At 41.0% G+C, this 72,089-nt stretch overlaps 3 pseudogenes; all 3 read right to left on the reverse strand.

Moving 5' to 3' along the window:
* Window positions 1-4,637: 4,637 nt before the first annotated feature.
* On the reverse strand, window positions 4,638-6,085 carry LOC129398322 (suppressor APC domain-containing protein 2-like; annotated as a pseudogene).
* Window positions 6,086-7,791: 1,706 nt separating this feature from the next.
* Window positions 7,792-51,880, reverse strand: LOC117980983 (septin-14-like; annotated as a pseudogene).
* LOC129398157 (borealin-like) lies at window positions 23,307-25,671 on the reverse strand (annotated as a pseudogene).
* Window positions 51,881-72,089: the final 20,209 nt, after the last annotated feature.

Consider the following 72,089-nt stretch of genomic DNA (forward strand, 5'->3'; position numbering starts at 1 on the left):
TTTCCATCATGACATTTTTGCGGTTAAATCAATTAATTTCTTTGGGAGGCCAAGGCCGGCAGATCATCTGAGGTCAGGAGTTCGAGACCAGCCTGACCAATATGGTGAAACCCTGACTCTACTAAAAAGACTAAATAGGCCAGGTGCGGTGGCTCACGCCTGTAATCCCAGCACTCTGGGAGGCCGAGGCGGGCGAATCACGAGGTCAGGAGTTCCAGACCATCCTGGCTGACATGGTGAAACCCCATCTCTACTAAAAATACAAAAAAGTTAGCCAGGCGTGGTGGTGGGCACCTGTAGTCCCAGCTACTCCGGAGGCTGAGGCAGGAGAATGGTGTGAACCCAGACGCGGAGCTTGCAGTGAGCCGAGATCGTGCCACTGCACTCAAGCCTGGGAGACAGAGCGAGACTCAGTCTCAAAAAATAAAAATAAAAATAAAGACAAAATATTAGCCAGGCATAGTGGCGCATGCCTGTAATCCCAGCTACTTGGGAGGCTGAGACAGGAGAATCACTTGAACTCAGGAAGCGGAGGTTGCAGTAAGCCGACATAGAGCCATTGCACTCCAGCCTGGGCAACAAGAGTGAAACTCCATCTCAAAAAAGAAATTCAATTAATGTGATTAAATAAATCAATTTTTGTGGTTGGGTCAGTTCTGTGATTGAGTCATTTTGTGCTTAGATCAAGCCCAGCCCTGACAGCCTTTAAGAGTGCCAGTAAGTATATACACATGTAATTTTTGTTTTTTTGAGACAGTCTTGCTCCATCACCCAGGCTGGAGTGCAGTTGCGCAATCTCGGCTCACTGCAAGCTCCATCTCCTGGGTTCACGCCATTCTCCCGCCTCAGCCTACTGAGTAGCTGGGACTACAGGCGCCCACCACCACACCCAGCTATTTTTTTTTTGTATTTTTTAGTAGAGACAGGGTTTCACCTTGTTAACCAGGAAGGTCTCGATCTCCTGACCTCGTGATCTGCCCACCTCAGCCTCCCAAAGTGCTGGGATTACAGGTGGGACCCACCACGCCCAGCCATATACGTGTAATTTCTTTTATATAATTTCAACTTTTATTTTAGATTCAGACAGTACATGTGCAGGTTTCTTACATATCGTGTGATGCTGAGGTTTGGGGTACAAATGATCCCATCACCCAGATCATGAGCATAGTACCCAATCGTTAGTTTTTCTGCCCTTGCCTTCCCTCTCTCTTCCCTCTGCCCCATCTAGTAGCATCTTGTGTCTGCTATTCCCATCTTTATGTCCATATGTACCCAATGTATGTCCATATATCCCACTTGTAAGTAAGAACATGCAACATTTGGTTTTCTGTTTCTATGTTAATTCTGTTAGGATGATGGCCTCTAGCTGCATCCATGTTGCTGCAAAAGACATGTTCTTTTTTATGGCTGTGTAGTATTTTACAGTATATATGTACCATATTTTCTTTATCCAGTCTACCATTGATGGGTATCTAACTTGACTCCATGTCTTTACTATTGTGAATAGTGCTGTGATAAACATGTAAGTGCATGTGCCTTTTTGGCAAAATGATTTATTTTCTTTTGGGTCTATACCAAGTAATGGGATTGCTGGGTAAATGGTAGTCCTGGGCAGACTGCTTGAGGCCAGGAGTTTGTGACCAGCCTGGGCAACATGGCAAAACCCCATCTCTAATAAAAATACAAAGAAATTAGCTGGGCATGGTGGCACATACCTGTAGCTCCAGCTACTTGGGAGGCTGAGATAGGAGAATCACTTGAACCCAAGAGATGGAGGTTTCAGTGAGCTGAGATCACACCACTGCACTCCAGCCTGGGTGACAGAGCAGGACTCTGTCTCAAACAACAACAATAAAAAAGACAATGTGAGAATATTGAAAGCTCAAAGAAAAGAGCAACTCTCACAGACAATGGATCCGGATAACATTAGCAGCTGATTTCTTGGCAGAAAGCTTGAAGGCCAGTAGGCAGTGGATTATATATTTAAAATAATGAAGAAACCTGTCAATTGAGAAATCTATAGCTGGAAAACTTGTCCTCCAAAAATGAGGGAGAAATGAAGACATTTCCAGATTTTTTTCCCCTTGTTCATATTTCCAGAAATCTTTTTTATTTCTTTAGATATATAAAACACTGTTACTTTATATTCTCTCTGACAATTCCAGTATCTGGGTCTACAGAGTCTATCTGTTGCTTCTGCTGGGTCTCACAGTATATTGTTTCCTTGTGGTATTGGTGAATTTTTAAAACTGGAGATCTCATTCTCTTTTCTTTTCTTTTTTTTTGTAGAGATGGGGTCTCTCACTATGTTGCCCAGGCTGGTCTCAAACTCCTGGCTTCAAGTGCCGGGATTCCAGGCATGAGCCATGACGCCCGACCAAGATGTTCCTTTTCCTTGGAACTTGATCAACATAAAATCCTGAGGCCTTGTGGTTGTGTTCCTCTGGGGCAGATTCTCAACCAGGGACATTTCTGCCCCCAAGGACATATTTTGACATCCTAAGACATTTCTGGGTGTCATAACTGTGTGTGCACGCATGTGTATGTACCTGCACATGCAACTGGCACCTCGTGGATAGAGGCCAGGGATGCTGCTCACATCCTGCAAGGAGACTGACCCGCCCAGCATCACTAGGGTGGGCTCCAGGCAGGGTCTGCATGTGCCTCTGCCAGCCACCTAGACCCTGCCAGCTGGGGCCTCTTTAAATTCTCTTTAAATTAGATGGGTGTGGTGGCACATGCCTGTAGCCCCAGCTACTTGGGAGGCCGAGATGAGAGAATCACTTGAACCCAAGAGACGGAGGTTTCAGTAAGCTGAGATCACACCACTGCACTCCAGCCTGGGTGACAGAGCGGGACTCTGTCTCAAAGAAACAACAACAAAAAAAGACAATGTGAGAATATTGAAAGCTCAGAGAAAAGAACAACTCTCACAGACAAGGGATCTGGATAACATTTGCAGCTGATTTCTCGGCAGAAAGTGGTCTCCAGGGCCACACACTAGCCTGATTATAAGCGGTAAACTTGGAGGACCTATTTTTTTTTCACCTTGCATGGAATACCAAGGCTGAGATGCAGTTTTTCCAGAGGTGACAGCCTGTCTCACATTTCTACTTCAGCTGTGGGGTCAAGCTCTATGTGGGCGGTCTCCTGATGAAGTCACCCTGGGACAGACACTGTTCTGTCTTCTGCTTGCAGTCCTATAAAGATGCCAGGATCCCCCAGGGCATGGTAGGCACCCTCAAAGGCAGATGTGGGGAGGCCCTGGTGGACAGACCCCAGCATGCTGATGAAGTGCTTCTCTCCAGCTGCCACTGGCCCACCCACTGCACTGAACTCCACCTGGTGCTGGGGCTGTGGGGCACAGGCCTTCAGGACCCGCTCCCTTTCCTGCCCAGGAGGTCCAGGCCTGGCATCCTTATGTCCCCTGGAAAGCCCACTCCCATCCTCAGGGTAAGGAGGGCAGCTGCATGCTGGGCTGACTTGGGCCTGTCCTGGGACACCCCTGCAGGGCGGGTGCAGCAGGGGATGAGGCTCTGTGGGGTTGCTGTAGGCAGGTTAGCATGGAGCTGGGTTCTGGAAGGGTGTTGCCACGCTGCCTACTAGGACCCCTCCTCTGAGACACGGGTGCCTTGTGGGACAGTGCACAAAAGTTCCCTGGACACAAGAGGTCCCTGCGCCCCACACACAATGACCCCGCATCAGGGCCCCTGCGCCCCACACACACTGACCCTGGATCGGGGACCCTGGGCTGCAGAACCCATCCATGATGTTGCTGTGCCCCTGGCTCTGGTGGCACTGGGACCCTCCAGGCTGGGCTGAGCAGGGCCCCCCCACCAGTGTGTTCCAGCGGGAGTGGGCCTGGATTGGGGGGCAGGGATTGACACCCAAGGGGACCTGCCCCAGCCTCCTCCTGTACTGTAGGGGTTCTCATTTTCCTTGGCTGAGGGAAGTGGCCTCTCCCTGCTGAAACTTGGGGTCGGGCTGGGTGTGAGAGGAAATGGGGGTGAGCAGGACTCCAAACCTTGGGAATCCTGAGTGTGTGTTTGGGGGGGTTGGGGGGCAGGCCTATGATGTGCCTGGGAGCTGTCTGGGGGCCCTCCTGGGGAGCCAGGCTCACACACTGTTGTGTGGGACTCAACGTGGGGCAGTGTCCTGGCCAGGATGAGGAAAGCCATCACCCCGGGGTCTGCGGGAGACACATGCAGGCTAAGATCTCGCCCACCCGGCTCCCCGATCCACTGCAGCCAGAGTCCCTCAGCCTTGGCCAGGACCTGAAGTCCGAGCGCCATCCCTGGGTCTACCCGGCCAGGCGGGCACCCCCCGCTTACAGGTCATCCCCACCCCCTCCATCTGCTTCCGTTAGAGTGACAGCTACCTTGTCCTGGTGCCCTGGTTGAGGGGGGAAGCTGCCCTTGGACCCGCATCGGAGCCGCGCAGCGCCTTCTGTTGGCTGTTGTTGGAAGTGCAGCCTGGCGTGAGCAGTGCCTTTCCCTGTAGATGGGACCCAGAGCAGCACAGCTGGAAATGGGGGATGGTAACTTGTGGAGGGGATCCCCACTGTCCACTGACAGCGGCAGTAGTAGCTGCGGACTATGCAGACTCAAGACAGCCCCAGCCCATGTCAACACCAGGAGCTAAAACGGAGTCAAGGGTTTGGTGTGGGGACCAGCCGGGGGCAGGCCTGGGGAGCCCATTTGGCAATGGGGGCAGGAAGGCGCCCACTCTGGGACTGTGTCTGGGCCTGCCGGGGGTCTCCAGCCAGAGAGGGTGGGTGTGATGGGGCGCCCAACCTCGAAGGGCTGAGTGCCAGGCCGGCCCTGGGGGCCCGCGCTGCCCACACGGACTAGATGAAGTCCAGAGGCGCCCACGTCCCGCTGGCTCAGGGCACGGGCCTCAAACAGCTGCTTAATGAGTGCTGACTTCTCCTGCTCCAGCTGCGTGATGCGCTCACTCTTCTCTGTCACCTCCTGGGTGAGGAGTCGGTTCTGCTCATTCAGCATGAGGATGGTCTGCTGCTGCCGGCCCAGGGACGAAGTGGACGTGCGGGCAGGATGGGGTGGGGGGCGGAGGAGGACGTGGACAGGGCCTGGCTGGTACAGGCCGCAGCCAGCAGCTCCCTCAGGCACCGGGCCACCTCCTGTACCTTGGGCAGTAGCCGCCCCAGTGGGCGGGGGCTCCCGCAGCCCCACAGTCGGTGCTGGCGCTCCTGCACTCATTGCAGCTGCTGCTGGTACCAGCCGCGACCCCGCGCCGTCATCTCCAAAGCCTGCAACAGCACAGCCTTCTCTGCTCCAGCTTCTTTTTCTGCTTCAGCAGGCCGCAGTCCACGCCGCTGGTGATGGTGTGACTCCGACGTTCCCCTGGGGCACTAGGGGCCCGCCAGGCATCCCCTGAGTCCGCCTCCCTGGCCCTGGGCCCTGCAGGCCACTGCACCTGCGTCCGCACTCCGGCTCGGTTCCAGCGCGGTGCTCTGGGACAGCTCCGGCTCCACGGGGCGGGGCGCCGCCTCGGCCCGGGAGCACAGCTGCTCCGGGCTGCGGGCCGCGCCGCTGGGACGGCCAGATGGCCACGCACGCCCAGGGGCTGGGGCTTCCTCTCCAGGACCGTCCGCGGCTCTTCAGCGGGCGCTAACACCAGGCGCTGCCGCGGCGGCGGCGGCGGCGGCGGCGGCGGCTGGTCCCTGGTCCCGGCCGGGGCGCGTGTGGGGTCCCAGGGGCCGCCATCGGGCTCAGCAGCGTGGTGCGCAAGCCGGCCACGAAGCGCTCGAAGGTCAGGTAGCCGCTGGCCTGGGCCACCTGGCACAAGCCCTCCAGTACCCCGCGTGGCTGCTCCCACATGTTGGCGCCCTGCCAGCGAGACTGGATCTCGTGCAGGTGCCTGCAGCCGCACCGCCTGTTGTCCAGGATGTGGAACAGGGTGTGCAGGCTCTGCAGCAAGGCGCGCGGCAGCCCCTCAGTGCTGGGCGCGGGCGCAGGCACGGGGGTAGGCACGCGGCCCCGCTCGGCCACGGCGGCCATGGCCACAGGTGCCCGGGCTCGGTCCCCTCCTCCACCCGCGTGTGTTCCCGGGCGGCCCCATGGAGGGGCCGGCACAGAGCGCTCCCAGATTTTTTAAAGCTGAAAAAAATTCATTTATCTCTAAATTTGCCATACAAGTAGTGTTAAAGTCCTTCAGGTTGAAATAAATGAACTTTAGGCAGTAACTATATAAGTAAATAAGCAAGCTATATGAATATATAAAGCTCTTTGGTAAAGGTGAATACTTAAACATAAAAACAGTATTATTATAATTTTGGTTTGTAACTCCGCTTTCTGTTTTCTACAGAATTTAAAAGACAAATGCATAAAATATAATCATAAATCTGGTAGGTGGTATACAATGAATAAAGATAATTTGTTAGGTGGTATACAATGAATAAAGATATAATTTGTTACATCAATAACGTAAAAAGAGTAGAGCTATATAGCAGTAGAATTTTGGTATGTGATAAGTTGATATAAATTCAAATTAGAATGTTATAACTCTGGGATGTTGTATGTAATTCTCATAGTAACCAAAAACGAAATATTCATCGAATATAAACAAAAGAAAATGAGAATAGAAACAAAACGTGTCACTACAAAAAAAAAAAAACCTAAAGATAAAAGAAGTAAATAATTGAGAAAATGACTGGCAAAAATCAGTAACTTTGACTTATTAAAACTTTCCATGCTACATAAATCTGAAAACTCTATTTCACATAAAACTGGAGCTGAAAGAGACAAATATTTACTTATAAAGTTAAAAGTTACATAGGAAACAAACACTAATTTTTTTTAGAAAAAAATGTGAAAAGAGTAAAAATATGCCTTATACTATCATATAACTTCATGTTTTATAGCTCTGGGAAAATAGAAAATAAAATGTTCTCTTAGCATGAATCCTTCTGTGCCCCAAAAAAGCCCTATGGATTATACCATTATTACCTAAGAAGTCTATTCTCAAATGCAGCAGAGTGATAATTTTTACAAGGTAGATATTATTTTTAGATATGGAATAATATTGGTGATTTCAATTTTAATAACACTGGATTAAGATGAAATAATGAGAAGATAAAGGTCCCTCAGCAACATGACTCACAAACATTTTCAAAAGCAGTAAGAATTTACATTAATTATCTTTTTAAAGTCAATAATCTACATTTTTAATGTATGCATATAGCATAGATAATGTACTATTGCTGGGTCCATTTATTCAATGAATAATTGCCGCTATGTATCAGACATTGTCCTAGGCCTAGGAATGGATACATAAGTGAACAAAGCAAAGATTCTGGTTCTTGTAGAGTTTCCATTAAAAGACCATTTAGTAAAATTTTCTTTCCCCCAAGTTTTAAAATCCGTAAGATCATTTAACAACATGTATAAAAGTCATTGTGGGCCGGGCACGGTGGCTCACTCATACCAGGTGTGGTGACTCATAGTGCTCTGTCACCCAGGCTGGAGTGCAGTGGCACAATCTCTGCTCACTGCAACCTCTGCCTTCTGGGTACAAGTGATTCTCCTGCGTCAGCTTTCCAAGTAGCAGCGACTACAGGGGCACACCACCACACCCGGCTAATTTTTGTATTATTAGTACAGATGGGGTTTTGCCATGTTGTCCAGGCTGGTCTGGAACTCCTGACCTCAAGTGATCCCCCCACCTCAGCCTCCCAAAGTGCTGGGATTACAGATGTGAGCCACCACACCCAGCCTTATTTTCTACAACTTTGATAACTTTAGCATATACCCCAAATCTGTAAGACATAATATTATCATTCAAATGCAACTCATGGCTTCTCATTGTACTCTGACTTTCTCTAGCTTTTGAATTCTTGATTCTAATACCAGTTTTAAATCTGACACAAAAGCATGGGAGTTCTAATCAAAATCCAACCTTTTGTCATAATAAAAACTATCAAGAAATTATTAGTAGAGTTTAAGAAGGAAAATAAGCCTATTAACATAATATTTTATGCCTATGGGTCCCCAACAAAGCCTGCAGCTTCTATTTAAATATGAAATGTAAAAGTCACTACTGGATCCACAAACAGGTCTATGGTAAAGAAATTTCTCCACCTAAACAGCTCCTTTTACATGATGTTACATGTTTCTATTGTTTTTTTCATTTTGGCAAATATTGATTGAATGTCATCTTTGTGTTTGTCTATGTCCTAAGTGCTGGGATACAGAATCTGAAAAGATGGACACAGCACCTGCATTCAGGGAGTTCACACTTTTTTTTTTTTTTTTGAGACAGAGTCTTGCTCTGTCAACCAGGCTGGAGTGCAGTGGCGCGATCTCTGCTCACTGCAAGCTCCACCTCCTGGGTTCACGTCATTCTCCTGCCTCAGCCTCTCAAGTAGCTGGGATTACAGGTGCCAGCCACCGTGCCTGGCTAATTTTTGTATTTTTAGTAGAGACAGGGTTTCACCATGTTGGTCAGGCTGATCTTGAACTCCTGACCTCAGGTGGTCCACCCGCCTCAGCCTCCTAAAGTGCTGGGATTACAGGCATGAGCCCTCACACCCCACTAGGTGTTCATGCTTTAATTGGGGAAAATATACAATAAGCAAGTGAATTTTTAAAATGAAAACTGCAATCAGAGTTAAATGCTACAAAGACAATCTCACAGGAAGATGGGATGTAGAATATAAGGCTCTCAAACAGAATAATAAGAGAAACTAATATTTCTTACGATCTTTATCTTTGTATTAGTGCTCAACTGAGTCTGCCGTGCTTCAGAAGCAGCCTTCATTTTATAAAATCTATTATTTCTCCTTCCAGTTTTTTCTCTTCCTCAAGCTTCCTTATCTCCTCCTGTTGAATCATTTTGAGATGCTCGAACTTGTCCTGCAGCTGTGAAACCAATGTGCAGTTGTGACACCAAAGCACGATGTGGCTGAACACCCAAAAGAATATGCTTTTTTCTGATTATCGAACACACCCAAATCATCACAGTAGAGCATGATCTTAATAACAATCTGAAAAACTCAGGAGTTAAACACTCAGATATGGAATTTTTCTTTTCTTTCATTTTTCCTTTTTTAAGATGAAGTCTCACTCTGTTGCCCAGGCTGGAGTGCAATGGCATGATCTCAGCTCACTGCAACCTCTATCTCCTGGTTCAAGTGATTCTCCTGCCTCAGCCTCCTGAGTAGCTGGGACTACAGGCATGCACCACCACGCCCAGCTAATTTTTGTATTTTTAGTAGAGACAGGGTTTCACCACGTTGGCCAGTCTGATCTCGAACTCCTGATCTCAGGTGATCCTTCCACTGTGGCCTCCCAAAAACTTTTTTTTTTTAATATAGAGACAAGGTCTCACTATGTTGCCCAGGCCGGTCTCAAACTCCCAAGCTCAAGTGATCCTCCCACCTCAGCTTTCCGAAGTGCTGGGACTAACTGGATGCAGTGGCTCATGCTTGTAATCTCAGCACTTTGGGAGACCAAGGCAGGAGGATACAAATACAAAATTAGCCAGGCGTGGTGATGCATGCCTGTAATCCCAGCTACTTGGGAGGCTGAGGCAGGAGAATCACTTGAACCCAGGAGGCGGAGGTTCTGGTGAGCCAAGATTACACCACTGCACTACAGCCTGGGCAACGAGCGAAACTCTATCTCAAAAAAAAAATTGCATATCTTGACACAAATGAAGATAAAAAACAACATATCAATAGTTACGAGATACAGCAAAAGCAGTTTAAGTTCACTCTCAATAAATGCCTATATTAAGAAAAAAGAAAAAGATCAAATAATGTAATTTCACACCTCAAGGAAAGAGAAAAAGAAAAACCAAGTGCAAAGTCAGTAAAAGCAAGAAAATAGTAAAAATTGGGCTAGGCGCGGTGGCTCACACCTGTAATCCCAGCACTTTGGGAGGCCAAGGCGGGCAGATCACCTAAGGTCAGGAGTTCGAGACCAGACTGACCAACATGGAGAAACCCCGTCTCTACTAAAAACACAAAATAAGCCGGGCGTGGTGGTGCATGCCTGTAATCTCAGCTACTTGAGAGGCTGAGGCACGAGAATTGCTTGAACCCGTGAGGCAGAGTTTGTGGTGAGCAGAGATCATGCCATTGCATTCCAGCCTGGGCAACAAGAGTGAAACGCTGTCTCAAAAAAAAAAAAAAAAAGTAAAAATCATAGCAGAAATAAGTAAGCTATACAACAAAAATAAGAGAAACAACAGCAAAAAAAATTAGTGAACTAAATCTGTTTTTAAAAGATAAACAACCCTTAGAAAAACTAAGAAAAAAAGAGAAAACTCAAACAAATAAAATCAGAAATGAAAGGTGATACATTACTGCTGATACCAAAGAAATACAAATGATGAGACTACTATGAAAAATTATAAGCCAATAAAATTTGATAACCTAACAAAGAAATTGGATAAACTTTGTTAATAAATTCCTATAACCACATAATCTACAAAGATTGCATCATGAAGAAACTGAAAATCTGAAAAGACTACTAATAGGTAAGGAGACTTAATCAGTAACAAAAAATGCTACCAAAGAAAAGGTAGTACTAGGTGACTTTTCTGGGGAAGGCTACAAAACATTTAAAATTGAAATAGTAGGCCATGTGCAGTGGCTCATGCTTGTAATCCCAGCAGTTTAAGAGGCTGAAGTAGGCAGATCACTTGAGCTCAGGAGTTCAAGACCAGCCTGGACAACATAGTGAGACCCCATCTCTACTAAAAGTACAAAAAAAAATCCAGGCAGGGTGGTGCATGCCTGTGGTCCCAGCTACTCAAGAAGCTGAAGTGGAAGGATCACTTGGGCCTGAGAAATGGAGGTTGCAACAAGCTGAGATAGCACCACTTCACTCCAGCTTGGGTGACAGAGTGAAATCTTGTCTTAAATAAATAAATAATATGGAAATAGTACAAAAATATATCCCAAACTCTTCCAAAGAATTGGAGAGTACGCTTCTTCTTTTTCTTCTTATTTTTTTTTTTTTTGAGATGAAATCTTGCTCTGTTTCTAAGGCTGGAGTGCAGTGCAGTGGTGTGATCTCAGCTCACTGCAACTTTCACCTCCTGGGTTCAAGTGATTCTCCTGTCTCAGCCTCCTGAGTAGCTAGGATGACAAGTGTGCACCACCACGCCTGGCTAACTTTTGTATTTTTAGTAGAGATGGGGTTTCATCATGTTGGCCAGGCTGGTCTTGAACTCCTGACCTGAGGTGATCTGCCTGCCTTGGCCTCCCAAAGTGCTGGGATTACAGGCATGAGCCACCATGTCCAGCCAGGATAATACACTTCTAAATGCATTTGAAGAAGACATTATTACTCTGATACTACAGCCAGAAGAGGACACTATGAGAAAAAAAAAATTATAGGCCAACATTTGTGATAAGCAAACTAGCAAATCCTCAACAAAATACTAGCAAACTGAATTAGATCGCACATTAAATACCAGATAGTCCAAGTGGAATTTATTCTTGTAATGCAAGGATGATTCAACTACACAAATCAATAAATGTGACCACATGCAGAAAAACAAAATTAGATCTTTATGTCAAACCATATGCAAATCTCAACTCAAAATGGATGAAAGACTTAACTGCTGTAAGATCTAAAGCTGTACAACTACTTTAAAAAATTAGGGATAAGCTCCTTAACTTGGTCAGAGCAATGATTTTTTGGATACAAACTCCAAAGCATAGACAACATAAGCAAAAATGGACAAATAAAATTATATCAAACTAAAAAGCTCCTGCACAGCCAAAAAAAAATCAACAGAGTAAAGAAAAGAACCATGAAATGTGAGAAAATATGAGAAATGTGAGAAATACATCTGATAAGGGGTTAATGCCCAAAATATACAAGAACTCAAACAATTCAATAGTATGAAAACAACCTCATTCCAAAAATGGGCAATGACCCTGTAATTTTTTTTTCTTTTTTTTTCTTTTTTTTGAGATGGAGTCTCACTCTGTCACCCAAGCTGGAGTGCAGTGGTGTGATCTGGGCTCACCGTAACTTCCACCTCCCCGGTTCAAGCGATTCTCCTGCCTCAGCCTCCTGAATAGCTAGGACTACAGGTTTGTGCCACCACATCTGGCTAATTTTTGTATGTTTAATAGAGACAGGGTTTCACCATGTTGGTCAGGCTGGTCTTGAACTCCTGACCTCAAATGATCTGCCCACATCCGGACCTCAAATGATCCGCCCACCTCAGCCTCCCAAAGTGTTGGAATTACAGGCATAAGCCACTGCGCCTGGCTGAATCTGAACATTTTTTAAAAGAAGACATAAAGTCCTTGCCCATGCCTATGTCCTGAATGGTAATGCCTAGGTTTTCTTCAAGGGTTTTTATGGTTTTTGGTCTAACGTTTAAGTCTTTAATCCATCTTGAATTGATTTTTGTATAAGGTGTAAGGAAGGGATCCAGTTTCAGCTTTCTACATATGGCTAGCCAGTTTTCCCAGCACCATTTATTAAATAGGGAATCCTTCCCCCATTGCTTGTTTTTCTCAGGTTTGTCAACGATCAGATAGTTGTAGATATGCGGCGTTATTTCTGAGGGCTCTGTTCTGTTCCATTGATCTATATCTCTGTTTTGGTACCAGTACCATGCTGTTTTGGTTACTGTAGCCTTGTAGTATAGTTTGAAGTCAGGTAGTGTGATGCCTCCAGCTTTGTTCTTTTGGCTTAGGATTGACTTGGCAATGCGGGCTCTTTTTTGTTTCCATATGAACTTTAAAGTACTATTTTCCAATTCTGTGAAGAAAGTCATTGGTAGCTTGGTGGGGATGGCATTGAATCTGTAAATTACCTTGGGCAGTATGGCCATCTTCACGATATTGATTCTTCCTACCCATGAGCGTGGAATGTTCTTCCATTTGTTTGTATCCTCTTTTATTTCATTGAGCAGCGGTTTGTAGTTCTCCTTGAAGAGGTCCTTCACATCCCTTGTAAGTTGGATTCCTAGGTACTTTATTCTCTTTGAAGCAATTGTGAATGGGAGTTCACTCATGATTTGGCTCTCTTTTTGTCTGTTGTTGGTGTATAAGAATGCTTGTGATTTTTGTACATTGATTTTGTATCCTGAGACTTTGCTGAAGTTGCTTATCAGCTTAAGGAGATTTTGGGCTGAGACAATGGGGTTTTCTAGATATACGATCATGTCATCTGCAAACACCAAAAGCAATGGCAACAAAAGCCAAATTGACAAATGGGATCTAATTAAACTAAAGAGCTTCTGCACAGCAAAAGAAACTACCATCAGAGTGAACAGGCAGCCTACAAAATGGGAGAAAATTTTTGCAACCTACTCATCTGACAAAGGGCTAATATCCAGAATCTACAATGAACTCAAACAAATTTACAAGAAAAAACAAACAACCCCATCAAAAAGTGGGCAAAGGACATGAACAGACACTTCTCAAAAGAAGACATTTATGCAGCCAAAAAACACATGAAAAAATGCTCACCATCACTGGCCATCAGAGAAATGCAAATCAAAACCACAATGAGATACCATCTCACACCAGTTAGAATGGCGATCATTGAAAAGTCAGGAAACAACAGGTGCTGGAGAGGATGTGGAGAAATAGGAACACTTTTACACTGTTGGTGGAACTGTAAACTAGTTCAACCATTGTGGAAGTCAGTGTGGCGATTCTTCAGGGATCTAGAACTAGAAATACCATTTGACCCCACCATCCCATTACTGAGTATATACCCAAAGGACTATAAATCATGCTGCTATAAAGACACATGCACACGTATGTTTATTACGGCACTATTCACAATAGCAAAGACTTGGAACCAACCCAAATGTCCAACAATGATAGACTGGATTAAGAAAATGTGGCACATATACAACATGGAATACTATGCAGCCATAAAAAATGATGAGTTCATGTCCTTTGTAGAGACATGGATGAAATTGGAAATCATCATTCTCAGTAAACTATCGCAAGAACAAAAAACCAAACACCGCATATTCTCACTCATAGGTGGGAATTGAACAATGAGAACACATGGACACGGGAAGGGGAACATCACACTCTGGGGACTGATGTGGGGTTGGGTGGGGGAGGGATGGCGATGGGAGATATACCTAATGCTAGATGACGAGTTGGTGGGTGCAGCACACCAGCATGGCACATGTATACATATGTAACTAACCTGCACATTGTGCACATGTACCCTAAAAAAGTATAATAATAATAAATAATAAATAAGACATAAAAGGCAAATAGGGATATGAAAAAATACTCAACCTCATTAATCATCAGAGAGATGCTAATTTAAACCACAATTAGATGGCACTTCATATCTGTTAGAATGGCTATTACCAAAAAAAGAAAGATAAGTGTTTACAATAATGATTTTATAAAATGTTGATGAAAATGTAAATCAGTACAGCTATTATGAAAAACAATATGGGAATTCATTAAACAATTGAAAATAGAATAACCATATGGTTCAGCAACCCCACTAATAGTTACATATTCAAAGGAAATAAAATCAGTATGTCAAAGAGATATCCACACTTTCATGTTTATTGCAGCATTAATTAACAGTAATCAAGATATGTAATCAATCCTAAGGGACCACATAGTTGAGATATCAAAAAGAAACTAATCCCCAGAAAGAAAGAAAAAAAAGAAGCAGACGTACAGGAATAAGGTTCATAACTAAGGGAAGTGAGGTGGGAGAGAATGAGAAAATTTAAATGGTTGCTTTGGTTTCTGGTCACTTCCTAGTTTCAGTTTAAGTCTTCATGAGATTCAGCTATGCCTCTTGTTCTTGGATGCCATGACATACCCCTGTATACATCCAGACTTTTCCTTTGTACCTAAGCTAATGGATTTTTTTTTTTTTTTGAGAAGGAGTCTCACTCTTGCCCAGGCTGGAGTGCAGTGGCGCGATCTTGGCTCACTGCAACCTCCACCTCCCAGTTTCAAGCAATTCTCCTGCCTCAGCCTCCCAAGTAGCTGGAATTAAAAGCATGCACCACGAGGTCTGGCTAATTTATGTATTTTTAGTTGAGGCGAGGTTTCATCATGTTGGCCAGGCTGGTCTCAAACTCCTGACCTTAGGTGATCTGCCTGCCTCCGTCTCCCAAAGTGCTGGAATTATAGGTTTGAGCCAGCACACCCGGCCAAAATTTTTATTACTTATATTTCAACTGTCTTTGAGTGAGACATCTGGCCTATAGCGCCTAATTACCAATTTATTTTTATGAAAAAGGAAGTTCATGTTCCAATTTACCTAACAACACTAAATGTTCTTAAACTAAAGCCACCTACACTTGAGAGAAAGAAATTATGGTTTCGAAAATGTCTTCACCAAAAACATATTTGTGGCAATTAAAACTATATTAATAGCCTTCTTTTCCATTTTATTAGAAATAGCATGGAATAAAATAATTTACCAACTTAAAATTTTCTCATTAATCAAGGCCAGCATTAGTCAACATTTGCTTATTTATAAAAGTGAAGACAATTTTCTAGTGCATTAATAGCATTAGACAGTACAAGACTCTTCTCAAAAGTAAATAGCTTGGGTTTGTCACAAATTAAACTTTGTGCATGAAAATTTAAATTATAAATAAAATAAATAAATTTTTATAAAATGATCTTAAGGGTTATTTAAATGGAAAATTATCTAAGTTCTCTTGAAAAAACACTACAGACTATACTTTTGTAAAGGCTATATTCCAATCTACATGGTAAAAAGTTACTTTTTGAAAAACAGCAAGTATCCTCCAAAAACTAAACTCTTGAGATTAAACGCCCAAATTAATTGGGCACCTAAAAATTAGTGCAAATTATATCCAACTTCAGTACTGACTTCTTTTTTGGCTTCTTTAAATGTTGCTTCTTTCTCCTTGACTCGCTGCATAAATCTCTGTTTCAACTCTTCTTCTTGCCTCTGACATTGATCATAGAACTCTTGTCTTTTGGCTTCAGAGATTTCTTGAAAACTAAAGAGAAATGTTTTCTTAGTCTTATATTAAAATGAGGTAGGAGAATCGCTTGAACCTGGGATGAGGAGGTTGCAGTGAGCCAAAATTGTGCCACTGCACTCCAGCCTGGGAGACTGAGCAAGACTCCATCTCAAAAAAAAAAATGCTAGTATAAACATGTAAAAAATATATATTGTATGTAACGTCCTATATAAGGAAATTTGCCAACATTCTCTCATGTTTAGCAGCACAAAATGGAAATTTCCATATCATAAGATGTAAAAACCAAGGCATAATACTTAAGATCAGAGTATATAGAGAGTATATGTAAAGAATACTAGAATTTTCCAACACTTGTATGAGTGAATTCTTATCCCCATCACTTTCCAGCATATCATACTTCTTCACATCTTTTGACAATAAAATTCAGGGAAACCTCTAATGTATGAGACAATTTTCAAAAATAGTCTAAAATAAAGCAAAGAGTCTTTCAAGATATTATTCATTTAAGATAGTCAAATTTTTAGTATCTGCAGAGAACAACAAATGATATAACTGGATTATATACACTACAGTGCCATATTTTTGCAGCACGAGTCCTACTTGTGGTTTTTTTTTTTGAGGCAGAGTCTTGCTTTGTTGCCCAGGCTGGAGTGCGGTGGCATGATCTTGGCTCATTGCAACCTCCGCTGACCAGGTTCAAGTGATTCTCCTGCCTCAGCCTCCAGAGTAACTGGGATTACAGGCACCCGCCACCATGCCCGGATAATTTTTTTTGTATTTTTAGTAGGGACAGGGTTTCACCATGTTGGACAGGCTGATCTTAAACTCCTGACCTCAGGTGATCTGCCTGCCTCGGCCTCCCAAAGTGCTGGGATTACAGGCAGGAGCCACCACACCCAGCTGTATTCTTCTTCAAGTTAGAGAAGTACACCTGCTCTCAAACTTTTCTCATTTAACTTCCAGGACACTGCACTACAGCTTTTCAGCTGGTTCCTCCATCAAACTCTTCTTAATATCTTTTGTCAAACTTTACTAATATTTTTCTACCTTTTTCTTTATCTTTTTTTTATTTTGAGATGAAGTCTAGCTCTGTTGCCCAAGCTGGAGTGCAGTGATGCAATCTCGGCTCACTGCAAACTCCACCTCCTGGGTTCAAGTGATTCTCCAGCCTCAGACTCCCGAGTAGCTGGGATTACAGGCGCACACCACCATGCCCAGCTAATTTTTGTATTTTTTGTAGAGACGGGGTTTCACCATGTTAGCTAAGCTGGTCTTGAACTCCTGACCTCAGATGATCCACACACCTCGGCCTCCCAAATTGTTGGGGTTACAGGCATGAGCCACTGTGCCCAGCCTATCCTGTCTTTCATATAATAAATATACCTTTCATATAAATACAAAAAATAGAATACTAGGTTTTTTCTTCAATACACATTTCAGCTTATATACATATTGTACACACATATTTCAGCATAAAAATGAGATCTCACATTGTGTTGTTCCTACTAACTATCTCTATCTTCATCAAAAGATGATAAAAACATCTAACATTCAAGATGTTTTCTTTAGGATGGTTCAAGATGGGAGAAGTATAATTATTCTCATGCCCAAATTATTGTACCTTGTGTTTGTAGGGGACTCCTAAATTATCCATTTGGTTGTGTTAGCAATATTTTTACTCACATAACTGGCTGGTTCCCACATCTGCAAAGCCCATTTTCTGCAGTTTTTGGTACCTATAACATTCATAGTGCTGAGTGTGGGTTTTTTCTTTTAGATTTTCCATATTGGTACAAAGAAGCGTATCTCAGAGCTTAATGAAGTCACAGTGATTTTCATTTTCCACTAGTAAAAAAATAATAATGAATCAACCACACTCATTATCAATCCCTGACAATCATGAATGAATGAAATCATGAAATAATGAATGAATACATGAGTAAAAAACACATTTAAAACAACACACAACTGAACAATTTGATTAATAGCTATAATTCTTTAAACCATGTAAGTGTGGTTTTACTACACATACCAACTATAGGCAGAGATTATTTATAGGTTAGCAAATTTGCTTTAAAGTTATTACCTGAAGAATAAGCAGGAAAGAGTGAAATATTTTATATGCATATATGCTATAGGTTTTTATTAACAATTGTGTTGTATGTTATAAACTACCTCTGGGTATTTTGGAGTGCTAACAGAATATGTAATATAACATCACTAGTGTAAATAATTTTATCAAAGTAAATTCTGCTAGCAAAAAGGCCTTACAATTATACATACTTTAGTTGGAAAGATATTCCATGCAATTAGAAACTAAAAGAGGGAGCACAGAGAGCTATACTCCCATCACAGAAGATAGACTTTAAGTCAAAAACTGTAAAGTGATATGAAGAAGGTCATATAATGATGAAGAGGTCAGTTCATTAAAAAAAATTGTAAATATATATGGACCCAATATCAGAGCTTCTAAATATATAAGGCAAATATTAACAGACCTGAGGGGGAGATAGACTATATTACAATAATAGTAAGAAACTTACATACCCTACTTTCAGAAATGGATAGATTATCCAGCCAGAAAATCAGTAAAAAAAAAAAAATGTCAGATTTAAACTACACTTTAGACCAAACAGACCTAATGGACATATGTGGAATATTTCATCTGACAGCAATGTAATACACATACTTCTCAAACAAACACAAGACATTCTTCAGGACAGATTATATGTTAGGCCACAAAATAAGTCTTAATATATTTTAAAAGACTGAAATAAAAATGTGAGTGCAGATGTCTTTTGACAGATCAATTTCATTCCACTAGGGTACATACCCAGAAGTGGTACTGCTGGATCATACAGTAATACTATTTTTAGTTTTTGAGGAACGTTTATATTATTTCCCAAAATGGCTGTACCAACTTAAATTCCCACCAATGATGTTTAAGAATTCCCTTTTCTCTTGGGAATGTATATAAACTGCTGGTGGGAATATAAATTAGTTCAGCCATTGTGAAAAGTAGTTTGATAATTTCTTTCTTTCTTTCTTTCTTTTTTTTTTTGAGACAGAGTTTCACTCTTGTCACCCAGGCTGGAGTGCAGTGGTACGATCTCAGCTCACTGCAACCTCTGTCCTCCTCTTGGGTTCAAGTGATTCTCCTGCCTCAGCTTCTCGAGTAGCTGGGATTACAGATACCCACCACCACGCCCAGCTAATTTTTGTATTTTCAGTAGAGATGGAGTTTCACCATGTTGACTAGGCTGGTTTCAAACTCCTGATCTCAGGTGACCCGCCCTTTTCAGCCTCCCAAAGTGCTGGGATTACAGGCATGAGCCACCGTGCCCAGCCTGACAATTTCTTAATGAAGTTAAAACAGAACTACCATTTGACCCAGCAATCCCGTTACTGGGTTTATACCCAAAGGAATATATATTGTTCTACCATAAAGACATAGGCATGTGTATCACAGCACTATTCACAATAACAAAGACATAGAATCAACCTAAATGCCCATCAGTGGTAGACTGGATAGAGAAAACATACATATACACCATGGAATACTGCACAGCCATAAAAAAAAGAACAAGATCGTGTCCTTTGCAGCAACATGAATGAAGCTGAAGCCATTATCCTAAGTGATGTAATGCAGGAACAGAAAACCAAATATCACATACTCTCTTTTACAAGTGGGAGATAAATATTGAGAACACATGAACACAAACAAAGGAACAACAGACACTGAGGCCTCCTTGAGGGTGGGAGGAGAGTGAGGATAGAAAAACTACTATGTTTTTCCTTTTTTTTTTTTTTTTTTTAGTATACGTGCTGCCGAAGCGAGCATTTTGTTTGTTTGTTTTTGAGATGGAGTCTCGCTCTGTTGCCAAGGCTGGAGTGCAATGGCACAATCTCGGCTCACTGTAACCTTGTAACCTCCACCTCCCAGGTTCAAGAAATTCTCCTTCCTCAGTCTCTTAAGTAGCTGGGATTACAGGCGCACGCCACCATGCCCGGCTAATTTTTGTATTTTTTAGTAGAGATGGGGTTTTGCCATGTTGGTTAGGCTCAGGTGATCCACACGCCTCGGCCTGCCAAAGTACTGGGATTACAGACTCGAGCCACTGCGTCCAGCCAGTACTATGCTTATTATGTGTGATGAAGTAATCTGTACACCAAACTCCCATGACATGGAATTTGCCTACATAACAAACTTGCACATGTACCCCTGAACATAAATACAAATTTTTTTAAAAAAGAATTCTCTTTTCTCCATATGCTTGCCAGCACTTGTTTATCGTTTGTCTTTTTGATAATAGTCATTCTGACAGACATGAGATGATACTTCATCATGTGTTTAATTCACATTTTCCTGATGATTAGAGATGCTATTTTTTTCATATTTCTTTTGGCCATTTGTGTTTCTTCTTTTGAGAAATGCCTATTCAGATCCTTTGCCCATTTTTCCTTGTGTTGTTTTCTTGCTATTGAGTTGTTAGAGTTACAGCAAAAGTATTGTATATTTTGGACATTAACCCCTTATCAGATGTATAATTTGAAAATATTTTTTTCCAATCTCTGGGTTATATCTTCATGCTATTAATTGTTTCTTTTTGTTTTGTTGCTGGTGCTTTTGAAGTTCTTTTTTCAATTTTATTTTATTTGAGGCAGAGTCTCGCTCTGTCACCCAGGCTGGAGTTCAGCGGCATGATCTCAGCTCACTGCAACCTCTGCCTCTCAGATTCAAGCGATTCTCCCGCCTCAGCCTCCAGAGTAGCTGGGATTACCGGCACCCGCCACCACACCCAGCTAATTTTTGTATTTTTAGTACACGGGGTTTCACCATGTTGGTCAGGCTGGTCTGAAACTCCTGACCTTAGGTGATCCACCCGCCTCAGCCTCCCAAAGTGCTGAGATTACAGGCGTGAGTCACTGCACCCTGCCAGCTTTTGGAGTTCTATTCAAGAAATAATTGTCATGACCAATGTCATGGAGGTTTTGCCCTATGTTTTGTTCTAATAGCTTTACAATTTTAAGTATTGAGTTTAAGACTTTTATGCATTTTGAGTTGATTTTTGTGCATGCTGTGAGATAAGAATCCAATTTTATTCTTCTGTGTGTGAATATCCAGTTTTATCCAGTGAAGAGACCATACTGTGCCCAGTATATGTTCTTGGCACCTTGGTCAAAAATCAATTGACTATACTTAAGTTTATTTATGGGCATTCTATCCTGTTATGTTGATTAATGTGTCTGTTTTTATGCCAGTGCCATGCTGTTTGGATTACAATTGCTTTATAATATATCTTGAAATCAAGGAGTACAATACTTTCAGCTGTGCTGTTTTCTGCCAAAATTGTTTTGACTATGTAGGGTTTCTTCTAGTTTTGTATAATTTTAGGATTTTTTTCTACTTCTGTGAAAAATGACTTAGGAATTTTGATAGGAATGGTATTAAATCTGTAGAGCACTTTGTGTAGTATGGACATTTTAACAATATTATTTCTTCTAATCATGAACATGGGGTAACTTTCTATTTATTTGTGTCTTCTCCAATTTTTTTTAAACACAAAACCAGCATGTATTGAAAGCAGGTATCAGCTCTGATTACAACAAATCAGCTTAGAGATACCATTACTCAGAAGAAAAATATATACAAAATATATATGTGTGTGTGTGTGTGTGTGTAATATATACAATATACACAAAAATCTCAAAGAAAGGAGAACAAAAGAACTTAAAAGAATTAAACTTGAAAGGTACTGTATTACTAAAATGGTCTTGTTGTAAAGTAATAACAAATACCACAATGAGCCCTACTTGAGAAAACCATGTGCCCTCAAGCCTGGGGGTGAGGACTCTAGTTCTCAAATTCTTAGAACACAGCACAGGATTCTCTGGGGCAGAGAGGCTGGCTGCAGCATGAGGGCCTCACTGTTGACTCCATTTAACAAAGTCCATGCCCCAGACACAGGCTAAACACAGGGAATGAGGCCACCAGGCAAATCACACCCGCCCCTGCCCCCATGAGCCCCATAAAAGAGAAGTGGTTTCTGAAATCTACAGACTTGGCAGGGACCACTGGGCCATAGATAGCTTAGAGAGAATTATTTTGTGATCAGTCACATAAAAACCCTAGAATCTAAGCCCTACAATTCCCTTATCCAAATTCCCACTGACTAGGGAGGTAGAAGAGTAAGACGTGGAAGCTGTCACCAAACCAGTATTTGGTCTTCTGTAAACAGGGATAAACATAAAACACTGTTTCAGCCAGGCACAGAGGCTCATGCCTGTAATCCTGGCACTACAGAAGGCCGAGACAGGTGGATCACTTAAGGTCAGAAGTTCAAGAACAGCCTGGCCAACATGGTGAAACCTCATCTCTAGTAAAAATACAAAAATTCACCAGGCGTAGTGGCACATGCCTGTAATCCCAGCTACTTGGGAGGCTGAAGCAGGAGAATTTCTTGAATCTGGGGGACGGAAGTTGCAGTGAGCCAAGATCATGCCATTTCACTCCAGCCTGGGTGACAGAGCAAGACTCTATTTCAAAAAAAAACCCAAAGAACAAAAAAACAAACACTGTTTCACAAGTGGGCTTCAAAGAACTACTGGACACAGCAGGTGAAAGATCCCAAAGTCCCATTGAGCACCTCCCACAGGAGGAGGAGGAGGAAAAGGAGGGGAAGGGGGAGGAGAGATGAGTGCCAGAGGGGAGATGTGCCTGTTCCCTGCTGAGGTTACTGCTGCCAACTGTTCCGCTCTGCTGATTTGTACAGTTCCCCCTACTTTCTGGAATAGCCCTCTCATGGCCCAAATCTCACTTCTCTGAGCCTAAACCCCCCAGTCTCAAGCATAGAGAGCAGAAATGCCAGATGCAAAGGCTTTCTGGGTAGGGGTGGTGGAGGCAGTCTTCTAGAGAACACGGAGTTCTTGTGCACCACCTCGGTTGCAGGCAGGGCAGGGCAAAGAGGATGCTGAGGTACAGGGGGCAGAAGGCAGCCGCTCAGTGGGCAGGGAAGATTCAGCTGGAGACTGACAGGATGTTTCCATGGCATGGTCCCTGTAAGCAATGGCTGGGGTCAGCTGGGAGGGAGGGCTGAACAGCATAGCTCTACCTAACTGGTGTGGGAAGACCATGTCTCTCCCCTTCCTGAATTCCGCCAGAGGAACATGGCTCCTAGCTTTGGAACTTTACACTCAAACAATAAGCCTGAAGGGAAGAAGTCTTGGCTGGGTGCAGTGGCTCAAGCCTGTAATCCCAGCACGTTGCGAGTCCAAGACGGGGGGATTACCTGAGGTCAGGAGTTCAAGACCAGCCTGGTCAACGTGGTGAAACCCTGTCTCTATTTAAAATACAGAAAATTAGCTGGGCATGGTGGCAGGCACCTGTAATCCCAGCTACTCAGGAGGCTGAGGCAAGAGAATCACTTGAACCAGGGAGGCAGAGGTTGCAGTGAGTCAAGATCATGCCATTGCACTCCAGTCTGGGTGATAAGAGCAAAACTCTCTCCCAAGGGAAAAAAAAAAAGTCCATCCTGTCAACTTTGGCTTCTCATTTATGGGTGTGTGTGCTGCTGCAGATTTGGGCAAGATGTTTGGAGAGCTTCTTAATGTTTCCCAAGGCCTGCGGATCTAGCTGGGCAATACTGAGCCTCTGCAAGTCACTGGCAAAAAATCACATGCACTCTTTGCCACCCGCTGGCACAGTGAGGAAGATCTCTTTGCTATGGGCAAGAGGGCTGCCATTTCCTGAGATGTTGTAATTCCGCTCTCCTGTGGCAGGAGTGCACAGGCCAGGGATCATGAAGACCCTCAAGTCAAACGTGGGTATCAGGCCTGGAGTTGGTTTCACTATGGACACGTCCAATCAACCCACAGTTCGGGTAACAGTGTTAGCACAGCTTGACCTTTCTCTTCTGCCTTTTCCTTGTACAGACTGAGTTCTCTTCTTGGATGGAGTTCACCTTTTGACTCTTGCAGTTTGAAGATCCCTGCGTTTATTTTCCTCTTCTTCATTCTCTTCCACTATCATTTCATCTACTTGTATCACCTTTCATGCTTTAGTAGATTTCAGGGGTGTTTGAATAGCTTCTGCGGTTAGTTTGCTTATTTCGGTGATATCCAGGTCAGCTGTTGCTGCCTCTTCTAAGCCTTGTTTGTTTCCTCCAAAGGAGAAGTAGTTAAGACATTCATCTTTGCGCAGTGCCTTTGGGAGCCACAGGATCTGGATGTTGTAGAGGTTATCCACCTCCTTGAAGAGGTTCTGCCTGACTGACTCAATTGGCTTGATTCATATTTCCATTTCACGGTCGAAGTCTTTAAGAAAGGAGGTGAGCTTCCACCTCCCTAAGGAGTTGGTCTTGGCTACCCAACTGCTGCCCTTCCTAGGAGCCATGATGCTCGGTGGAGGCTGCGGGGAGCAACAGATAAGGAGTAGGAAGGCAAACTCTTCTTCAATTTTAAATCGAGTTTTACAGCTTTTTTTTTTTGAGGTGGAGTCTTGCTCTGTTGCCCAGGCTGGAGTGCAGTGGTGCGATCTCAGCTCACTGCAATATCCCCCTCCCAGGTTCAAGAGATTCTCTTGCCTCAGCCTCCCAAGTAGCTGAGATTACAGGCATGCACCACCACATCTGGCTAATTTTTATTTTTTTCTTTTTTAGATGGAGTTTTGCTCTTGTTGCCCAAGCTGGAGAGCAATGGTGCAATCTCGGCTTACCACAAACTCTGCCTCCAGGGTTCAAGCACTTCTCCTGCCTCGGCCTCCCGAGTAGCTAGGATTAAAGGTGTGCACCACCACGCCCAGCCAATTTTGTATTTTTAGTAGAGACGGGGTTTCTCCATGTTGGTCAGGCTGGTCTCAAACTCCTGACCTCAGGTGATCTGCACGCCTTAGCCTCCCAAAGCGCTGGGATTAGAGGTGTGAGCCACTGCACCCAACCTAATTTTTCTATTTTTTTAGTGGAGATGGGGTTTCGCCATGTTGGCCAGGCTGGTCTTGAACTCCTGACTTCAGGTGATCTGCCAGCCTCTGCCTCCTAAAGTGCCGGGATTACAGGTGTGAGCCACTGCACCCAGTGGTTTTTTGTTTTTTTTTTTTGAGACAGAGTCTTGCTCTGTCACCCAGGCTGGAGTGCAGTGGTGCAATCTCGGCTCACTGCAATGTCCACCTCCCGGGTTCAAGTGATTCTCCTGCCTCAGCCTCATGAATACCTGGGATTACAGGTGCCCACCACCACACATGGCTAAGTTTTTGTATTTTTAGTAGAGATGGGGTTTTGCCATGTGGGCCAGGCTGGTCTCAAGCTCCTGGCCTCAAGTGATTCACCCGCCTCAGCCTCCCAAAGTGCTGAGATTACAGGTGTGAGCCACCGCACCTGGCCAAGATTTACAGTTCTTAGTGCGCAGATATTTTACTTCCTTGGTCAGATTTATTCCTAAGCGTTATATTTGTCATCATTATTCACAATAGCCAAGATATGGAAGCAATCTAAGTGCCCATCAACAAGATGCAGAATAAAATACTGTAGAGCTTTAAAAAAGAATGAAATCATGTCATGTGTAAAACATGAATGAAACTGTAGGACACTATGCTAAAAAAAAGTAAACCAGGCACAGAAGGACAAATACTGCATAATCTCACTTATATGTGGTAACTAAAAACGTCACTCTCACAGAAATACAGAGTAGACAGGTGGTGACTGGAGGAAAATGGGGAGGCAGAGGGATGGGGAAATGGAAAATACTGATCAAACGGTACAAAATTTTAGTTAGACTAGAGGAGTAAGCTTCAGTGATCTATTGCACTGCATGGTGCCCAAAATTAATAATAAGCTACTGTATATTTCAAAATTGCTAAAATGGGGACTGGAGTGAAGGAAGGTGGCTGAATAGAACCCCTCATCAGTCATCCCCCTACGTAAACACCAAATTGAACAATTATCCATTCAAGAAAGCACCTTCATAAGAATGAAAAATCAGGTGAGCAATCACAGTACCTGCTTTTAACATTATATCAAGAAAGGAGGCACTGAAGATTGTAGTAAAGAGTCTTGTGTAGCCTATGCCTGCTGACATTCATCCCCCAGCAGCACCATACTGAACAGAGAGAGAATCTGTGTGCTTTGGGGAGGGAGAGTGAAGTGATCGTGGGACTTTGCATTGGAACTCAGTGACTGCCTTGTCACAGTGGAACACAACACAGGGCAGAATTCTGCTAGGGCCCACAAAGGGAACACTTTTGTTTTCACCCAGGCTGGAGTGCAGTGGCACGATCTTGGCTCACTGCAACCTCCACTTCCCAGGTTCAAGTGATTCTCCTGCCTCAGCCTCCTGAGTAGCTGGGACTACAGCTACACACCACCATGCCTGGCTAACTTTTGTATTTTTAGTGGAGACAGGGTTTCACCATATTGGTCAGGCTGATCTCGAACTCCTGACCTCAGGTGATCCGTCTGCCTCAGCCTCCCAAAGTGCTGGGACTACAAGTGTGAGCCACCACTCCTGGCCAAAGGGAGCATTTAACCTAGAACCCACTAAAAAGGAATCCCCCATGCCAGAGATAGATAGGAACTTAAGTTCCAGCTACCTCCACCACATGTTAATTAAAGTGCCCTGGGGTCCTGGATAAATTTGAAAGGCAGTCAGGCCACAGGGTCTGCAGTCCTTGGGCAAGTCCAGGTACTGAGCTTGCTCAGAGCCAGTGGAATGGGAATGCATGTGACCCAGTAAGACACCAGTTTTGGTGGCCAAGAAATGCTTGTATCACACCTCCCCCAACTCCAGGTAGTGCAGCTCAAAGAGAGATGCCTTCCACTTGTGGGAAAGAGAAGGAAGATTAGAAGAGAACTTTGTCTTACAACTTGAGTAGCAGCTCAGCTTCAGTAAATCACACACTAAACCGATTCCAGGACCTACTTCCTGGACATTTCTAGACTCACTCTGGGACAGAAGGGAACTTGCTGCACTGAAGAGATGGACCCAGCCGGGCAGGACTCACCACCTGCTGACTAAAGATCCTTTGGGCCTCAAACAAACATAAGTAGTAGCAAGGCAGTAGTTGCCATGGGCCTTGGGCAGGACCCAGTAATTTGCAGGCTTCATATGTGACCCAGCACAGTCCCAGCCGTGGTGGCCACAGGAGCCACTATGTCACCTCTTCCTCAACTCCAAGCAACCTAGCACAGACAGAGAGACTCCTTCTGTTTGGGAGAAAGTGAGAAAGAGTTTGAGAGATTCTGCCTAATAATCCAGGGAATTCTCCCAGATATTATCCGAGACCACTGAGGCAGTATGAGTCGGCTAGAGTCACAGTGTTACTGGGCTTGGGGTACTCCCTAGTAAATTCCCTTTGAATACTTAGAAAACCTTCTCAAGAAGAACAGGCACAATTGAGCCCAGACTGCAAAGATTACAATAAATATATAACTATTCAATGCCCAGATATAGATAAACATTGACAAGCATCAAGACCATCCCAGAAAACATGACCTCACCAAATGAAACAAATAAGGCACTAGTGACCAATCCCAATCACATGTCTCAGGACAGAGATAAGTAACCTTTCAGAGAATTCAAAATAGCTGTTTTGAAAGAGCTCAATGAAATTCAAAATAACACAGAGAAGAAATTCAGAATTATATTAGATAAATTTACCAAAGAGATTAAAATAGTTTTTAAAAATCAAACAGAAATATTGAAACTAAAAAAATTAATTGACATACTGAAGAATGCATCAGAGTCCCTTAACAGCAGAACTGGACAAGCAGAAGAAAAAATTACTGAGCTTGAAGAAAGCTATGTGAAAATACAGTTAGAGGAGACAAAAGAAAAATGAATTTAAAAATAAAGTGTACCTACAGGATCTAAAAATAGTCTCAAAAGGGCAAATTTAAGAGTTATTGGCCTTAAAAAGGAGGCAGAGAGAGAGAGAGATAGGAGTAGAAAGATTATTCGAAGGGATAATATCAGGGAATGTCTCAAACCTAGAGAAAGATATCAATGTTCAAGTACAAGAAAGTTATAGAACACCAAGCAGATCTAACCCATAGAAGATTACCTCAAGGGATGTGATAATCAAACTCCCAAAGGTCAAGGATAAAGAAAGGATCCTAAAAGCAGCAAGAGAAAACAAACAAGTAACATACAATGGAGCCTCAATGTGTCTGGCAGCACACTTTTCAGTGGAAAACTTACAGGCCAGGAGAGAATGGCATGACATACGTAAAATGCTGAAGAAGAAAACCTTTTAGCCAAGAATGGTACATCCAGTAAAAATATCCTATGAACATGAAGGAGAAATGAAGACTTTCCCAGACAAATACAAGTTGAAGGATTTCATTAGCACCAAACCTGTCCTAAAATAAATACTAAAGGGAATTCATATATATATATGTATATATATACACATATATATATATACACATATATATACACATATATATATATATATATAACATTGATGGGCAATAGGAAACCATTTGAAGGTACAAGACTCACCGGTAATATTAGGTTGGCTCAAGAGGAACTGTGGGTCGGGCATGGTGGCTCATGCTTGTAATCCCAGCACTTTGAGAGGCTGAGGTGGAAGGATCACAAGGTAGGAGTTCAAGACCAGCCTGGCCAACACAGTGAAACCCCATCTCTACTAGAAATACAAAAATTAGCTGGACATGGTGGCAGGTACCTGTAATCCTAGCTACTCGGCAGTCTGAGGCAGGATAATTGCTTGAACCTGGGAGGCGGAGGTTGCAGTGAGCCAAGATCACGCCATTGCACTCCAGCCTGGGTGACAGAGCTAGACTCTGTCTCAAAACAAACAAACAAACAAACAAAACAAAACAAAACAAAAAAAAAGAAAGAGGAGCTGTGTTTTTTGCCATTACTTTTAATGCCATAACTTCTAATAGCAAAAACTGCAACTATTTTTGCACCAACCTAATAGTAAGTATACAGATACACATGGAATGTTATAACAAGCTTATTGTAGTGGGTAAAGCACTCATATCTGTAGTAGGAATACTAAAATGTAAACCTATCAAAAATGATAACTACAACTTTTCAAGACATAGTATAAGATAGAAATAGAAAATTTTTAAACGTTAAAAAAGTGGAGGGATGAAGTTAAAGTGTAAAGTTTTTATTAGTTTTTTGCTCATTCATTAGTTTCTTTGTTCATTTATGCAATCAGTGATAAGTTGTCATCAGTTTAAAATAATGGGTTATAAGATGCTATACGCAAGCCTCATGGTAACCTCAAAAAAAACATACAATAGATACACAAAAAATAGAAAACAAGAAATTAAAGTATACCATCAGAGAAAATCACCTGGACTAAAAGGAAGACAAGAAGGTAGGAAAGAAAGAAGAGAAGACCACAAAGTCACCAGAAAACAAATAACAAAATGATAAGAGTAAGTCCTTACTTATCAATAATAACCTTGAATGTGAGTAAATGGACTAAACTCTCCAATCAAGAAACACAGAGTGATTAGCTGGGCATGGTGGTGGGCATCTGTAATCCCAGCTACTCGGGAGGCTGACGCAGGAGAATCGCTTGAACCCTAGAGGTGGAGGTTGCAGTGAGCCGAGATTGTGCCATTACACTCCAGCCTGGGTGACAGAGCAAGACTCTGTCTCAAAAAAAAACCAAAAACCAAAAAACAACAACAAAAAAACAAGACCCAATGATCCGTTGCCTACAAGAACACACTTAAAAAGACACAAATAGACTGAAAATAAAGGGATGGGAAAAGATAATTCCATGCAAATGGAAACAAAAACAGAACACGAAAATGTATACTTATATAAGATAAAATACATTTCAAGACAAAAACTGTAAAAACAGATAAGGAAGGGTCATTACATATGAATAAAGGGATCAATTCAGCAAGAGGCCGTAACAACTATAAATATGTACATACCCAACATTGGAGCACTTAGATATATAAAGGAAATATTATTAGAGCTAAAGAAAAAGAAAGATTCCAATACAATAATAGCTGGAGACTTCAACACTCCACTTTCGGCATTGGACAGATCATCCAGACAGAAAATCAGCAAAAAAATCCTGACTTAATCTGCAGTATGGACCAAATGAACCTAAAAGATAGTTACAGGACATTTCATCCAATGGCTACAGAATGCGCATTCTTCTCCTCTGCATGTAGCATATTCTCAAGGATAGAGCATATGTTAGGCCACAAAACAAGTCTTAAACAATGCAAAATACGAAATCATCAAGTATTATCCCTGACTACAATGGAATAAAAGTGTAGATCAATAACAAGAGGAACTTTGGAAACTACACAAACACATGGAAATTAAGCAATATGTTCCTGAATGACCAGTGGGTCAATGAGGAAATAAAGAAGGTAATTTTAAAATTTATTGAAACAAATGAAAATGGAAATATAACATACCAAAACCTATGGGACACAGCAAAAGCAGTACCAAGAACAAAGTTTATAGCAATAAGTGCCTACATCAAAAAAAGTAGAAAAACATCAAATAAACAATCTAACAATGCATCTTAAAGAACTAGAAAAGCAAGAGCAAACCAAACCCAAAATTAGTATAAGAAATAATAAAAATCAGAGCAGAAAGAAATGAAATTAAAATGAAAAAAATACCAAAGATCAATGAAATGAAAAGTTTATTTTTTGAAAATATAAACAAAATCTGCAAACCTTTAGCCAGACTGAGAAAGAAAAAGAGTAGATCCAAATAAATAAAATCACAGATGAAAAAGGAGACATAATGGCCAGGTGCAGTGGCTCATGCCTGTAATCCCAGCACTTTGGGAGGCTGAGGCAGGAGGATTGCTTGAGCCAGGAGTTTGAGACCATCCTGGGCAACATAGTGAGACCCCATCTCTAAAAATAAAAAAAGAGAAAGAAAGAAAAAGGAGACATCACAACTGAGGCTGCAGAAATCCAAAGGCTCATTAGAGGCCACTGTGAGCCACTATATGCCAATAAATTTAAAAACATAGAAGAAATTGATGAATTCCTAGACATATACATACTATCAAGATTGAACCATGAAGAAATTGTAAACCTGAAGGACAAGTAACAAGTAATGAGACCAAAATCATAATGAGAAGTCTCCCAGCAAAGACAAGTCCAGGATCTGATGGCTTCACTGCTGAATTTCAGCAAACATTTAAAGAACCAATACTAATTCTACTCAAACTATTCTAAAACATATAGGAGAAGGGAATAAATCAGATCTCATTCAACAAGGCCAGTATTACCCTGATACCAAAACCACAGAAAGACACATCAAAACAAGAAAACTCCAGGCCAATATCTCTGAGGAACATTGATGAAAAACCCCTCAAAAAATACTAGCAAACTGAATTCAACAACACATTAAAAATCCTTCACCACGACCAAGTGGGATTTATCCCAGGGATGCAAGGATGCTTCAGCACACACAAATCAATCAATATGGTACATCATATCAGTATGGTACATTCCTATCAGAATGAAGGACAAAAACCATATGATCATTTCAATTGATGCTGAAAGGGCATTTGATAAAATTCAATATCCCTTCATCATAAAAAAATTCAAAAAACTGTGGATAGAAGCAACATACCTCAACATAATAAAAGCCATGTATGGCAGACTCTCAGCTAGTATCATACTGAATGGGAAAAAACTTAAAGCTTTTCCTCTAAGATCTGGAAAATGACAAGGATGCCCACTTTCGCCACTGTTATTCAACTGGAAGTCCTAGCTAGAGCAATAAGACCAGAGAAAGATATAAGGGGGTTCCAAATTGGAAAGGAAGAAGTCAAATTATTCTTGTTTGCAGATGATATGATCTCCTATGCAGAAAAACCTAAAGACTCCACCAAAATAAAACTATTAGAACTGATAAACAAAATTAATAAAGTTACAACATACAAAATCAACCTACAAAAATCAGTAGCATTATTATATGCCAACAGTGAAAAATCTGAAAAAAAAACTAATCCAATTTACAATACCTATAAATAAAATAAAATACCTAGAAATAAACATGACCAAAGAAATGAAAAATCCCTACAATGAAAACTATAAATACTGATGTAAGAAATTGAAAAGGATGCAAAATAATGAGAACATAGTTCATGTTCATGGATTGGAAGAATCAATAATATTGTTAAAATGTCCATACTACCCAAAGCAATCTATAATAGATTCAATGCAATACCTATCAAAATATCAGTGACATTCTTCAAAGAAAAAGAAAAAACAATCCTAAGATGTATATGGAACCAAAAAAATACTTAAAGCAATTCTGGGCAAAAATAACAACACTGGAGGAATCGCATTACCTGACTTCAAATTATACTACAAAGCCATAAGTGAAACAGCATGGTACCAGCATAAAAACAGACACACAGACCAATGGAACAGAATACAGAACCCAGGAATAAATCCATACAGCCACAGAGAACTCATTTTCAACAAAGGTGCCAAGCACATACACTGGGGAAAGGATAAGCTCTTCAATAAATGGTGTTGGGAAAACTGGATATCCATATGCAGAAGAAAGAAACTATTATCTTTCACCACATACAAAAATCAAATCAAAACGGATTAAAGACTTAAATGTAAGACCTCAAACTATGAAACTACTATAAAAAACATCGGGGAAACTCTTCAGGACGTTTATTGAGTAATACCCCACAAGCACAGGCAATCAAAGCAAAAATAGACAAATGGGATCATCTCAAATTAAAAAGCTTCTGCAAAACAAAGGAAACAATCAACAAAGTGAAGAGACAACCTACACAATGAGAAAATATTTACAAACTATTTATCTGACAAGAGATTAATAACCAGAATATATTTAAGTAACTCAAACAACTCAATAGGAAAAAATCTAATAATCCAATTTAAAATGGGCAAAAGATCTGAATAGACATTTCTCCAAAGAAGACATAAAAATGTCTTCTTTTGTCTTATTGATAATATCCGTTTTAACATGTGTGAAGTAACTGCTCATTGTGGGTGTTTTAAAATGCCGAACAAGCAAATGAAAAGGTACTCAACATCGCTGATTACCAGAGAAAGGCAAATAAAAACTACAATGAGGTATCATCTCACCCCAGTTAAAAAAGCTTTTATCCAAAAGACAGGCAATAACAAATGCTGGTGAAGGTGTGGAGAAAAAGGAATCCTTGTACACTGTTGGCAGGAATGTCAATCAGTACAGTCTTTACGGAAAAAAGTATGGAGTTTCCTCAAAAAAACTAAAAATAGAACTACCATATGATCCAGCAATCCCACTAGTGGATATATACCCAGAAAAAAGGAAAGTAGTATATTAAAGAGATAGCTCCACTCCCATGTTTGTTACAGCAGTATTCACAATAGCCAAAATTTGAAAGCAACCTAAGTATCCATCATCAAATGAATGAATAAAGTAAATGTGGTACATATACATGATAGAGTACTGTTCAGCCATAAAAAATAATGAGATCCCGTCATTTGCAACAACATGAATGGAACCGAGGATATTATGTTAAGTGAAATAAGACACGGGAAGACAAATTTCACATGTTCTCACTCATTTGTGGAGCTAAAAATTAAAACAATTGAACCCATGGGGATAAAGAGAGGAATGTTTATTACCAGAAACTAGGAAAGGACTGGGGAGGGAGAGAAGTGGGGATGGTTGATGGTACAAGTAAATAGTTACATAGAATGAATAAGATCTAGTATTTGATAGCACAGAAGGTGACTACAGTCAACAATAATTTATTGTACATTTTAGAATAACTAAAAGAGTATACTTGGATTGTTTGTGACACAAAGAAAGGATAAATGCTTGAGTTGATGGGTACTCTATTTACCCTGATGTGATTACTACACACTGAATGCCAGTATCAAATATCTCATGTGCCCTATAAATACTTACACCTACTATGTATCCATACAAATTAAAAATTAAAAAACAAAGGCCTGGTGTGGTGGCTCATGCCTGTAATCCTGGCTGTTTGGGAGGCTGAGGCAGGCAGATCACCTGCGGTCAGGAGTTTGAGACTAGTCTGCCTAACATGCCAAAACCCCATCTCTACTAAAAATACAAAAAAAAAAAATTGCCTGGGTATGGTGGCATGTGCCTGTAATCCCAGCTACTAGGGAGGCTGAGGAAGGAGAATTGCTTGAACCCAGGAGGCAGAGGTTGCTGTGAGCCGAGATCACACCATTGCACTCCAGCCTGGGCAACAAGAGCTAAACTCCATCTCAAAAAAAGAAAAAATTTAAAACACAATAAGCTGTTACTTCACCCATGCTAAAATGACTATTATCAATAAGACAAACAAGTGCTGGTAAGGATGTGGAAAAAAGGGAACCCTTGTACACTGTTGGTGGCAATGTAAATTAGGACAGCCATTATGAAAAACAGTATGGAGCTTCTTCAAAAAATTAAAAATAAAACAACTACCATATGATCCAGCAATCACACTACTGGATATATATACCTCCCCAAAATGAAGTCAGTATGTCAGAGAGATACCTACACTACCATTACTCACAAGAGCCAAGATATGGAAGCAATCTAAGTGTCCATGAATGGATGCATGAAGAAAAAATGTGTGGTATATATATGCAATGGAATACTATTCAGCCTTACAAATCAGGAAATCCTATCATTTGCAGCAACATGGATGGAACTGGAGGACTTTACACTAAGTGAATATGCCAAGCACAGAAAGACAAAAAGTAAATGATCTTACTAACATATCAAATTTTTAAAAGTTAAACTTATAGAAACAGAGAGTAGAATGCTGGTTACATGAGTTAGGTAGAGGGTATAGTAGGAGAGATGTTAGTCAAAGGATACAAACTTTTAGTTAGATAAGAACAAGTTAAAGAGATCTATTGCACAACATAGTGACTGTGTTAATAACAATATTTTATACTCTTGAAAATTGCTAAGACAGATGTTAAGCTTTCATCACAAAAATAATTGAGATAACACATGTTAATTATATCAATTTAGCCATTCTACAATGTATATGTATTTCAAAACATCATGTTGTACATGATAAGTACATACAATTTTAGTTGTCAATTAAGATTAATTAATGAAAAATAATTTGTATGGCTCTCTCCTGTGTTTATCATGTCCAGAAGATTGATAATATATGGTTTATTGTGATTAATACTGTGACCAAATTTTATACATCAACATATAGTACAGATATATATTTATAACACATACTAATATATAATACAACATAATATATATTAAAACATTAAGTTTATATATTAAAACATTAAGTTAAACAAAAGTTTAACAAATTTTAAAATTTCTAATATGTCATTTTTTGAAAAACATCATTCAGGGCTGGGCATGGTGGCTCATGCCTATAATCCCAGCACTTTTAGAGGCCAAGGCAGGTGGATCACCTGAGGTCGGGAGTTTGAGATCAGCCTAATATGGTGAAACCCTGTCTCTACTGAAAATACAAAAATTAGCCAGGTGTGGTGGCAGGCACATGTAATCCCAGCTACTCAGAAGGCTGAGGCAGGAGAATCACTTGAACCTGGGAGGCAGAGGTTGAGGCGAGCCAAGATTGTGGCACTTGCACTCCAGCCTGGGTGACAAGAGAAAAATCTGTCTCAAAAAACAAACAAAAAAACCAAAAATATCATTTGGAAACCAGTACAAGTAGAAATCTTCCATTCCCCAATAATTAGTACCATAACTATATGAACAAGATAATAAATTACTGCTTACTACACTATTCTAACTCATTATGATGCTAAATAATAATATAAATGTCAAAGGTATAATCTTTAGCCAAAGGTAAATTGTACTTTGTTTTAAAAAGTTTATCACTCTTTTTTCTAGTGACCAGTTTAAAATGGTTTCTACATTAGCTAGCAATGAGTTTATGCAACACATCTACACACTAGTATTTTTGCTTCCATTTTGTTTAAAGTGCTTTCCAGCATTCTCAATGTCATAATTTATACAAAGACAGATAATATGCACGTGGCACATTGGGAGCATCGGGATAAACAAAGAGGTTCTTCCCAGCCTCTGGAGATTTTGGCTTAAAGCAGCGTTCAGCAGACTTCTATGAGAATGAGTCATTGTCACAGTAAGCATTAATTTACATAAAACAGAGTTTGCATTCCTCATTAGTAATTGTTAACTTACAGATTAGCAAGAGTTACCAATATTAGCTCAATTTAAAATGTTACTTTGAGACTACGAATGATACACATATATTTAACTTAATCATTCCAGAGTCTGCCCTCTTTCATATTTACCTTGCAAAACTCCCCAAGGGTAGTAACAGCCTCTGACCATCCTTTTTCCAACTTTCACTTCAACCATACTCCCTACCACAGCAAACGGTAACAGTCCCTAGAAAACAAGAATGATATGAATTGAATTCTCTAGCACCAATAAAGCTTACTATATTACTCTCACTCCTGTTATAAAAATGACAGCGATGACAATATTGTAATAAATTTAATTAGGGATCTACCCTGTGTCTCATTTTAAGACTTGACAGTATGCGCTAATTGGTTTCTGTCAGCATCAGTCTCAGGCTGTGCACACAATTGGAAACTGTCTACTGAGCAGAGCCTAAAGCAAGGTATCCTGCTGTAGGAAACACAAAGAAAAAGGATTTTTAGTAGACATCATTTTTCTCACACTATCTTTACCCTGAACCATCTTCACCCTGAACCATCTTTACCCTGAATGTTGAAGAAATAACATGCAAGTAACTTTTAACTCTGGTATAAAAGTTAAAAGACAAAATATTAAAAATCACTACCACTATTATAATAATTGATGGATACAATATAAAATGTATTAATAAGCAATACTCTATATGTCTCAATAAATTATGTTTATTTTTTGAGACAGAATCTGACCCTGTCACCCAGGCTGGAGTGCAGTGGCATGAGCTTGGCTCACTGCAACCTCCACCTTCCAGGTTTGAGTGATTCTCCTGCCTCAGCCTCCGGAGTAGCTAGGATTACAGGCACCCGCCACCACACCTAGCTAATTTTTGTATTGTTTAGTAGAGATCGAGTTTCATCATGTTGACCAGGCTGGTCTTGAACTCCTGACCTCAGGTGATCCGCCCACCTTGGCCTCCCAAAGTGCTGGGATTACAGGTGTGAGCCACGTGCCCAGCCAAAAGAATTTTTTAAATTTTACAGTACTTAGCATTTAAATTCAGAAATCTATTTAGTGTTTGAGGTATCTTAAAATAAAGGTGGTGTAAATCATAGGAAAAGAGAAATGGAAGAAATGGAATTAACAGTTAGTTACAGTTACCTGTTACATTCTAGACTCTGTGTGTCAGATCCTGACACTTACACTTCAAGAAAAAAAAACCCTTAATAGAGATGTCATTGATCCCATAGCATAGATAAGTTAACAGTCTCAAGGAAGATGAGTGAATTTTGCAGGATCTTTTGGCTTTTAAGCAGAGAAGCTAGGATGGAAATCTAAATCTATATATATACTTTCAAAATTTATCATCTTTTGGCTGGGCATGGTGTCTCATGCCTATAATCCCAGCACTTTGGGAGGCCAAGGTGGGTGGATCACCTGAGGTCAGGAGTTCAAGACCAGCCTTGCCAACATGATGAAACCCCATCTCTACTAAAAATACAGAAATTAGTTGGGCGTGGTGGTGAGCACCTGTAATCCCTGCTACTCAGGAGGCTGAGGCAGGAGAATTGCTTGAATCCAGGAGGCAGAGGTTGCAGTGAGCTAAGATTGCACCATTGCACTCCAGCCTGAGCAACAAGAGTGAGACTCCATCTCAAAAAAACAAATCATCTTTCAAATTTTAAGCTAATATTTTAGGCATTTACTAGCATAAAATATTTACACAAATAAAGAGTTTAGTCATCTTTACTACTGCCCTGATTCTAAAACCAGAGACAATACAGCATTCTGCATCCAAGCCCCATCTACTGTTTTTGAGGCTAAGTCCTTGGCAAGTGCATTTGAGAGTTGGAGGCTCCCTTTTACCACTCAAGACCTACTTGTGAAATAGGGGCCCTTCCTTGTATGCAGAAAACAGAGAAGATGGGGGCCCTGACCAACCTTGCCTAGTTCATGAGGCAGTGGCTCATTGTGTGGGGAAGCAATCCAAAGAACCTCAGACTGCTGCTCCTCCACAATGAGCTCTCAGTTACCAGCAGTGCCTGAAGCTTCAGGGTTGGGGGGTAACCTGCCATTGTTTCAACCCACAATTCCAGAACCCTGTCTCAGAGATTTTGGCTTGGAGGGGAAACAGGCCAAGAAACAGAGAAAACCCATCCAAAAATTTAAATGTAATCCCAAGGGACCTGAATAGCCAAAAAAAATATTGAAAGACCAAAGTTAGAGATCTCACACTTCTAGAATTCAAAACATATTACAAAGGTACAGTAATCAAAATAGTTTGGGAGTAGCATAAAGACAGACATGTAGACCAATGGAATCAAATACAGAGTCCAGGGTTAAACCTCCCTTACCTATTCTTCTATTGATGGACATTTGGGTTGCTTCCATCTCTCAGCTACTGTGAATAATAATGTGATTTATATGCTTTACAAATATCTAAGTAAGTCCCTACTTTCGATTCTTTCAGATATATACCCAGAAAGAGGATTGTTAGATCATATGGTAATTTTATTTTCAATTTTGGAGAAACCACCTGTATTAGTCTATTTTCATGCTGCTGATCAAGATATACCTGAGACTGGGAAGAAAAAGAGGTTTCATTGGACTTACAGTTCCACGTGGCTCGGGAGGCCTTAAAAGCATCATGGGAGGTGAATGGCACTTCTTACATGGCAGCGGCACGAGAAAATTGGAAGAAGCAAAAGCAGAAACCCCTGATACATACATCAGATCTCGTGAGACTTATTCACTATCATGAGAATAGCACGGGAAAAACCTGCCCCCCACGTTTTAATTATCTTCCACTGGGTCCCTCCCAAAATACATGGGAATTCTGGGAGATAAAATTCAAGTTGAGATTTGGGTGGAGACACAGCCAAACCATATCACCACCATACTGTTTTTCATAGTGGTTCTAGATGAGAAAAACTGTAAAACACTACTGAAAAAATCAGGGACAGGCCTGGTGCGGTGGCTCATGCCTGTAATCCTAGCACTTTGGGAGGCTGAGGCAGGTGGATCACCTGAGGTCTGGAGTTCAAAACCAGCCTGGCCAACATGGCGAAACACCATCTCTACTAAAAATACAAAAAAAAAAAAAAGGAAACCCTCAGGGACTATCTAAATAAATGGAAAGACATTCCATGTACATGGATAGAAAGACTCAATATTGTCAAGATGACAATTTTCCATAACTTAACCTACGGATTCACCACAATCCCAGTCAAAATTTCACCAAATTATTTTGTGAATAACAAATAAATATAATATGTAATAACAAACAAATAATAACAAACTAACTCCAAAATTTATATGAAAAGGCAAAAGAACTAGAATAGCCAACACAATACTGAAGAACAACAATTTACTACAAAGCCATAGTAATTAAAACAGCATGGCATGGGCAAAATAACAGACAAACAGATCAATGGAACAGAGTAGAGAGCCCAGAAATATGCCTACACAAATAGAGTCAATTGATATTTGACAAAGAAGCAATGGGAATTCAATGGAGAAAAGACATTCTTTTCAACAAATGGTGCTGGAACAGGATATTCACATGCAAAAATAAGAATCTATAAACAGACCTTACGTATTTCACAAAATTAACTCAAATTGGATCATAGACCTAAATGTATAGCATAAAATGATAAAATTCTTACAAGATAATGTAGAGTCCCAATTAGGGAAGGGGAGTCAGGCTTGTGGGAGCAGAGGAAAGAAAAAAAAAGCAGATAAGCTACAAGTATGCCTTTCTTCATAATCCAGAACACACAGCCCTCCTGCACAAATAACTCACAATCTTCCTGTGTCTAGGTATCAGTAGACCCTTGGCTGATACAAAAAGTTGCAAGTTAAGTCACTGCCACTGATAGTGGCAGGAGGTGGACAAATGCCTAGGCAGATAGGGGCAAGTTCCCAGGGAAATCCCACCTCCCAAGCCAAAGACAGTTTAAAGCCTGAAAGCCAAGCTACAAGTCAAATCCATGGACTGGATTGAGAACCTGTCTTCCTGCTTGGTGCACTTTCCTCTGACTGATCCCCACCCTTCAGCTGTTTTACATATACCTATGCTTCCTAATTTTTTTTTTTAACATAGTTGTGCCCACCTTTGGGTGGTGCCTTTGTTTTAACCTTTTTGCATACTCACAAACCAATCAGCACGCACTCCCCTATTCTGAGTCCACAAAAGCCCTGGGCTTAGCCACACAAGGAGAGAAACCACCCCCAGGTCCCCTCTCCACTGAAAGCTGTTCCATCACTCAATAAAATTCTTCTCTGCCTTCCTCATCCTTCAATTGTCAGGGTATCCTCATTCTTCTTGGATGTGGGAAAAAAGCTCATGAATCGCCGATCTCAGGTAGAAGCTATAACACAGGCAGGCTAGGGCATGATAGCCCAGCCGCAGGCTGAGCCACTGTGCAAGCCAGACTGGGCCAAGTGGATGGGGAGCCTCCTGTGTGGCAGGTAGCACGCCCAAGCAAGGCCCAGGTGGGGGTGTCACTGGCCAGACGTCCCTGGCTGAGAATGACTGAGGAATCCTGCATCACAACCTTGGCATTATCAGCACCACACAAAGCCCTCTTCAGCATACAGCCTAAGAACTATCCTATACAATCTCCAGCAATCCTTTGTTGGTTTGCAGTCAGCTTCTTTCTTGCAAGCTGCCCATTGCCTCCCTAGCAATGTATGTTTCTACTTTCTTTAATAAATCTACCTTCCCTACCTACAACAAGGTAAATTCTTTCTTTCTTTCTTTCTTTCTTTCTTTTTTTTTTTTAAGAGAGAATCTCACTCTGTCACCCAGGCTGGAGTGCAGTTGTGCAATCTTGGCTCATTGCAACCTCTGCCTCAACAAGGTAAATTCTTTTATGCCTGTGCCACCAGTCCAGATAGTCATCACTCCCTCACAACAGATAACATAAAAGGAAATATAGGAGACTTTGGGTTTAGCAATGACTTCATCGATATAACACTGAAAACATGATCAATGAATAGAAAGAATAGATGAGTTGGACTTCATTAAAACTAAAACTTCTGGGCTGGGTGTGGTGGCTCATGCCTGTAATCCCAGCACTTTGGGAGGCTGAGGCAGGTGGATCACGAGGTTAGGAGTTCGAGACCAGCCTGGCCAACATAGTGAAACCTCGTATCTACTAAAAATACAAAAATTAGCCAGGCATGGTGGTGGGCACCTGTAATCCCAGCTACTCAGGAGGCTGAGGCAGAAGAATTGCTTGAACCTGGGAGGGGGAGGTTGCAGTGAGCCAAGATCACACCATTGCACTCCAGCCTGGGCGACAGAATGAGACTCCAACTCAGAAAAAAACAAAACAAAACACTAAAACTTCTGGTAGTCAAAGACACTGTTAAAGATAACAAGATAAGCCACAGACTGAGAGAAAGTCTCTGTAAAACACACACTTGATAAAGGACTGATGTCCAAAATATACAAAGAACTCTTAGAACTCAACAACAAGAAAATGAACAACCCGATTAAAAATGGGCACAAGATCCAAATAGCCACCTCAACAAAAAAGATATTCAGATAACAAATTAAGATGTAAAGAAGATGATCAACATCATACATCCTCAAGGAATTGCAAATTAAAAGAAAAATACATGGTACTACACATTTATTAAATTTCCACCCAGTGAATCTAAAATAAAAGTTAAAAATTGTTTTTAGGTTGGGCACAGTGGATCACACATATAATCCCAGCACTTTGGAAGGCTGAGGCAGGCAGATCACCTGAGGTCAGGAGTTCGAGACCAGCCTGACCAACATGGTGAAAATCTCTACTAAAAATACAAAAAAAAAAAAAAAATTAGCCAGCCTTGGTGGTGCAGGCCTGTAATCCCAGATACTTTGGAGGCTAAGGCAGGAGAATCATTTGAACCCGGGAGGTGGAGGTTGCAGTAAGCCAAGATCACGCCACTGCACTCCTGCCTGGGTGACAGAGTGAGACTCCATCTCAAAAAAAATAGAAGACATAAATGTCTTCTTTTGAGAAGTGTCTGTTCGTGTCCTTGGCCCACTTTTTGATGGGGTTGTTTGTTTTATTCTTGTAAATTTGTTTGAGTTCACTGTAGATTCTGGATATTAGCCCTTTGTCAGATGAGTAGGTTGCGAAAATTTTCTCCCATTTTGTAGGTTGCCTGTTCACTCTGATGGTAGTTTCTTTTGCTGTGCAGAAGCTCTTTAGTTTAATTAGATCCCATTTGTCAATTTTGTCTTTTGTTGCCATTGCTTTTGGTGTTTTGGACATGAAGTCCTTGCCCATGCCTAAGTCCTGAATGGTAATGCCTAGGTTTATGCAGCCAAAAAACACATGAAAAAATGCTCATCATCACTGGCCATCAGAGAAATGCAAATCAAAACCACTATGAGATACCATCTCACACCAGTTAGAATGGCAATCATTAAAAAGTCAGGAAACAACAGGTGCTGGAGAGGATGTGGAGAAATAGGAACACTTTTACACTGTTGGTGGGACTGTAAACTAGTTCAACCATTGTGGAAGTCAGTGTGGCGATTCCTCAGGGATCTAGAACTAGAATTACCATTTGACCCAGCCATCCCATTACTGGGTATATACCCAAATGACTATAAATCATGCTGCTATAAAGACACATGCACACGTATGTTTATTGCGGCATTATTCACAATAGCAAAGACTTGGAACCAACCCAAATGTCCAACAATGATAGACTGGATTAAGAAAATGTGGCACATATACACCATGGAATACTATGCAGCCATAAAAAATGATGAGTTCATGTCCTTTGTAGGGACATGGATGAAATTGGAAATCATCATTCTCAGTAAACTATCGCAAGATCAAAAAACCAAACACCGCATATTCTCACTCATAGGTGGGAACTGAACAATGAGATCACATGGACACAGGAAGGGGAATATCACACTCTGGGGACTGTGGTGGGGTGGGGGGAGGGGGGAGGGATAGCATTGGGAGATATACCTAATGCTAGATGACGAGTTAGTGGGTGCAGCGCACCAGCATGGCACATGTATACATATGTAACTAACCTGCACAACGTGCACATGTACCCTAAAACTTAAAGTATAATAAAAAAAAAAAGAAAATGTGGCACATATACACCATGGAATACTATGCAGCCATAAAAAATGATGAGTTCATGTCCTTTGTAAGGACATGGATGAGACTGGAAATCATCATTCGCAGTAAACTATCGCAAGAACAAAAAACCAAACACCGCATATTCTCACTCATAGGTGGGAACTGAACAATGAGAACACATGGACACAGGAAGGGGAACATCACACTCTGGGGACTGTTGTGGGGTTGGGGGAGGGGGGGAGGGATAGCATTAGGAGATATACCTAATGCTAAATGACGAGTTAATGGGTGCACCACACCAGCATGGCACATGTATACATATGTAACTAACCTGCACATTGTGCACATGTACCCTAAAACTTAAAGTATAATAATAATAAAATAAAAAATAAAAAAAAACAAAAAAAAGAAGACAAAAGAAATTATTCATTTTGCAAACTGAATCTTTGTATACCCTTACCTATATCACAAACAAAATTTTGAGAGCAGCAAGAGAAAAACATCTTGTCCCATATAAGGGAGCCTGCGTTAGACTATCAATGGATTTCTCAACAAAAATCTTGCAGGTCAAGAAACAGTGGGATGATTCAATGTACTGGAAGAAAGAGAAAGAAGAAAAGGAATACTTTACCCCCAAAAAACTGTCCTTTAAGAATAAAGGACAGGCTGGGTGTAGTGGCTCATGCCTGTAATCCTAGCACTTTGGGAGGCTGAGGCAGGCAGATCACCTGAAGTCAGGAGTTCAAGACCAGCCTGGCCAACATGGCAAAACCCAGTCTCTACTAAAAATACAAAAATTAGCCGGTGTGATGGTGGGTGCCTGTAATGCCAGCTGCTCAGGAGGCTGAGGGAGGAGAATTGCTTGAACTCAGGAGGGAGAGGCTGCAGTGAGCTGAGGCCCCACCATCACACTCCAGCCTGGGCAGCAAGAGCAAAACTCTGTCTCAAAAAAAAGAATAAAGAACAATGCTCCCATCTGATCATTTCAGCTGTGGCCTGGCACTCTTCTGAGAGCCCAGCCCCCAGGTAATCTGCCCTGGCGCTGCTGTCGTTTTAGCATTCTGCAATTGCCTGAGCATTCTTCCCGCCCCGCCTATGTTTATTGCCAGCTGTGTGGGGGCCAACCTGCCCCTCTCTATCACAGCCAGCACCTGAACCCTGGGTACCTGAGGACACATATGCCAGCCTTTTCCTGATGCAGTCCCTCCAGTACTTATGCATGCCATCCAGAACACCATATAGGGATCTGAGAATCAAGAAAATGGCTAGCCTAGTCCACCACTGGCACCTGATCACTCCCTCTGGAGACTAAGGCTGTGCTGACCCAGCTAGCCAACACTACAACAGCTGAAACCCATCCTCATGTGCTGAAAGGTGAAGCTGCTTCCCCTATGTACACAAAGTAGCAGCATTCCTTCATGAGAGAACAGGCAAGCCACAGGGCTGTCTGTATTGGCCTGAGGGAAGAGGTCCTACCCTGAGGTTGCTCCTAGGAAGAGCCACAAGACAGGCATTTTCAATGGCTCTTGGCTACATTATGACCTGGAGATAGATGACAGTGTCTGTCTGAACAGAGTCATGAGCTCTGGGACAGGGGTATGATAGGGAAACAGATCATTTTCCTACCTACACAGGAGATAGAGCTGGTACAGTTCCTCCCTCCCTACAGAGACCTGTGAGAATTTCACTAGGAGCTGCACCAGCCACCCCTGTAAAGGCTACTGTTCACGCTCATCATTGAGATGTTGGTGGGTAAGCTTTGTGGTCCAGCTCTGCCCAGCTTTGTCTTCCCCTCTTTGCTGAACAGGCAACTCAGAGTCTAGGCATTACATAGACCAGCCTATCACCTGAAACTACAGAGAGGAAATCACAGTAAACAAAGATCAAACACACACCATCTGCTTCTGCCATAGCTGGCTCTTACTCATAAGTTCCACTTACAGGCATGCAGGTTAAACTGCACAAACCAATAAAAAGTCTACTGACAGAAGGGCACAGGGCTAAAGAAACAAAGCCAAAGCCCACTACCCGAAATATGCTATAGTTACACCCACAAGGGGGAAAAGCCCCATCTAAATTAAAGTAAATTCAAAAATAAGAATTGACAACCTCCCCACATGAGAAGAAACCATCATGAGAACTTTGGCATCATGAATAAATAAAAAAAAAAGCAGAATATTTTGACACTACCAAAGGACACACTAGCTCTATGGCAATGGATCCTAACTAACCAAAATGAAAATTCTGAAATGAAAGATAATGAATTCAAAATATGGATTATAAGGAAGCTCAATGAGATCCAAGAGAAAATTGAAAATCAACACAAAGATATCAGAACAATGCAGAATGTGAGCAAAGTACAGATATCTTTAAATAAAAACAATGGAATTTCTGGAAATGAAAAACACACTGAAAGGCTGGTTTACAGTTGAAAGCTTTAACAAAAGGCTAGACTAAGCAGAAGACAGACAGAAAATAGGATCCCAGTACCTTCTAGCAGGTAAAGTTTCTTCTGAGAAGTCTGCTGTTAGTCTAATGTGATTTCCTTTACAGAGGATTTGAAAATTCTCTCTTGCTTCCTTCAGAGTATTTTCCTTCTAGCTGCCTTTGGATAGTCTGGTGAAGTTCATCTTGCAAAATATTTCCAGGTATTCTATGAGCTTCTTGCATCTGGATGTGTACCTTTCTAGCAAGGCCAAGAGACTTTTCCTGATTATTCCCTCAGATATGTTTCCAATCTTTTTCCCTTTTCCTCTTCTCTCTCAGGAACGCCTACAACTCATAAGTTTGGTTGCTTTACATAATTTCCTATTTCTTGAACTCTTATTTAAATTTTCTTTATTTTTTGACTGACTGTGTTAGTTCAAAAAACCTGTTTTGTTTTTTGAAAAGATAAGAAAATTGATATGGTGCCAGGCTGGGCACAGTGGCTCATGCTGTGCCCAATTTTGGGAGGGTGAGACAGGTGAATCGCCTGAGCTCAGGATTTCAAGACCAGCCTGGGCATGATGGTGAAACCCTATCTCTACTAAAATACAAAAGATCAGCTGGGCATGGTGGCAGATGCCTGTAATCCCAGCTACTCAGGAGGCTGAGGCATAAGAATTGCTTGAACCTGGGAGGCAGAAGTTGCAGTGAGCCAAGATCGCCCCACTGCACCCCAGCCCGGACAACAAAGCAAAACTCTGTCTCAAAAAAATAAATAAAAGAAAGAAAATTGATATGGTGCTAGCTAGATTAACCAAGAAAAAAGAGAGAAGATTCAAGTAAGCACAAGCACAATCAGAAGTGATATAAGTGACATTACAATGGATACCACAGAAAACAAAAGATCATCAGAGACTAATATGAGTATCTCTATGCATACAAACTAGAAAACCTAGATAAAATGGTTAAATTCGTCCCTCCCTGCTCAGATGTGGCTCAAGCAGGAGGGGCACAGGGCCAGAGATGCCACAGACCTTCGACCCAGAGCAGCTTGAAGGCAGTGAATAATAGCTCTTCAGATCTGCAATAAAAAATGGCCTCTTCTAGAGAATTGTTTGAACTCGGGAGGTGGATGTTGCAATGAGCTGAGATGGCACCACTGCACTCAAGCCTGGGCAACAGAGTGAGACTCCGACTCAAAACAAACAAACAAACAAACAAACAAAAACAAACAAAAAAGCCCTCTTCATAGCTTAAATTACAAAAGTTAACTAAAATACTTGCATGTTTTTTCTTTACCCCAACTCATTCCTTACATGTAGGCTCAATCTTTTCAGTATTTGCTTTACTCGTTCAGCAAAAGCCAGGAAAAACAACTTTGTGGTAATCAGGATGTTATCCAACTGTATATTGTTTACTTTATTGTAAATACTGGTGAACAGGCTGGGCGCGGTGGCTCACACTTGTAATCCCAGCACTTTGGGAGGCCGAGGCGGGCAGATCACGAGGTCAGGAGTTCGAGACCACGGTGAAACCCCGTCTCTACTAAAAAATACAAACAATTAGCCGGGCGTGGTGGCAGGCGCCTGTAGTCCCAGCTACTCGGAGAGGCTGAGGCAGGAGAATGGCGTGAACCCGGGAGGCGGAGCTTGAAGTGAGCCGAGATCGAGCCACTGCACTCCAGCCTGGGTGACGGAGCGAGACTCTGTCTCAAAAAAAAAAAAAAAAATACTGGTGGACAGTGGTGAATAATAGTTTTATATTCCTTTAAAAAATAAGAAAATGGTTGAACTAGTTTACAGTCCCACCAACAGTGTAAAAGTGTTCCTATTTCTCCACATCCTCTCCAGCACCTGTTGTTTCCTGACTTTTTAATGATTGCCATTCTAACTGGTGTGAGATGGTATCTCATGTGGTTTTGATTTTCATTTCTCTGATGGCCAGTGAAGGTGAGCATTTTTTCATGTACAAAAAACCAAACACCGCATATTCTCACTCATAGGTGGGAATTGAACAATGAGAACACATGGACACAGCAGGGGAACATCACACTCTGGGGACTGTTGTGGGGTGGGGGGTGGGGGGAGGGGGGAGGGATAGCATTGGGAGATATGCCTAATGCTAGATGACGAGTTAGTGGGTGCAGCGCACCAGCATGGCACATGTATACGTATGTAACTAACCTGCACATTGTGCACATGTACCCTAAAACTTAAAGTATAATAATAATTAATTAATTAAAAAAATAAGAAAATGGATAAATTCCTGGAAACATAAAACCTCTTAAGACTGAACCAGGAAAAAATAGATACCCAAAATAAACCAATAACAAGCAATAAAATTGACTGAGTAATAACGTAATTTCAAACAAAAAAAAAACAAGAACAGATGGGTTTACAGCCAAATTTTGCCAGAAGTACAACAAAGAGCTGGTATCAATCTTACTGAAACTGTTCCAAAAATTTGTGGAATTTTTGGATTGGAAGAATAAATATCATTACAAAGACCTTACTAACCAAAGCAATCTACAGATTCAACACAATTCCTATCAAATTACCAACATCATTTTTCATAGGACTAGAAAAAGCGATCCTAAATATCATATGAAACCAAAAAAGCATCTAAATAGCCAAAGTAATCCTAAGCAAAAAGAACCAAGTCAGGGGCATCATGTGTCTGACTTCAAATTATACTATAGTGCTAATGCTATACTAAATAAAACAGTATGGCATTGGTACAAAAATAGATAGATTAATGGAACGGAATAGAGAGTTCATTGTTAGGAAGGATACAGCTAAAAAAAGGACAAAAAAATTGTGAAAGAAAAGAGAATAAAGAACCAGTAATAAAGCCACATGCCTACAACCAAGTGATCTTTGACAAAGTTGGCAAAAATAAACCATGGGGAAAGGGCATTCTATTCAATCAATGGTGCTGGGAAAATTGGCTGCCCATAGGCAAAAGAATGAAACTGAATCCCCATCTCTTATCATACACAAACTTTAACTCAAGATGCATTAACGACTTAAATGAAAGACCAGAAGCTATAAAAATCCTAGAAGAAAATTTAGGAAAAACTCTTCTAGATATTGGCCTAGACAAATATTTCATAAATTAGACCTGAAAAGCAAATGCAACAAAACCAAATATACACAAATGGGACTTAAACTAAAGAGCACAGCAAAAGAAATAATCAACAGAGTAAACAGATAACCTACACAATAGGAACAAAATATTTGCATTTGACAAAGGACTAATATCCAGAATCTACAAAGAACACAAACAACTCAACAACAACAAAGAATAAATAACCCCATTAAAAAGACTGCAAAGGATATAAACAGACATTTCTCAAAAGAAGACATACAAGTGGCCACCAAACATATGAAAAATTGCTCAACATCACCAATCATCAGAGAAATGCAAATTAAAACCACAATAAAGGCCGGGCACAGTGACTCATACCTGTAATCCCGGCACTTTGGGAGGCCAAGGTGAGTGGATCACCTGAGGTCAGGAGCTCAAGACCAGCCTGACCAATATGGTTAAACCCCATCTCTACTAAAAATACAAAAATTAGTTGGGCGTGATGGTGGGTGCCTGTAATCCTGGCTACTTGGGAAGCTGAGGCAGGAGAATCCCTTGAACCCAGGAGGTGGAGGTTGCAGTGAGCCAAGATCACACCACTGAACTCCAGCCTGAGTGACAGAGTGAGACTCTGACTCAAACACACACACACACACACACACACACACAATAAGATATTATCTTACATAGTCAGAATGGCTATTATTACAAACACAACAGATGTTGGTGTGGATGCAGAGAATAATGAATGCTTATTCACTGCTGGTGGGACTATAAATTTGCACAACCTCTATGAAAAACAATATAGAGATTTCTCAAAGCACTAAAAATAGAGCTACCATTTGACACAGTGATTATACTACTAGGCATCTACCTGAAAGAAAATATTATATAAAAAAGTCACTTTCACTCATGTGTATTACATTCCTACTCATAATAGTAAAGTCATGGAATTAACCTAAATGTCCATTAACAGTGGACTGGATTTTTTAAATGTGGTATATATATACCATGGAATACCACACAGCCATAAAAAAAAATGAAATCATGCTCTGTGCAGTAACATGGATGGAGCTGGGGGCCATTATCCTAAGTGAAAATAACTCAGAAACAGAAAATCAAATACCACATGTTCTCACTTATAAGCAGGAGCTAAACAATGAGTACACAAGGACATAAAGATGGAAACAGTAGATAGCGAGACTCCAAAAGGGAGAGATTGGGAGGGGGCTGATGGTCAAAAAATTATCTATTAATAGTGAGATGTGATCACACCACTGCACACCAGCCAGGGCAACAGAGCGAGACTGTATCTCAAAAAAAAAAAAAAAGATCTGTTGGGTAAAATGTTTTACTATCTCAGGGATAGGTACACTAGACACCAAACCTCACCATTATGCAATATATCTATTTGACAAATGTGCACATATACCCTCTGAATCCAAAATAAAAAATCAAAGGAAGTTTATAGTAGCAAACACTTATATCCTTTTTAAAAAGATCTTGCCCACAAGTGGTGGCTCACACCTGTAATCCCAGCATTTTGGGAGGCTGAGGCAGGCGAATTGCCCGAGGTCAGGAGTTTGAGACCAGGCTGGCTAACATGGTGAAATCCCATCTCTACTAAAAATACAAAAAAAATTAGCAGGGTGTGGTGGCGCACACCTGTAGTCGCAGCTACTCGGGAGGCTGACAGAGGAGAATCACTCTAACCTGGGAGGCGGAGGTTGCAGTGAGCCAAGATTGCAACACTGCACTCCAGCCTGGTGACAGAGGGAGACTTCATCTCAAAAAAAAGATCTCAAATAAACAACCTAACTTTACACCTCAAAAAAAAAAAACCTTAAACCAAAAATTAGTAGAAGGAAAGAAATAACAAAGATTGAGCATAAATAAATGAAATAGAGAATAAATTTTTTTTTTAATCAGCCGGGCACAGTGGCTCACACCTGTAATTCCAGTGGATCTCTTGAAGTCAGGAGTTTGAGACCAGCCTGGTCAACATGGTGAAACCCTGTCTGTACTAAAAATACAAAAATTAGCCAGGCATGGGGGCATGCTCCTGTAATCCCAGCTACTTGCGAGGCTGAGGCAGGAGAATCGCTTGAACCCTGGAGATGGATATGCAGTGAGCCGAGATCGTGCCACTGCACTCCAGCCTGGGCAACAGAGTGAGACTCTGTCTCAAAAAAAAAAATAATAATCAATGAAGCTAAGAGTTGATATGGAAAAATAAATCAAAATCAAAGCCATTACCTAGACTAAGAACAAAAAGAGAGAATATGTTAATAAAATAAGAAATGAAAGAGAAGACATTACAATTTATTACAGAAGTTTATTTCTTACAGAAATAAACAGAATTATAAGGGACTACTGTGAACAATTATACACTAACCAATTTGACAACTTAGAAGAAATGGTGAAATTACTAGAAATATATAACCTACCAACATTGAATGGAGAATAGAGAGCTTAAAGAGACCGATAACAAATAGAGAATCTAAAGAAGTAATTTTCCAAAACTCCAAAACATAGCCTAGGACCAGATTACTTCATGAGTAAATTCTATCAAACTTTAAAAGAAAATTTAATATAAAACATCCTCAAATTCTTTGAAAAAATAGAAAAAGGAGGTAACACCTTCAGAGTCGTTCTATGAGGCAAGCATCCCCCTGATATCCAAGAAAGAAAATATACTTCCAAGAAGAAAATTATAAGCCAATATCCTTGAGGAATACGGTGTATGAATTAAATCTAAATAAATCTGTTTACAAAGAATCAATTCTCAAAAGAAGTTTTTCAAAATAAAAAAATTAAAAAATTTTCACACTGGATTCTGGATAAAAACTCATTTATAGCCTCTTTGTCAGATATTGTTACTGAAACTTACATTAATTGAGGAGTTTGCTTGAGCAGCAGTTTCTTCATCTGTTGGGAGCTGATATATCTGGATGCCACTGCTAATCAATTCACTCATTATCTTACTCTTAAAAGTCTGTAAATCATTTTTAGAAATTGTGTCTGCTTTGGCAATCAGCGGTATAATGTTCACCTATTAAGAAAAAAGACAAAATCTCAGCATCAAGGATTCCTTGTTCATCCTATAGTTTTTATAGTAAAGCCTTCACAAACTCTGACAACAAATTGTGAAACTAGATAATCACTGGCTGTCATGCCTTTCTTAAAAATTATTTTCCAAAATTATCAATACTTTTGAAGATTCATCTTTTATCTAAATTCAGGTTTACAAGTCTCAACCTTGTTGCTCTTTTAAAAATCCCTTACACCTCTACACATATGGAGTTAGTAAAACGTAAATAGTAGGACGATGTAAATTACTTATTTTCAACTTTCTTATTAAGCTGAGTGATTAAAGACAAATTGAACGACATTTCATCAAAATTATGGAAGAGATTTTGTCTTTCTACTTTTTCCATCACTTTTTCCATCAATTAATCTTAATTAATGTCCCATTTTCACACACTCTTGCCCCACCTAGATGTGTTTGCAGATAGATTTGATTTTGTTTTCCAAAGGCCACCTAAAAAGAATTTTTTTTTTTTTGAGACGGAGTCTTGCTCTGTCACCCAGGCTGGAGTGCAATGGCATGATCTTGGCTCACTGCAACATCCACCTTCCAGGTTTAAGTGAGTCTCTGCCTCAGCCTCCCGAGTAGCTGAGATTACAGGGGCATGCCACCACACCCTGTTGATTTTTGTATTTTTAGTAGAGATGGGGTTTCTCCATGTTGGCCAGGCTGGTCTCGAACCCCTGACCTCAGGTGATCTGCCCACCTCGGCCTCCCAAAGTGCTGGGATTATGGGTATGAGCCACCGCACCCAGCCTGGTTACCACAGTCTAAAGGCTGTGTGTGTGTGTATGTGTGTATGTGTGTGTAAGAGCACTTTGCAAACAAATATACTCATTCTTTTGTAAAAAGATGTAATTTCCACATTGGAAGTTGAATAGTTGCATATTTGAGGTTGAATTTTTACCCACAACGTTTTTTCCTAGTGCTTCAACATGATCACTCCTGTGTTTTGCGTTTGCACTTAAAATAAACTTTTTAGAAAATAATAATATACAAAATTATAAAATGTTTTATTACTGTTAAAATATCTTATTAAATTATAGCTCCACAAAATCAGTATCTGTAATACAGTACAAATATATAAATATAAATTTTAGGCAGACTGCTTTTGTTTTAGATTGCTCAAAGCATATTTTTCAAAAAATCCATGGACAAGCCAGGCACAGTGGCTCACGCCTGTAATCCCAGCACTTTGGCAGCCCGAGGCGGGTGGATCACCTGAGGTCAGGAGTTTGAGACGAGCTTTGCCAACGTGGTGAAGCCCTGTCTCTACTAAAAATGCAAAAATTAGCTGGGCATGGTAGTGGGCACCTGTAGTCCCAGCTACTCAGGAGGTTGAGGCAGGAGAATCACTTAAACCCGGGAGGCGGAGGTTGCAGTGAGCCAAGATCATGCCATTGCACTCCAGCCTGGGCAACAAGAGCAAAACTCTGTCTAAAAAAAAAACATTAGCCAGGTGTGTTGGCAGCACCTGTAGCCCCAGCTTCTCAGGTGGCTAGGGTGGGAGGATCACTTGAGCCCAGGAAGTTGAGGCTGCAGTGAGCCATGATCTGACAAAAAACAAAAACAAAGAAACAAAAACCAAACAAAAACAAAAACTCCATAACCTGACCTCCTCGCTATAAACAAAGCTAGATAGGACATCTCTTTTCTCCCACTGTCCATCACGAGGACTGCCACAGCACTCTGTAAGCTCCCTCATAAAGGCTTTGGACTGATCACCCTGGCATTTTAGTAGTTCGCCCTGTGGAATTCAGCCCCATCTCCGGACCATTTGGGGTACTCCTTTGTGGGAATTCCCCTGCACCGCTTTTGGGGCAGCTCTAGCCAGCCTTGAATTTGACATGACATAACACAGTGATGGTAAATCATTAACATAAAGAAATGGAAACTTTTGGCTGGGCACAGTGGCTCAGGCCTGTAATCCCAACACTGGGAGGCTGAGGCGGGTGGATCACCTGAGGTCATGAGTTCGAGACCAGCCTGGCCAACAGGGTGGAACCCCATCTCTACTAAAAATACAAAAATTAGCCAGGCATGGTGGTAGGTGCCTGTAATCCTAGCTACTTGGGAGACTGAGGGAGGAGAATCCCTTGAACCCGGGAGGTGGAGGTGGCAATGAGCCAAGATCGTGCCACTGCACTTCAGCCTGGGCCACAGAATGAGACTTTGTCTTGAAAAAAAAAGAGAGAGAGAGAAAGAAAGAAAGAAATGGAAACTTTCTATGTCAATAATTCCTCAGGTGTTCAGATTTAAGAGGAAAGGCATTCATTGCAAGGAGAACAGACCAACTTGAAAAAGAAGACAATCAGGGCATGGTGGCTCACACCTGCAATCCCAGCACTTTGGGAGGCTGAGACCAGCAGATTGCTTGAGCCCAGGAGTTCCAGACCCATCTGGACAATATGGCAAGACCCCTCTCTCTACAAAAAATTAAAAATTAGCCAGGCGTGCAGGCACACGCCTGTGGTCCCAGCTACTTGAGGCTGAGGTGGGAGAACTCCTTGAGCCTGGACGATCAAGGCTGCCATGAGCCTGGTTCATGTCACTGCACTCCTGCCTGGGCAACAGAGTGAGATCTTGTCTCAAAGAAAGAGAAAAGAAAAAGACAGTAGCCATATACTCTTGCCTATCCCTTTATATAATGGTTTTGTGAAAATTAGAGATTTTATATTCTGGAAAATGGTTTGATGATAACAGATGAACATGAAATTAAGAGTGTGTATCCCAGCTGAGTGTGGTGGCTCATGCCTGTAATCCCAGCACTTTGGGAGGCTGAAGTGGGCAGGTCACCTGAGTTCAGGAGCTCGAGATCAGCATGAACAACATGGAGAAACCCTGTCTCTACTAAAAGTAAAAATAAAAAAGTAGCCGGGTGTGGTGGTGCATGCCTGTGTCCCAGCTTCTTGGAAGGCTGAGGCAGGCCAGGCGTGGTGGCACAAGCCTGTAATCCCAGCTACTTGGGAGGCTGAGGCAGGAGAATCGCTTGAACCTGGGAGGTGGAGGTTGCAGTGGGCCGAGACTGTGCAACTGCACTCCAGCCTGATCAACAGAGTGAGACTCCATCTCGAAAAAAAAAAAAGTCCTATGCAGTATGAATCCACGTTATATGTATTATACAATATGTAATAAATATTATATATGCATATATAATATAGTACATGGTACATATACTCTATCATTTACATATATGTGTATAAATATTTATATATCTATACAACCACATAAAAGGATAAACATTATATCCTGTCATTTAAAGAATAAACATTTATCCACATAAAAGGATAAACATAATACCAAGTAGTAGTGAACTCTTAATATGTTCCTTAATATACTCAGATACTCTCCTACTCTATGTTCTATATGCCATTTAAGTCTTAAATTTATTTTATACAAAATCATATACTCAAAAGTGTGGATCTAACATGTGTACAATGCAGACAATAAAAATAAATAGGGCCAGGCATAGTGGCTCATGTCTGTAATCCTAGCACTTTGGGAGGCCAAAGCAGGAGGATAACTTTAGGTCACGAGTTTAAGACTAGCCTGGGCAATATAGGGAGATACCATCTTTATCAAAAATAAAATAAAGGCCAAGCGTGGTGGCTCATGCCTGTAATCCCAGCACTTTGGGAGGCCAAGGCAGGCGGATCACCCGAGGTCGGGAGTTCGAGACCAGCCTGACCAACATGGAGAAACCCCATCTCTACTAAAAATACAAAATTAGCCGGGCGTGGTGGCACATGCCTGTAATCCCAGCTACTAGGGGGGCTGAGGCAGGAGACTTGCTTGAACCCAGAAGGCAGAGGTTGCAGTGAGCCAAGATCGCGCCATTGCACTCCAGCCTGGGCAACAAGAGTGAAACTGCATCTCAAAAAAATAAAAATAAAAATAAAATAAAATAAAATAAAAAGTTAGCAGGCCAGGTGCCGTGGCTCAGGCCTGTAATCCCAGAATTTTGGGAGACTGAGGCAGGTGGATCACCTGAGGCAGGAGTTCGAAACCAGCCTGGCCAACATGGTGAAACCCCCTCTCTGCTAAAAATACAAAAATTAGCCAGGCATATTGGCACATGTCTGCAATCCCAGCTACTCAGCAGGCTGAGGCAGGAGAATGGCTTGAACCTGGGAGGCAGAGATTGCAGTGAGCCAAGATTATGCCACTGTACTCCAACCTGGGTGACAAGAGTGAAACTCCACCTCACAGAAACAAACAAACGAAAAACATTAGCCAGGCATGGTGACACATGCCTGTGGTCCCAGCTGCCATGGGGGCTGAGGTAAGAGGATTGCTTGAGCCTGGGAGGTCAAGGCTGCAGTCAGCTATGATTGTGCATCACTACGCTCCAGCCTGGGTGACAGAGTGAGACACTGTCTAAAAAAAAAAAGAAAAGAAAAGAAAAGAAAAATTAAAATAAAAAGAACTTTCATGTACCCATTTCTCAGCTTAGGCTAGAACACAAGCAAGACCTTTATGCTTTCCTTGATTGCAGGTCACCATACCTGCTTGGAAGTCTCTGCTATACTGAAATTTGCATTAACTCTCTTGCTTATGTTTATTCATTTTCTATGGTGGTTACTAAAACACGTAACATAAGGGCTATCCTCTTAAATTTGTAAGTGTACATTACAATATTTTTAACTATAAGCACAGTGTTGCACAGCAGACCTCTGGAACTTTTCAATCTTGCATAATTGAAACTTTATACTCATTGAACAGCAACTTCATTTTCCTCCACCCGCCCCCAGCCCCTGGTAACCAGCATTCTACTTTCTACTTCAATGGGTTTGGCAACCTTAGATACCTCAGATTGGTGGAATTAGGCTATGTTTGTTTTTTCTGTGACTGGCTCATTCATTCACTTTGCATAATGTCCTCAAGGTTCATGCACGTCATTGCAAATGACAGGATTTCTCTCTTTTTATAAGGCTAATTAATATTCCATTTATGTATATGCCATATTTTCTCTATCCATTTATCAGTCTTTGGACATTTACATTACTTCCATGTATTGGCTATTGCAAATAATGCTTCCAAGGATATGGGAATAAAAATATCTCTTCAGCATCCTGATTTCAATTTTTTGGAATAAATACTCAGAATCTGGGTTGCTGGATCTTATGACATGTTTTTTGAGACAGGATCTCATTCTGTTGGCTGAGTGCAGTTGTGTGATTGTGGCTAACTGTGGCCTTGAATGTCTGGGCTCAAGCAATCCTTCTGCCTCAGCCTTCCCAGTAGTTGAGACTACAGGCATGTGCCACCATGCCTGGCTAATTTTTTTTTTTTTTTTTTTTTTTTTTTTTTTTTTGGAGAGATTGGGTCTTGTTCTATTGCCCAGGCTGGTCTGGAACTCCTAGCCTCAAGTGTCTTTCTGCCTTGGCCTCCCAAACGCTAGGATTACAGGTGTGAAGCATTGCACCCATCCAAGAATTCTTGGATCATGAAATCAACCTAATTTATTTGAGATGTGTGGCCACTTTTAATACATTGCTGGTATCAATTTGCTATTATTTTGATTAATCTTTTTGCATCTATGCAAGTTCCTCATTCGATTCTTGCATGGTGTTGCATCAAGTTTATGCTAGATTCATAAAATAAACTGTAGAGTGCTGCTCTTTTTCCTTGTCCCTAAAATAGTTTGGATAATATTAGAATTATTTCTTTCTTGAATATTTTTAAACTTCGTGAATAAAACTTTCTCAGCTTAGTGCTATCTTTGTGAAAGTTCTTAGACTGTAATTTTCATTTTGTAAAAAGTTATTGGTTCATTTTGATTTTCTATTATTTCTAAAATATGTACATTTCAAGTTTTCTCTTAGGTATTTGCTCATTTCACTAAGTTTTAATCCATTACTTTTTTCAAAAAAAGTTTTTACATTTTATTTGTCCTCTTCTTCTGGGACTCTAAGAACACAGGTGTTAGAACTTTTGTTATTATTCCATGGGTCTCTGACACTGTCTTAATTTTTTTTAATTATTATTTTTGTTTATTCTCTTCTGTTCAGATTAGATAATTTCTCATTATCTTTTTCCATGATCATCAATTTTTCTTTGTCTTCTTTATCTTGCTCCTGAGCCCCTTCAGTAATTTTTAGAGAATTTTGGTAGTTGCATAAAATTTTGATTCCATTCTTTTAAAATACCTTCTATTTTTCTGGTGAAACTTTCTCAATTTCATTCTATTTCAACAGTGTTCAATCTTACTTCTTGAAGTATAGTTATAACAGCTGCTCCAAAGTCTTTGATAATCCCACCTTCTGTGTCAAGTTGGTATTCGTGTCTGTTGGTTGTCTTTTTATCTTTGTGAGATGTTCAGATTTTTCTAATTATAAAAAATTAGAGGCCAGGTGTGTTGGCTCACACCTTTTATCCCAGCACTTTGGGAGGCCGAGGCAGGTGGATCACCTGAGGTAAGGAGTTTGAGACCAGCCTGGCCAATGCGGTGAAACCCCATCTCTTCTAAAAATACAAAAAATTAGCAAGGCCTGGTGGTGGAGGCCTGTAATCCCAGCTACTTGAGAGGCTGAAGCAGGAGAATTGCTTGAACCCAGGAGGCAGAGGGTTTAGTCAGCCAAGATTACACCACTGCACTGCAGCCTGAGCAACAAGAGTGACACTCCATCTCAAAAAAAAAAAATTAGAAATTTTAAAAGTTTTCTAATTTTCTAATTCTTAATGTGTTGAGTAATTTTTTATTGTATTCTGGACATCTTACACACTATGCTCTGTGAATCTGAGTCTTGATAAAATGCTATAGAGTTTTTTTTTTATTTAACAGGTAGTAACCTTGCTAGAGTCAGCCACAAATTCCTACCGACCTTCTGTTTGCATTGGTTCATTCTAGTGCCAATTCTGTTTACAAGGCCCTTATAAGAGGTATTGAGATGTGTCCCACTGGTGCACCACCTAAGGGCCAGTTTGAGATTATGGGATATGGGTAGAGTTCTAACCCATCCTTCAGTTCTCAAAAACTACAGTTTAGCATCAGATTTTATATATATATATATATATATATATATATATTCTATCTATATAATAATAAATATATTCTATCTATATATAATAATATATATTCGGTTTTCCCCTCCAATTTTAATACTTTCAAATTCTAGTGGTTCATTGAGATCTTTTTCAAATCTTCCTGATTATCTGTACATTCTCTTGTTTATCATTTTCAATCCACTTTTATTATTTTGATATATTCATTTTTATAGCATTGCTCATAATCCTAGTATCTATAGTCTTTGTAGATCTGACTCTGTACTTTGTTGTTTCTGTTGGCCGTTGTTCATAGTGACTTGTTTTCTTCAGAGATGTGTTTGTTTATTCCAGGTTCCAAGAGAATATACCTATGTGAGTTTGCTTTAACCTAACATTTTGAGTTGAAGTTTTCCAGGACATATATGTGGTATGAATTCTGGCCCAACTTTTCATTATATATTTGTCATCAGGGATTCTCAGAGGCTATGTTCTTTTTTCAGTCATTCAACACAGACCTAAGAAAAAAACCAATGAATTTGCCAACATTCATCTCTAGAGAACAGGATTTTCATTTAATGTATCCAGTGAGGGTTTCATTGCTCCAGGCCCCCTTCTCTATGACGAGGCTTCTGACCTGTCCTTCTGTTATGTTGGGACTTCAGACTTTGTTTACATTTTTGTGTGTATGTTTCTCTAACACCCTTGATAGACAAACAGTCATCCTCAGGGAAAAAGCCAGCTTCAAAAACTGCTTATCATTCTTGTATCAATCTTTATTATTTAAAAAAAAAATTTTTTTTGAGACGGAGTCTCACTCTGTCACCCAGGCTGGAGTGCGGTGGTGCAACCTCAGCTGACTGCAACCTCCACTTCCCCGGTTCAAGTGATTCTTCTGCCTCAGCCTCCTGAGTAGCTGGGATTACAGGTGCATGCCACCATGTCCAGCTAATTTTTGCATTTTTAGTAGAGACGGGGTTTCATCACGTTGGTCAGGATGGTCATGAACTCCTGACCTCATGATCCACCTGCTTTGGCCTCCCAAAGTGCTGGGATTACAGTCATGAGCCACTGTGCCCGGCATCATTCTTTATTATTGTTTTTCACTTCCAACTTCTATTTAAGCTCAGCATACTTAAAATACGCTTTAGATATGTTGTTGAGCATTTTTAGGTGTTCTATATTAGGAGGTGCTTGTGTGTGTGTGTGTGTGTGTGTGTGTGTGTGTGTGTGTGTGTGTGCATGCTTGGTCTGATATATAGCTTTAAGTAAAAGTTTGTTCATAATTTTTTCCTAAATTTACTATAAAATAATGCTAATAAGCACACCAAATATCAGCAGTGGTTTAATTTTGAAAGTACTTATGAGTTATTTTTTCTTTAAGTTCTTTTAAATTTTCAGAAATTTAAAGAGGATCATTTGTTATTTTTATAATTAGAAAAAAGTTATGAAAGAAACATTATCACAAGGAATTACATGGTGTAAAGGCAGCAAAACAGGAAGTTAGCAATAAATAAAAGAATGAGATGAGAGAATTCTTCAAAAGAAGGAAATTGTTGAGCTGATTATAAAACTAGTACTCGAATTCTGTTAAGTACACAATGAAATTTCCAATAAATTACATCGCAAAGAAGTATATGTTAATTTTTTTTGTTAAAGGTAATTTGAAGTGTACTTCCCATACTTGTCCTGAATATAACCTTGACTAAATCTGACTTCATAGAATTTTTGCAAAACTTAAATGAGATAATAGTTGAAAAATGCTAGCTCAGATGAAACACACAGTTTTGAAAATTTTAGTAGCATTATATTATGGCAATAAGACTTAAGTAATGAAATGAAAAAGCTTCTGGTTATTAAGCTGCTGATTGTATCAGAGTCAAATGGCATATACTTGTGTTTGAAATTCAGGTGCAGACTTTCAATGTAAGAGAGTTCACTTTCCTATATTCCAGTAAACAGTATCCTAATCACCATCAATAGCATTTGTCAAGCACATGATATGGGTGTCAGTGTTTGCTAAGAGAGGGAAAGGTTACATAAGGAAGTATTTACCCTTGAATTTCAAATAATTGTTATGGGGATATGAAAACATAGACAATTCCCTTATGCAGCTCAGAATTTATTAGAGGCCAAACAATAGACACAAGTGAAAAACAAAGTTGAGCTACATAATCTTTAAATATCTTGTAACTAGGCCAGGCGCGGTGGCTCACGCCTGTCATCCCAGCACTTTGGGAGGCCAAGGCGGGCGGATCACAAGGTCAGGAGATCGAGATCATCCTGGCTAACACAGTGAAACCCTGTCTCTACTAAAAATACAAAAAATTAGCCGGGCGTGGTGGCGGGTGCCTGTAATCCCAGCTACTCAGGAAACTGAGGCAGGAGAATCACTTGAACCCGGGAGGTGGAGGTTGCAGTGAGCCAAGATCGTGCCACTGCACTCCAGCCTGGGTGACAAAGTGAGACTCCGTCTCCAAAAAACAAACAAAAAGAATGAGAGAGAAAGCAGTTTCAGGGTTAATATGGCTAGGAAGCAGTCATCAGAGAGCTTAAAGTATTCTGTAGCAGTAGTTCTCAAACTTTATCACCTGTAAGGCTTGTTAAACCACAGATTGCATGGTTTTAGTCTCAGCATTCCTAATCTAGAAGGGCATGGGCAGGGTATAAGAATTTACATTCTAGGGCCGGGCACAGTGGCTCATGCCTGTAATCCCAGCACTTTGGGAGGCTTAGGTGGGTGGATTACTTAAGGTCAGGAGTTCGAGACCAGCCTGGCCAACACAGTGAAACCCCATCTCTACTCAAAATAAAATAAAATAAAAAGCTGGGTGTGGTAGCACGTGCCTGTAATCCCAGCTACTCGGGAAGCTGAGGCATGAGAATTACTTGAACCTGGGAGGGGAGGTTGCAGTGAGCCAAGACTGCACCACTGCTCTCAAACCTGGGTGACAGAGCAAGACTCTGAAAAAAAAAAAAATAGGTTTTACATTTTAACAGGTTTCCAAGTGATGCTGATGCTGATATTTCTGGTTCTGGGGCTGCACTTTGAGAACCTCTGCTCTTTAAAAAAAAAAAAAAAAAAAAAAAAAAGGATGCCCTTTTGTGTAAATGGGTCTCTACCCTCACACCCATAGTCCCAGAACCATATCCAGAACGAGCTTATCTAGAACTAACTACCTATTGCAATTTGAAAACAAAGATCCCTACTCTCACTTCAAATAAATTAATCACATGTTATTCTTATTGGGTGATGGGGAGAGTAAGGAAGAGGAAAGAGTCCAGGACATAATTTGGGAGATGGAGTAATAGAGCCCAGGGAAGTCAAGAGACTTGTTCAAGCTCCACAGCTCATGGCCAATAGATAGTCTGTCAAATTTTCACTATATAAAATTGGCACAAAATGTGCCAAATCTGCATTTAGAACATTCGTTTCTGATTGCCATAGAGAAGACAGAACTAAATTCCAAGTAGAAATGATACTTAAGAGATCTAAATGCCAAAGGAACATTGGCGTTTTTTTTGTTTTTTGTTTTTTGTTTTTGTTTTTTTGAGACGGAGTCTCGGTCTGTCGCCCAGGCTGGAGTGCAGTGGCGCGATCTCGGCTCACTGCAAGCTCCGCCTCCCGGGTTTACGCCATTCTCCTGCCTCAGCCTCCCGAGTAGCTGGGACCACAGGCGCCCGCCACGACGCCCGGCTAATTTTTTATATTTTTTAGTAGAGACGGAGTTTCACCGTGTTAGCCAGGATGGTCTCGATCTCCTGACCTTGTGATCCACCCACCTCGGCCTCCCAAAGTGCTGGGATTACAGGCGTGAGCCACCACACCTGGCCTTTTTTTTTTTTTACTTTTTTTTTTTTACATTATTGTTTTTCTGAAAGCAAGATATACTACTGAGCAATGGAGAAAAAAATTAGAAACAATAAAAGTGTTTATGATAATGGGAGAGAAACCCATTAAGAATTTTATTGGATAAGGATGACAAAATTAACTTTCCCTGTTTTCGTTTTAGAATCACTGAACATTTGTGTTTCCATAATAAAAATAGCAATGAAAAGAAAATTGGACACAGCATTACCCTTTTCTCTCTGTGGGGTGGAGGAGGATGATTTGTCCTTCCTTGAAAGATGAGGAAGGCCTACCATGGGTTTAATTAAGGAGGACGTTGTATGCAGAAAAAGAGCAAGGCTTAAGGTATCACCCTGCAACTGAGTTCCCCATGTTGCATAGTAGTTATGCGCTTGGGCTCTGCACTTGGACTCTGCACTTGGACTATGTGATTTTGAATATTGCCATGGGGGCCCTCCATTTCAGAGCCCCTGTACCACCTCATCAACTCTTTCTCACGGTTGGAATAGCTCTGACTTTCTCTTTGCCTACTCTTTTAAATGAGTTTAAATGGTACGTGTGATTAGATTGTGCCCACCTGGGGAAACCTCCCTTTTGCTTAATTCAAAGTCAACTGTCTAGGGCAATAATTTGGTAGGGTGCCATCACAAAATACCAGAAACTGGGTGGTTTAAACAACAGAAATGTATCATCTCAGCAGTTCTGGAGGCTGAAAGTCTGAAATAGAGGCATCTGGCAGGTTGGAACCTTCTGAGGACTGTGAGGGAGAATCCATTCCATGCCTCTCTCCTAGATTCTCCCAGCCTTATGCATTGGCTTGTAGACAGCCTTCTCCCTGTGTCTTTACATTGTCTTCCCCTTACTAGTATCTGTCTGTATACAAATTTCTCCCCCTTTTAAAAATCAGGACATAAGTCATAATTGATTAGGGCCCATCCTAGTGACTTACCCCATCTTCCCATCTTAACTTGAACATCTGTCAAGACCCTATTTCTTTTCTTTTTCTTTCATTTTTTTTTTTGAGACAGAGTCTTAATCTGTCACCCAAGCTGGAGCACAATGGTGCCATCATGGCTCACAGCAGAGGTTCCAGGGTTCAAGTGATTCTCCTGCCTCAGCCTCCCGAGTAGCAGGGATTACAGGTGTGTGCCACCACACCCAGCTAATTTTTGTATTTTTAGTAGAGACAGGATTTTACCACGTTGGTCAGACTGGTCTCGAACTCCTGACCTCAAGTGATCCACCTGCCTCGGCCTCCCAAAGTGCTGGGATTACAGACATGAGCCATCGTGCCCAGCCCATATTTCTAAATAAGGTCACATTCACAGGGACTGGGAGTTAGGAACTCAGCATCCTTTAAAACCCATAAGAATTAGTAACCTGAATTAATCTGCAAAATAAATGAGGAAACAGAGGCCAAAGAGGATAAACCACTATCAGATAGACTAGAACCCAGGCATGAGGACTCGTTACTTCAGCCCTTCATCCTCTGCGTGTGTTCACAATCTCCATTTAAATATATATGTTGTATTAAGGACTACAGTAGTAATTTGGAGTTTGGGAAAATTTCATATCCTGCTTTGATGGACTGGAAGATGAGACGTGCTTTACGCAGAGCCTCTTCATCAATAGGTGAGTGGCTATGAAATGGGGGTAGGAACCCACAGGGAAGAAACTAGATGATCTGCTGAAAATGAGAAGAAAAATGAGCTACTGGACCTGCCAGCTGGCACCACTGCTCAAGTGGATTATGAACTGAATATAGAAAATATTAGGGAACAAAGAGTTACATGAATGTTCACAGCTGCTCTCCTCACGTGCGTGACCTCTTCCCAAACACATTTTCTGAACGAATCACTCTCAGCAGGAAAGTGGTCTCTCTACTAGGAATAACAAACAAGACAGTCTCTACAGCTACTTGGGCAAAGAAAAGCTTTGCCATGGAGGGGTCTGCTCTTACCTATGTTTTGCAGAATGCTCTGCAGAGAAATACTCACTTTGTTCATGACTTGTCTAATTCCTGGAAAACATCAGCACTGTAATTTAGGATTCGAATCTGTTGAAAAGATGTGCCAGCATTAAAAAAAATTAAGAAACAATGCTGTGAACTTCAGACTTCCTGAGAAAGTCAGAATTATCTGGAATAATTTGGCCCACACATTTCCTCTCAATTGAGAACACAAGGTTTGGAATCAGGCCAGGTGACCTAGGTTATAGCTCTGGCTCTAACTACATGACCTTGTCCAAGTTACTTAATGTTCATAAACCTCCATTTATCTATCAATAAACAGGCCCAATAATACATACATACCTCATGGGGATGCTGTGAAGATGAGATGAAATCCATCATCAAGGAATGTTAGCCAGAATCAGAATCCTCATCACCACTACATTCTCAAAGTCTCTTTTGATCCAAATTGAACATTTTCAGGAATAATTTTTAAAAATAAAATCTATCTTTTCTTTGTAAATTTGCTTTTTACTTTAATGCTTAATGTTTTGGTCAGTTGAATGAACTCTTTCAGCATCCTAAAATTATGTTAATATTCAGGAAAATATTGCTTACTAAATTTTTTTGGATTAGAAAATAGTGCATGAATGCAGTAAATTCTCTTGTCAGGACTGCAAGCTCACTCAATTGAAGGAATAGTGTTTTATTTTTCTTATTTATTTATTTATTTAGACAGAGTCTCTGTAGCCCAGGCTGGAGTGCAGTGGTGTGATCATAGCTCACTGCAGCCCTGAATATCAGGGTTCAAGTAATCCTCCCAGCTCAGCTTCCCAAGTAGCTGGAACCACAGATGTGTGCTACCATGCCTGGCTAATTTTAAATTTTTTGTAGAGATGGTGTCTTGCTATGTTGCCCAGGCTGGTCTCAAACTCCTGAACTTAAGTTATCCCCCAACCTTCACCTCCCAAAGTGTTGGAATTACAGGTGTGAGCCACCACGCCTAGCCAGGGAAAAGAATACTAAATGTGAACATCAAGAACATTGATGTTATTTAACAACCTTGTCACTAGCCAGGGAGATGTCCTCCAGTGCCTTAAATCTTGGCTTCCTTATTCATCAGATTTAGTGACTAATGAGGCATAACTGAGTAAGCAACAAAAGACTCATAAAAGAAAAGGTCTCCATTTGGACAATTGCAAGAATGATAATATTTCTACATTGAAATATGGAATTTAGAAGAAAAAATAGCTTATGTAAAAGAAAAACTTTTTTTAGACATCGAGTTCAAGAACGAGTTTAAGAACAGAAATTTCTAGAAATTAGTTGGCAATCTACAACTGGATTTCAGCAGTAAAGACTGAAAATGTCAAAATTAGGATAATCACTTGGACAGAATATTTGACGTTATTAGAGTGAATGGTAAGTTTGATAAATTTATCGATATGAAAAGAACTAGATGGCCATAAATTATCTTTGAGAAGAAGAGTGGGAACTAGAGGAAGAGAGGTCAGAGGAGATTCACAATAGCCTATGCATCATTATAAATGTGCACATGTCCTGTGGTCAGGCAGTAATGTGTGAAGATACAAGTGAGTGCATGCAATGAAGAAATACAACTTTTGCTAAAACAACATGCTGACCAAAAAGAAAAATAAAAAGAAGGCTAGTTGCGGTGGCTCACATCTGTAATCCCAGCACTTTGGGAGGCCGAGGCGGGTGATCACCTGAGGTCAGGAGTTCAGGACCAGCCTGGCCAACATGGTGAAACCCTGTCTCTGCTAAAAATAAAAAAAATTAGCTGGGCATTAGTGGCACGTGCCTGTAATCCCAGCTACTAGGGGGGCTGAGGCAGAAGAATCACTTGAACCTGGGAGGCAGAGGTTGCAGTGAGCCGAGATCATGCCACTGCCCTCCAGCCTGGGCAACAGAGCAAGACTCCATCTCAAAAAAAATAAATAAGTAAAAGAAGAAGAAAAAGAAAAGAAAGACAAGAGAAAACCGTCTTTGGGCCTAACAAAGCACTGAGTAGGCATGAGGTTGGGGAGTCAATGTCCATTGAATTTAACCCTTAAGAAAATTTTTTGTGGCTTTCAACACTGCTGGTTCATTAGAGGAGCAGACAGGTTACAAACCATCTTGCTGGGAATCAATAGGAAAGTAAATGATGGGAAAGTAGAGAGAAATTCTATGAGTTTAGGTGTGAAAAGAAGGAAAGACTCCATATGGTAGCCAAAAGGAATGAGGAGGGGAAGGGAAGAGAAATATGGAATCTGTAGGGCTAGAGGGAAGGAAGCATATTATCAGGGAACGGTTGAGGTGAGATCACAGGGCACTCACATAGTCAAGTGGAGTTAAGCTTTGAAATGTTAGCCTAAAATAGTAATAATCTTTAAATATTTACTTATTTGGCAGAATGATTAGCTTAGAAGCAAACTCTTGGTTAAAAGCAACTTCTCTGTTTCTGGAATTCATCCTTATTATTGTAAATAAAGGTAGACTGTAACTAGACTAAGTTATAATGTGTTGGTGTTAAAAGGTGTGATATTACCTTATTAATTTGAATGACTGGTGCTGATTTCCTCCAATTTAAAAATTTTATTTAGCTAGTTCTAACAATCCCCAGGGAGTCTTGTTTTGCTTGACAGCTGCCTCTGATGCTGGCGCACAGTCACCTCTTTCCAACCTTCTGCATCCAGGCTTTTTTATTTTATTTTATTTTATTTATTTTATTTTTGAGACAGAGTCTCGCTCTGTCGCCCAGGCTGGAGTGCAATGGCGCGATCTCGGCTCACTGCAAGCTCCGCCTCCCGGGTTCACGACATTCTCCTGCCTCAGCCTCCCGAGTAGCTGGGACTACTGGCACCTGCCACCATGCCCGGCTAATTTTTTGTAATTTTAGTAGAGACGGGGTTTCACTGTGTTAGCCAGGATGATCTTGATCTCCTGACCTCGTGATCTGCCCACCTCGGCCTCCCAAAGTGCTGGGATTACAGGCGTGAGACCCCGCGCCCAGCCGGCATCCAGCCGTTATGAGAAGGGGAGCTAACAAACTAATTAGACTGGTAGTTTAAAAAAATATCAATCTTGGTACATACCCAGGCCAAAAAGTCTTACATTTACCGAAACAGAACATTTGCGTCTGCCCAACTGTCCAAGACTGTTAACCTCAGGCTTTTATCTCACACTTAAAAACTGGTTTTATTTTGCACTTTGGCATACTGTATAGAAGTTTGACACATTTGCAAGATAAGAACTACATTTGAAATGATGAGATCTACATTGGGAAAATTATGTGTGAACAAATTTGGAGACATAACTGAACAGTTTGCCATTGATGGAAATGTGCAAGCTCTGCCTCCCAACTTCAAGTGATTCTCCTGCCTCAGCCTCCTGAGTAGCTGGGACTACAGGTGTCCACCACCACGCCTGGCTAATTTTTGTATTTTTAGTAGAGATGGGGTTTCTCCATGTTGGCCAGCCTGGTCTCGAACTCCTGGCCTCATGCAATCTGCCCGCCTTGGTGTCCCAGAGTGTTGGGATTACAGCCATGAACCACTGCACCTGCCCAAAAAGGGGTTAATTTCTTGTACTGCTTAAAGAAAAAAATTTAAAAATTAAAAATAAAATAAAATAAAATAAAAACATGTATTAATAGTTGGCTTGTGAAATATGGTATTTTCTGCCCAGCTCCTGGTAGAATTGTTTTTGCTGAACATGACTATCATGTCAGTAGGGTTTTAGTTATCAGTGCCAGAAAGGAAGTCAAAGATAAGACACAGTATTTCTCAATCCACTGGCCACCTGCATCAGAATTACTTAAGGTGTCGTTTTAAAAAATACAGCTTCTGGCCGAGCATGGTGGCTCACGCTTGTAATCCCAGCACTCTGGGAGGCCAAGGTGGGTGGATCACGAGGTCAGGAGTTCGAGACAAGCCTGGCCAATATGGTGAAACCCCATCTCTACTAAAATTACAAAAATTAGCTGGGTGTGGCGGTGGGCGCCTGTAGTCCCAGCTGCTCAGGAGGCTGAGGCAGGAGAATGGGTTGAACTCGGGAGGCAGAGGTTGCAGTGAGCCGAGATGGTGCCACTGCACTCCAGCCTGGGCAACAGAGCAAGACACTGTCTCAAAAAAAAAAATTGCAGATTCCAAGTTTTCATACTGGATCTACTGAATCTCTGCAGGAGAGTCCTACTAATTTACTATTTTAGTAAGGTCTTAGGTGGTTCTTATGAAAACCGAAGTTTGAGAACTAGATTTTGAAACATACAACTATACTTAGATTCAGCACTGTTCAGAGGGAGCAAAAATTGTCGTATCCTTTATAATGTGCCAATTTTTCATGCAATCTCTTTACCAGAATTTAAAATGTACACATCCTTTGACACAGCCATTCCATTTCTAGGAATTTATCTGACAGAATAATTGAATAAATGTGCAAGGATATATGTTTAAAAAAAACCCATCCATTACAAAATTGTCTATTGTGGGAGAAAAGTCTTAATAACTTAAATGCCTATCAAGGAATGTTACGTATCAGGTACTGTTCTAAGCACTTCAAAAGCAGTTAAGTCATTTCATCCTCATAACATTATATAGTAATAGAATATAAAATATACATTAAAATATAATCTTAATAATATTATTATCCCTTATTTTACAGATGACAAAGCTGAGGCACAGAACAGTTAAGCACTTGTCCAAAATCATACTGCTGGTACGTGGCACAGCCAGGTCACAAAGCCAGGTTGTCTGGTTCTAGAGTCTGTGGGCTGAATCCTGCACTATTTGCCTCTCTCAACATTCTGCTGCCTTCACATAATCATTATATATATTTTTTAATTTACAAAAATTAAATTTAAAACATGAGCGAGCTAGTATAGGTGGCTTTCTTTTTCTTTTTATTTATTTATTATCCTTTAAGTCCTGGGATACATGTGCAGAACATGCAGGTTTGTTACATAGGTATACATGTGCCGTGGTGGTTTGCTGCACCCATCAAAGCGTCATCTACATTAGGTATTTCTCCTAATGCTATCCCTCCCCTAGCCCTCCACCCTGTGAAAGGCCCCAGTGTGTGATGTTCCCCTCCATGTGTCCATGTGTTCTCACTGTTCAACTCCCACTTATGAGTGAGAACATTTGGTATTTAGTTTTCTGTTCCTGTGATAGTTTGCTGAGAATGATGGTTTCCAGCTTCATCCACGTCCCTGCAAAGGACATGAACTCATAGGTTTTTATGGCTGCATAGTATTCCATGGTGTATATGTGCCACATTTTCTTTATCCAGTGTATCAATGATGGGCATTTGCATTGGTTCCAGGTCTTTGCTATTGTGAACAGTGCCACAATAAACATACGTGTGCATGTGTCTTTACAGTAGAATGATTTATAATCTTTTGGGTATATACACAGTAATGGGATTCGTGGGTCAAATGGTATTTCTGGTTCTAGATCCTTGAGGAATCGCCACAGTGTCTTCCACAATGGTTGAACTAGTTTACACTCCCACCAACGGTGTAAAAGTGTTCCTATTTCTCCACATCCTCTCCAGCATCTATTGTTTCCTGACTTTTTAATGATCACCACTCTAACTGGTATGAGATGGTATCTTATTGTGGTTTTGATTTGCATTTCTCTAATGACCAGTGATGATGAGCTTTTTTTCACATATTTGTTGGCTGCATAAATGTCTTTTTTTGAAAAGTATCTGTTCATATCCTTTGCCCACTTTTGAATGGAGTTGTTTTTTTTTCTTGTAAATTGGTTTAAGTTCTTTGTAGATTCTGGATATTAGCCCTTTGTCAGATGGATAGATTGCAAAAATTTTCTCCCATTCTGTAGGTTGCCTTTCGCTCTGATGATAGTTTCTTTTGCTGTGCAGAAGCTCTTGAGTTTAATTAGATCCCATTTGTCGATTTTGGCTTTTGTTGCCATTGCTTTTGGTGTTTTAGTCATGAAGTCTTTGTCCATGCCTATGTCCTGAATGGTATTGCCTAGGTGTTCTTCTAGGGGTTTTATGGTTATAGGTTTTACATTTAAGTGTTTAATCCATCTTGAGTTAATTTTTGTATAAGGTGTAAGGAAAGGGTCGAGTTTCAATTTTCTGCATATGGCTAGCCAGTTTTCCCAACACCATTTGTTAAATAGGGAATCCTTTTCCCATTGCTTGTTTTTGTCTGCTTTGGCAAATATCAGAGATAGTTGTAGATGTGTGGCATTATTTCTGAGGCTTCTGTTCTGTTCCATTGATCTATGTATCTGTTTTGGTACCAGTATCATGCTGTTTTGGTTACTATAGCCTTGCAGTATAGTTTGAAGTCAGGTAGCATGATGACTCTAGCTTTGTTCTTTTTGCTTAGGATTGCCTTGCTATATGGGCTTTTTTTTGGTTCCATATAAAATTTAAAGTAATTTTTTCTAATTCTGTACAGAAAGTCTATGGTAGCTTGATGGGAATAGCATTGAGTCTACAAATTACTTTGGGCAGTATGGCCATTTTCATGATATTGATTCTTCCTATCCATGAGCATGGGATGTTTTTCCATTTGTTTGTGTCCTCTTTTATTTCATGGAGCAGTGGTTTGTAGTTCTCCTTGAAGAGGTCCTTCACATCCCTTGTAAGTTGTATTCCTAGGTATTTTATTCTCTTAGTAGCAATTGTGAATGGGAGTTCACTTATGATTTGGCTCTCTGTCTATTATTGGTGTCTAGGAATGCTTGTGGTTTTTGCACATTGATTTTGTATCCTGAGATTTTGCTGAAATTGCTTATCAGCTTAAGGAGATTTTGGGCTGAGGTGATGGGATTTTCTAAATATACAATCATGTCATCTGCAAACAGAGACAGTTTGACTTCCTCTCTTCCTTTTATTTGTAAGCCCCTGACTGGGGCTGCTGCCTTTCTTTCAGAGATGCCCTGCCCAGAGAGGAGGAATCTCTAGAGGCAGTCTGGCTGCAGCAGCTTTGCTGAGCTGCAGTGGGCTCTGCCCAGTTCGAACTTCCTGGTGGCTTTGTTTACACTGTGAGGGGAAAACCGCCTACTGAAGCCTCAGCAATGGTAAATGCCCCTCCCCCCACCAAGCTTGAGCATCCCAGGTCAACTTCAGACTGCTGTGCTGGCAGTGAGGATTTCAAGCCAGTGGATCTTAGCTTGCTGGGCTCCATGGGGGTGGGATTCTCTAAACTAGATCACTTGTCTCCCTGGCTTCAGCCCCCTTTCCATGGGAGTGAATGGTTCTGTCTTGCTGGTGTCCCAGGTGCCACTGGGGTATGAAAAAAAACTCCTGCAGCTAGCTCAGTGTCTGCCCAAATGGCCGCCCAGTTTTGTGCTTGAAATCTAGGGCCCTGGTGGCATAGGCACCTGAGGGAATCTCCTGGTTTGCGGGTTGTGAAGACTATGCGAAAATCATAGTATCTGGGCCGGAATGCACTGTTCCTCACGGCACAGTCCCTCACTGCTTCCCTTGGCTAGGGGAGGGAGTTCTCTGACCCCTTGTGCTTCCTGG

This window comes from Pan paniscus, chromosome 6 (assembly GCF_029289425.2).
Source record: "Pan paniscus chromosome 6, NHGRI_mPanPan1-v2.0_pri, whole genome shotgun sequence".
Taxonomy (NCBI): domain Eukaryota; kingdom Metazoa; phylum Chordata; class Mammalia; order Primates; family Hominidae; genus Pan; species Pan paniscus.